Source organism: Eschscholzia californica, unplaced genomic scaffold (genome assembly GCF_041429995.1).
Source record: "Eschscholzia californica isolate CP2 unplaced genomic scaffold, dmEscCali1.0.p SCAF_2, whole genome shotgun sequence".
Classification (NCBI taxonomy): Eukaryota; Viridiplantae; Streptophyta; class Magnoliopsida; order Ranunculales; family Papaveraceae; genus Eschscholzia; species Eschscholzia californica.
In genome coordinates, this window is record NW_028238309.1 from 49,975,840 (window position 1) to 50,047,928 (window position 72,089).

The 72,089-nt window shown below is 37.7% G+C and overlaps 3 protein-coding genes across 3 annotated transcripts in view; all 3 read right to left on the bottom strand.

Moving 5' to 3' along the window:
* Window positions 1-9,378: 9,378 nt before the first annotated feature.
* Window positions 9,379-15,316, bottom strand: LOC147558712 (receptor-like protein EIX2). Its single transcript, XM_086659078.1, has 3 exons — window positions 15,133-15,316; window positions 14,832-14,992; window positions 9,379-12,276 (listed from the first exon to the last, which is right to left on the bottom strand). The coding sequence occupies exons 1-3, from the start codon at window positions 15,314-15,316 to the stop codon at window positions 9,379-9,381; spliced, it is 3,243 nt and encodes a 1,080-aa protein (XP_086515204.1).
* A 43,012-nt stretch (window positions 15,317-58,328) lies between these two features.
* LOC147558713 (receptor-like protein EIX2) lies at window positions 58,329-61,130 on the bottom strand. Its single transcript, XM_086659079.1, has one exon. The coding sequence runs from the start codon at window positions 61,128-61,130 to the stop codon at window positions 58,329-58,331; it is 2,802 nt and encodes a 933-aa protein (XP_086515205.1).
* A 10,554-nt stretch (window positions 61,131-71,684) lies between these two features.
* LOC147558714 (uncharacterized) overlaps window positions 71,685-72,089 on the bottom strand; it is a 12,363-nt gene continuing 11,958 nt past the window's right edge. The window contains exon 3 of the mRNA XM_086659080.1: window positions 71,685-71,834. Within this exon, the coding sequence (XP_086515206.1) occupies window positions 71,685-71,834 (150 nt within the window). The remainder of the gene's footprint in view (window positions 71,835-72,089) is intronic.

Genomic DNA, 72,089 nt, shown 5'->3' on the forward strand with positions numbered 1-72,089 from the left:
AGAAAAATAAAAACTAAGACCAGATGATTCCCAAGTCTCCTATCCCAAGAATGCTATCTCTCTAAAATCAGCCACTGATTCTATTTATATTATTCTTCTTTTCTCTCTATATTTTTGTTGAATACATATCCACTAGTTGATTTGTAATCATTTGTATCTGAGATCCAATTCGCATCGCAATATCCTTCTAATACCTCGCTGTAAGGTATAGTTGAGCTCATACCCTTTTGTCTTTCTTAGATACCTTAATACTCGTACTATAGCAGCCCAGTGTGGATTACTCGGATTGCTTGTATACCTACTTAGATTGCTGACTGAGTATGCTACGTCTGGTCTAGTACAATTCATAAAGTACATTTGACTTCCGATAATCCTGGAGTATTCACGTTGTTTTACTCCTTGATCAGTATTTTTTTTTACTAAATTTATACTTGGTTCTGTGTACTTAAAACTTTCAAGTCATTTTTACTAAATTTTTCTAGGATTTTCTCAACGTAATGAGATTGAGATAAAGTCATCCCACTCAGAGTTCTAGAAATTTTAATCCCAAGAATGACTTCTGCTTTACCTAAGTCTTTTCTTATCGAAATATTAGAGAACATCCTTTTTGTAGCTTTAATGATATCCAAATTATTTCCCATACTTTAACGTATCATCGACATATAAACATAGGATTACACATCCTTTGTTAGTGGTCTTAGTGTAAACATATTTGTCACATTCATTTATTTTGAAACCGTTTGATATTAGTGTATTGTCGAATTTCAAGTGCCACTTCTTAGGAGTTTGTTTTGGCCATAGAGTCACTTTACAAGCTTGTATACTTTTCTTTCTTGACCGGGTACAACAAACCCTTCAGGTTGGATCATATAGATTTCTTCCTCTAAATGTCCATTCAAGAAGGTTGTGTTTACATCCATCTGGTGTATTTCCAGATTATGTATAGAGGCTATGGCTAGTAATAAAAGAATCGATGTAATTCGAGTGACAAGAGAGTAAGTGTCGAAATAATCAAACCCTTCTCGTTATCTAACTCCCTTTGCAACCAGTCTAGCCTAGAGGTTTGCAACCTAGAGGTTTGCATCCTGGTGAGAATTCCACTAATTCCCAAACGTGATTAGCTAAAATAGACTCGATTTCACTATTCACGGATTCTTTCCAGAAGGTAGCTTCTGGAGTAGCCATGGCTTCTGAGTAAGTCTATGGATCATTTTCTAACACATAAGTAAGAAAATCAGGTCCAAAGTCTTTAGACACTGGTGCTCTTTTTCCTCTTCGAGGTTCTTCAACTTCTTGGTGTTTGTCTTTAGTAGACTTTTCCAAAGACTTGCCTTTTTCATTTTCATCACGTTTCTCTTTAGTGATTGTTCATCCACTTTTGGTTTATATGGAAAAATTAATTCAAAGAATTCGGCATCCCTTGACTCTAAAATAGTATTTACCTGACTATCTATTATTTCATATTTATACACCAAAAACCTATATGGGTTGTTGTTTATTACATGGCCAATAAAAACACAATCTACTGTTTTTGGTCCAACCTTAACCCGTTTGCGAAGTGGTACCATAACCTTGGCCAGACACCCCACTTTTATGAATTTAAAAGAAGGTTTTCTGCCCTTCTAAGATTCATTTGGTATATTTCCTGTTTTCTTGTGGGGAAGTTTTGTTTAGTAAACAATTTGCAGAAAGAATAGCTTCCCACCAAAACTTCAGGGGTAAACCAGAACTTATTAATAGAGCATTCATCATTTCCTTAAGGTTAGGTTTTTCCGCTCCGCTATACCATTTTGTTGTGGTGTGTAAGGTGTCGTTGTTTGATGAATTATGCAATTTTGGGCGCAAATTTCAGCAAATAGTGATTCGTATTCTCCACCTCTATCACTTCTCAACATTTTTGTTTTCTTATTTAGTTGAGTTTCCACTTCATCTTTGTATACTTCAAATTTTTCCACTGCTTCGTCGTTGCTTTTTAGTAAGTGGACGTAACAATATCTAGTGCTATCGTCAATGAAAGTAATGAAGTATTTCTTTCCTCCTCTTGTTTGATCCATTTTTAAGTCACAAATATCAGTGTAAATTAAATCTAATGGTTTTGTTGTCCTTTCTATTGATTTGAATGGAATTTTAGATAACTTAGACTCGACACGTGTTTAACATTTTAAGTTAGAGTCTATCTCGGATTTAGGAATCAAATCCATGTTCATCAATTTTCTTAAAGAGTCAAAATTGACGTGTCTCAATTGTTCATGTCAAATACAAGATGAATCAACAATATAAGCAGAAAAAATAATTTTATTCATATTCTATTGCATTATTGTTACTACATTTAATTTAAAGAACCCACGGCTCATATATCCCTTTCCCACATACATTCCATGTTTAGACAGTACAAAGTTATCAGATTCGAAAACCATCTTAAAATCATTCTTGCTAAGCATGGATCCAAAGGCTAAGTTCTCCTTTATGTTTGGAGCATGAAGGACTTCATTCAGAATTACCTCCTTTCCAGAGGTAAACTTGAGAATAATCTCCCCTTTGCCCTCAACCCTCGAAGTTGAAGAGTTTCCCATAAATAAAGATTTGCCATCTTCAACCTTCTGATAGGTAGAGAACATGTTCCCGTCTGTACAAACGTGGAGGGTAGCCCCAGTGTCAACCCACCATTCATGTGGCTGGCAACTAGGATACTTCAGAGATGACAGAACAAATGTTCATACTTTGCATCTCTTCAGTCACTTCTTGAACTCCTGTCATCATAGCACAAAAATTTTGGAGTTCTTCGTCTTCTACTAATGAGGCTTGTTGATGGAGACCATCCGGCGAGTGGGCCTCTCGGCCAAGACGCTATAGAGCCAAACGGCTAAGTTGCTATATTAATATAGTTTCCGTATTTAAGTATTATAAGTTTCTATAATTAAGAGTCCTAGCAATCAAGGAAAGTGTCCATAAGTTGTTATCTTCTTTTTATTTTCTTCCTTATTTGAGTCTATCTAGAAAATATTAATCTCTATAAAAGAGAAGTTCAGTCTGTCTATTGAATCATTGAATTGAATATCGAATAAAATCCTCCTTGATTGCATTATTCTTCTTCTTATTATTTAGTTTAATCTTGTTTAATTTAGTTATTTAGTAATGAGTTCTTTAGTTAATTCGCTTCCGCAACAATCTACATCAGCTGGTATCATGAGCCCTCAAAATCCTGAGGAGAAAATAACAAATTTTTTTTCACCAACACATCCGGAACGAAATAAGGTGTTTAAATCACGCCTAACAATTAACAACAAAGTTTGCGACTTCATAATCGACAACGGTAGTGAAGAAAACATGGTTTTTAGTCGTCTGGTTGCAGTACTACAACTACAGGTAATTAATCACCCAGTTCCTTATAAAATAGGTTGGATATCTAATCAGAGAGAGCTGTCAGTTAATAAACAATGCTCGTTTTCCTTCTCCATTGGTACTCATTACCATGATACAATTACTTGTGACGTGGTGGACATGGATAATTGTCATATTATTTTTGGAAGACCTTGGATTTATGACGTAGATGCTACACATCATTGTCGAGATAATACCTTCGAATTCCTTTGGTTGAATAAACGTATTTTTCTCCTACCACTGCCGGACGAACATCAACAACCAACAAGGAAGGATGTTCGGTCTCCACCAACCGAACCGAGGGGATTCCTTCTAGCAACGAAGGACTCTCCCACCGTCGGCAACCATCCACCACCGGAGGTCCAAACATTGCTCGATGAGTATAACGACCTCAACCCATCTTCTTCCCAACCATCGTTACCTCCATTGAGAGAAATTCAACACCAAATCGACCTTATACCTGGAGCTAACTTACCAAACTTACCACATCACAAGATGAGTCCGCAAGAGCATAAATTACTACAAGAACAGGTGGAAGAATTATTGAACAAAGGTTTTATCCGTGAAAGTCTTAGTCCTTGCGCAGTTCCAACATTGTTAGTACCAAAGAAAGACGGAACCTGGAGAATGTGTGTTGATAGTCGGGCTATTAACAAAATTACAATTAAATACGGGTTTCCAATTCCAAGACTTGAAGATATGTTGGATCACCTTTCCGGGGCTACAGTGTTTTCAAAAATTGATCTAAAAGCAGGTTATCATCAAATCCGTATTCGGGAGGGAGACGAATGGAAAACGGCTTTCAAAACAAAGGAGGGTCTTTATGAATGGTTAGTTATGCCCTTTGGACTCTCTAATGCACCTAGTACTTTCATGCGATTCATGAATCAAGTTCTGAAGCCATTCTTGAATAAATTCGTGGTTGTTTACTTCGATGATATACTCATCTTCAGTAAATCTAGAAGTGACCACCTTCAACATATTAGAGAAGTTTTTGACACCATGCGTCATAATTCTTTATTTATGAATGTTCCGAAAAGCCACTTTTTCCTCAATGAAGTATATTTCTTAGGTTTTCTTATTAGTAAAGAAGGTATGAAAGTTGATCAGGCAAAAGTTCGGGCAATTTCTGAGTGGCCGACCCCTTCATCACCATCTGAGGTACGTAGTTTCAACGGTTTAGCTTCTTTCTATCGAAGATTTATACGTGACTTCAGTACTATAATGGCCCCTTTAACTGATTGTTTAAAGAAAGGGAAATTCACCTGGGAAAGCCAACAGGAAGAGAGTTTTCAATTAATTAAACAAAGATTATGTTCATCTCCGGTATTAGCTTTTCCGGATTTCTCTAAATTATTTGAAGTGGAATGTGACGCTTCAGGTCTCGGGATAGGCGCAGTCCTCTCCCAAGAAAAACGGCCTATAGAATTTATGAGTGAAAAACTCGGTGACGCCCGTCGTAAGTGGACCGTGTACGAGTCCGAATTTTATGCCCTTTACCGAGCATTGAGACATTGGAACCGTTTTCTTATTGGTGTGGAATTTGTGTTATATACGGACCATAAAGCTTTACAAACATTGAATGATCAACGTACCGCTGATCCAATGCATATGAGATGGATTTCGTATATTCAAAGATTTAATTTTGTGATCAAACACAAATCGGGAAAAAGTAATACGGTAGCCGACGCCTTGAGCCGTCGAGCTAGTCTACTAACGACTATGGCAGTCCACGTTCCGGGGTTCGAATCACTCCCTACCTCCTACAAAGATGATCCGGATTTTGGCCCTATTTGGGAGGCTTGCACTACAAACCGGTCTACAGGTGAGTTTTTTATTTCTGACGGTTATCTTTTTCACGGACAGCAGTTATGTACTCCTAATTCTTCTCTTCGTGAACATATTATTCGGGAATTACATAACGAAGGGCATGTGGGAAGAGATAAGACTTATACACTTGTGTCTGATCGTTTTTTTTGGCCGAAATTACGACGGGATGTAACCCGTATAGTTGAACGTTGTTATACATGTCAGACAAGTAAAGGTAATGCTCAGAATACAGGTCTTTATACATCACTACCGACTCCGGTAACTATTTGGGAAGATTTGTCAATGGACTTTGTACTTGGTCTTCCCCGTTCACAGAAAGGTAGGGATTCAATTTTGGTAGTGGTTGATCGATTCAGTAAGATGGCTCACTTCATCGCTTGTAAGAAGACAGATAATGCTTCTAACATTGCGAATTTATTTTTTTGGGAAATTGTTCGTCTTCATGGTCTACCGAAGAGTATTGTTTCTGATCGCGATGTGAAATTTCAAAGCCACTTTTGGCGATTTTTATGGAAACGACTCAATACTAAATTAAATTTCAGTAGTACTTGTCACCCTCAAACTGATGGGCAAACTGAGGTCGTTAATCGTTCCTTAGGGAATTTACTTCGTTGTATTACACGTGACAAGGGAATTAATTGGGAAACTGCTCTTCCGCATGCTGAATTTGTGTACAATAGTACTGTTAACCGAACAACGAAGAAGGCTCCATTTGATATTGTGTATACATCAACTCCTAAACACGTGTTGGATCTCGTCCCACTACCGGTTATACCGGAATTTGACTCCAATGCCGAGACTCTAGCATCGTCCATATTACGCCTCCATGATGAGGTTCGGCGAAACATTGATTTGGCTAATTCCACGTACAAACTGTCAGCCGACAAACATAGGTCACTACGGTCCTTCAAAGTGGGTGATTCGGTTATGGTCCATATATCTAAACTTCGTACTCCAGCCGGGACTTACAAGAAGCTTGGTCAAAAGAAGTTCGGTCCTTTCAAGATTCTTACTAAGATAAACGATAACGCTTTTGTTCTCGATCTTCCACCGGAATTCAATATTTCTTCCACGTTCAATGTCTCTGACATATTTCCTTTTCACCCGGATGAACCTATTTATGACAACTCGGGGACGAGTTCTGCCTCCGTGGGGGAGTATGATGGAGACCATCCGGCGAGTGGGCCTCTCGGCCAAGACGCTATAGAGCCAAACGGCTAAGTTGCTATATTAATATAGTTTCCGTATTTAAGTATTATAAGTTTCTATAATTAAGAGTCCTAGCAATCAAGGAAAGTGTCCATAAGTTGTTATCTTCTTTTTATTTTCTTCCTTATTTGAGTCTATCTAGAAAATATTAATCTCTATAAAAGAGAAGTTCAGTCTGTCTATTGAATCATTGAATTGAATATCGAATAAAATCCTCCTTGATTGCATTATTCTTCTTCTTATTATTTAGTTTAATCTTGTTTAATTTAGTTATTTAGTAATGAGTTCTTTAGTTAATTCGCTTCCGCAACAATCTACATCACTTGTTGCTTCGTCTTTTTCTTTTTATTTATCCTGCCATTTTTTGAGCGAAAATCCTTGGCAAGGTGTCATTTTTTACCGCAGTTAAAATAGTCACCTTTGAATTTTGATTTCGCCGGCTTACCTGTTTCTCTCTTTGAGTGTTTTCACTTCTATTTTGGTTCACCTTCAATTACATTAACTTTGGCCTCCTAAGAAAGTTTCTTTGCTTTCTTCTCTTCAAGTCCACTGTCCTCCTCAACTCGGAGTTTCAATATTAATTCTTCGAGACTCGTATCTTTGTTTTTGTGTCTCAGGTAATTAATGAAGTCTTTCCAAGCAGGGGGTAATTTTTCAATCATTGCTCTGGCTTGGAAGGCTTCATTAGTCCCTATATTTTCAGCCTTCAACTCCTGTAATATAATCTGAAATTCTTGAACTTGCATTACGACTGGTTTTGAACCAGTCATTATGAAGTCCAAAAATCGACCTACAATAAAAAATTTCATACCTGTAGTCTCGGCTTTATACTTGTTGGCTAATGTCCCCCACAATCCTTTTGATGTCTCAAAAACACAATACACATTGTATAGACTATCATCTAAACCATTCTCAACATCTTCTGTTGCCAACGTTTGAAATCATTCCCCTTGAATTTGTCTTGTTTCTCTCCGTGGGTGGATGGACCAGAAGCAGTGACACAGATGAAATCATTGTTTGAGGCCATTACTTTCTTATCACATAAAATACACACAAATCAGTAACCTAAACTCAGGAAATATTGTCTTAAGATCTTTATTATCGGTATACTGATCATAAAAAGTCAGAGTTCTGACTATAAGTCGTATTGTTCTGAATTTCAGAACAATGATAAACTTATCTAACAAATTAAATTTACAGATGATATAAATTAATGAAGGACAGAGGCGAGTTGGTCACTCTTTCCTTAAGACAATAGTCGCACAGTATTTTGAACCAATAGTGCGATTTGCCTCCCAGGATATAGCTGTTTTACCTTTCCGATCCGAAATTGGGCGAACTCTTGCAAGCAATACGAACTTTTACTTAATTCCTTCTCTGGATATGTGTTTACTTCGAAGTGATTTATTTTCAGTCTGAGTTATAAGTCTTTTATAAACTGAGAACAGTCACCATGGATGTTGGGTCAACAGTCATAATGATTGTGGAGTTTAACTGACTTCGAATTGGCCCGAAAGAATTGGCGGACGGTCTCGGTCGAAAGAATTGGCGGACGGTCGGGTGTCCATGGACACTTTTTATCTCGGTCCGACCGTTATGACCATCGGGTGTCCATGGACACTTATTGGTTGGAGACATTTCAAATGTCACCAAATGTTCGTGTTATTGGTTGGGGACATTTCAAATATCACCAAATGTCTGTGTTATTCGTTTGGGACACGAAAATAGGGACATTTCAAGACAAATTAGTTTTGGAGACATTTTAGTGTAAATTTGGAGAGCTTTTGGAGAGAAATGTCTCTCAGAATATGGAAGACACTTATGGACACTTGGCGACATTTGAGTAAGGAAGATAAGAAAAATAATAATTATCATCAAATCGTATTATAATAATATTATCTTATTATTATGTTACTATATTATTGTATTATTATTATTATTATTATTAGTATTATTATTATTATTAAAACTATTATATTATATTATATTATATTATTATATTAACTATATTAAATAATAAATATTTACCAATTGTCCATCAATGTCCACAGATATCTATGGATGTCTACGAAAGTTGAAAAATATATATTTGAAAATATTAATTAAGTTTTTTTTTATTTCATATGGTAAGACAGTAATAATATTAAAATAATAAATATCGACTAAATATCTATCAATGTCCACAGATATTTACGGATGTCTACGAAAGTCGAAAAATTTATTTTCAAAGTAATAGTACAAATATATTATTTCATATGATTAGACAATAATGATATCATTAGAATAATAAATGTCTACCAATTGCCATCAATGTCCTCAGATATCCACAAATGTCTACAAAAGTCGAAAAATATATTATTGAAATATGAGTACAAATATATTATTTCATATGGGGACATTTCAACATATTATTAATAATATTATTATTATTATTATTATTATTATTATTATTATTATTATTATTATTATTATTATTAGTGGACTACACATTTTGTCCATGGATTCAATGTGTTGAAATGTCTTTGGAACATTTTGTCTTAAGTGTCCTCCAATGTCTTGAAATCTGATTCTACCCTAGATTGTTTCATTACCATCAGGATACAAAAGAAATGCAAGATTTGAAGAGGACGGTTTTTTTTTGTGAGATAGAGGACGGTTTATTATACACATCAACATGTTTTGGCATACACATCAACATGTTTTGGCAAGAATATTCCATTTTTGAAGAATCAAACAATCTAGGGTAGAATCAGATTTTGTCTTGATTAGTGTAACAAAGGTTAAAACAATCTAGGGTTTCATATGAGGCGGTTAAAACAAGTCATCAGACCAGAACTAATGAGATTACACAAAAAAGAAGAAACAAAACCATCACAACCTTAAGATCCAAAGTTTCATTGTAATTGAGATTGGTGTGTTATTTGAAATATTCTTACCATATCGATACATATTTCCAAACTACCATGTGCAAAACTTAAAGAGCTTTTGTGTCATAGAAGTAATGAACCCAAAATAAGCATGTCTCCAAGATTGCTTCCATAATAACACCCCACACAAACCCCAAAAACCTGTTACAAAACCCAATATAGCACTAATATAAAACCACTTCATCTCAAGCCAATCATCCTCATCATCTTGTTTTCCTTCACGATTTCCGGACGGTTGAGTGTGTTCATTGCCATTGCAGTTCTTGACTGGAAAACCACAGAGTTCAGGGTTGCCAAGATAACTCAGTTCCGTAAAGCTTTGCAATTGGTTACCCGTAGGAATTTCACCTGACAAGTTATTGTACGACAAGTTCAAGTGATTCATAGAATACAACTCTATAATGCTTTGAGGAATTACACCTGAAAGGTTGTTGCTTGACAAATCAAGAGATTCCAGTATGCTCATCTTGCCTATTTCATCTGGGATCTTTCCTGTAAGATGATTTTCAGATAAGTTCAAATATCGTAACTCATGAAGTGTCGTTAGATCTTGAGGAATTTCCCCGGATAAGTTGTTTCTTGAAAGATCCATGGTTGTAACAAGTGATAGTATAAGAAAGTTTCTATACTCATATTGTCTTCCATTTGTCACCAGCGAAGTGCTTTCGTCACTGGCTAAACTGTGGGTGCTTGGTTCTTGCTTCAAAGCCATGGCACTTAAATTGCTGAAACATCTTGGAATTGATCCTGATAATCTATTATAGGCAATATCCAGTATTCGTAGTAAAGTAAGGTTACAAAGTTCTTCTGGAATACTACCACTGAACTTATTTAGATGCAACCTAAGAAGTATAAGATTTGCAAAGTCTGCTCCCAGCCATGTTGATATGCTTCCACTGAATTTATTCTCGCCAAGATCAATCACTATTAACATGGTACAGTTTCGCAATGACTGAGGTACTTCACCGGATAAAGAATTATTACCCAAATGCAAGGATTGTAATTGAACTAAAGAACCAATAGAGTTTGGAATTTTTCCGGTTAACTTATTACTTTCTAACTTTAGCAATAACAAATCTAATGAGTGAAACCAACATTCTGGAATCTCTCCTAACAGGGCATTGTTTGAGAGATCAAGATATTTTAAACTATCCATTTCGCCAAACTCTGAATGACATCGGAACGAGGAAATAGGACCGGTTAAGAAGTTGTGAGAAAGATCAAGTTCTGAAACACCAGATACACAACAGAGTGGGCCATTAAAATGGTTGGAACTCAAATTAATCTGTGAGGAAAAACCAGAACTGAGTTTCAATAACTTTGGCAATTCTCCAGTGAGTCGATTTTGGCCTAGATTCAAGCGATTCATTTGAGAAGACATGTTCCAAAACCAAGTAGGGACTGTACCTGAAATTCTTGCGTTGGATAAATCAATATGGGTTAATTTTGTTTGTGTTTTTAACCATTGGGGAAATGGAGATCCTATGTGACAATTTCTACATGATAATCGTTCGAGTTGAAAAAGAGGTACCCAAGCAGATCTCACCTTCAAATTAACTGAATCAATTTGTAACTCTTTTAATCTTAGGAGATTGGCGAAGTGAACATCAGTTACAACACCCTGTAAGTCATTATCAGAGATTATGAATGTTTCCAAACTTGAGAGATTCCCTATTGTTTCCGGCAATGATCCATTGAATTCATTATTTTGAAATTGTAAATCCCTTAACAATGATAATCTTCCTAACGACGAGGGAATTGAACCAGAAAAGGAGTTACCATAGAGAAAGAGGTATTCGAGATTCTGTAATTTCCCCAATTGCTCAGGCAAAGGGCCAGAAAGATTAATGTTATTTGATAAATCCAACGACTTCAAACTGTTGTTGTTACATCCAGATGAATTTATTAAAAATCCAGATATATCTCCACGAAGTTTGTTCATTCCCAAGTTTAATTCCTGCAAGTGGCATAGATTTCCTAAGGTATTTGGTATCTCTCCTTCAAAGTCGTTATAGGATAATATCAGGCTCTTGATGGAAGTCAGACAACCAATATCTTTTGAAATCGTTCCGTAGAAATTATTGTGACTTAGATAAAGTTCTTCAAGTCTAGTAAGATTATACAACCATGCAGGTAATGAAGAATTCATATCGTTATAAGAAAGATCGAGAATGGAAAGAGATGTAAAGTTTATGTGTGGAAGAGTTGGTACTATGGATGAATCTAGATGACAACCAGCAAGACGTAACTCGACTAAAGATGGGAGCATGTTAATCACATGTATCCATTTGTCACTTACCCTGCTGAGGTTCAAAGAACTCATGTGAAGATGTTGGAGAGAAGAAAGATGAGAGATCCATTGAAGATCACCCAAATCCAGCGGGTTGGGGTAATAGGAACTATCACCAATATCAAGAAAATGAAGATTGGATAAGTTTCCAAGTTCCTGAGGAACTATTCCACCAAAACCTGCTCTATGAATATCGAGATATCTCAAATTATGGAGGGAGCCCAAGAAAGAAGGTATCTCAATACCATGAAAATGGTTCCCACTTAAGTTCAAATGATATAAATGTTTTAGTTCAAGCAGGGAAGGATTTAACTTACCACCAAGTGATAACTCTTGAAGATGAAGTTCTACAATATTTCCCGTTTTCGGATTGCAAACCACTCTTGGCCAATTGCAACATTCTTTACCACCCAAGGTAGATAATATATTCTTCTTATTCTTCTTAAGCAGAGTATTTAGAATTTCAACGAACATTGAATCATCTGGATATGTTAAATCTGCTATGAAGGACAAAAGAGCTTGTCTCTCCCTTTCCTTACAAACAAAACCAAAACTGAAGTTGTTGTAATCTGTTCCGAATAAGAAAAATGCAGCAAGAAAGGAAGCTAGAAAAATAGATCTCGACTCCATTATTAAGAACTGAAATCAAAACCAGAAATTAACTATGTTTTCAAACTAAATTGTTAATATATATATAGAAACACACAGAAAATCTAAAGTTTCCGCGTCTTAGGACCTCTCATACTGTATTCTATTTTTTAGCTGAATTGTGAATTTTCGAGTCAACACGACCTTCAATCGGTAATCAGTCTCAAGACTCGGGTTTCTGTACAATCAATCAATTCTTCGTGGAGTGTAATATCTTAAGATGTTATGGCCACAAAGAGACTAATAAATTAGTATGGCTCCATTAAAACTTGCAAAGATTGGGACAATGAAATTATTTGGAGGCTTTTCTCAAGTTTTCAGACTTTTCTACCTTGTTAGGTTTGATTATTCGTCGGCCCTCTCAATGGGTTTGATTTACCAACAACTGCTAGCTCATTGGGTATCAAATTTACTCCAAAATCCTAGAGACTCCAAGCACGATTAACATTGGAGGTAGAATATATGATTTATTGGACTTGGGGTATTAAGGATATAATTAATAAACTATAGGGTAGCTTGGATGCCTCTTAGGAATATGACAGTGACCGAAGCTATGACATTGTCAATTACGACAGTGATGGAAGCTTTTTCTTTCTGTTTGATAAGATTTTTTGTGTCTTCTTTACGTAAATGCTAGTCATGAAGACTCGCCGATATTAGTTGTGTTTTCTTTCGTTGGCAATATCTTAATAGAGGCATATAAGTACACAATTAGGCCAAGCGTGTTTGAAGGGGCTTAACCTGTGTAGCTTCCCCCTCGAACAGCCTTTTATTTTTGTGTCTTCTTTATGTAGAAACGACAAAAAAAATTCAGTTGAAAGCCCTGGAACAATTTTTTTTCTTTTTGTGTTGAAAGAGCCCCGGAACAACTTAAAAGAGTTAACTTGATAAGAAAAAAATATGGAAGTTTTAACTTTTCATGAAAAAAATGTGATGTAGTATGTTAAGCGTCAAGTAGCACATGCTTGCAAGTTCATCCCTCTGCCTCCAATTTCTTTGTCATGTTCGCATCATTTCTCCTAGTCGTCTCCATTGGTAGTTATTTTTAGGAAACATTATTTCTCGGTGTAAACTTGAGCTAGATTCTATTTCTATTCAGTAGTCCAACTATCTGATTGGGACTTACAAATATTATCAGAGTATAATGGATTGGTCACTCTTTAGAATCTGTAGAATTTTCTGACTTGTTAAATTTTTTATTCAATCCTTTGAATGGGTTCTATTGAACTCATTATTTTCTCATTCTAATTTTCTGACTATTCACAATAAATGTTTTAAGATTTCATCTTGTGTCTTCTTCTTTATGTAGAAATTTCAATGCTAGCTTGTCACCAAGACTTCTACTGATAATTATTTTGGATGCAAACTGACCTAGTTTGAATGAGTCTTTTCAAAGACGAACGATGAATTTTCTGCCCACCCAGTTAATTTGCCTAGAGTATCAGTACTAGATGTGTGGAGCAAAGTTAATATTTTAGTTGATGAGTTATCTCCTAACTTATTTTAATTGTAATTTGTGTTTTTTGTGGTTTGATTTTCTTTCTTGCATTATCTTAATAGAGAGTACATAATACAAGTGAAGAAGAGCGTGTTTGAAGGGGCGCTACACGTGCAAGATGCACCTTGAACAACCATAGGTCCTCCAACAGTGGTGAGATAAATAAAAGTGGTCCTCCAAACTCATTTGAGGCGACTGTAAGAGGAAGAACCAGCCATTATCCCTCCAAAACCAATTTCTTTGTTTGTTACTCCTTTAAACCACTTTCTTCGCCCTTTAATCCCCAAATTCAATATCAATTTACCTAGAACCCATAAGAAAAGCACAATACGTAAATTAGGATGTCAGTGACCAAAGCTTTTTCTCTCTGTTTGACAGGATTTCTTGTGGCTTTTTTATGTAGAAATGCCAATGCTAGTCATGAAGACTCACTGATATTACTTGTGTTTTCTTTCATTTGCGTCATCTTAATAGAGGCACATTAGTACACAATTAGGCCAGGCGTGTTGAAAGGGCTGTACCTGCGTAGTTGCCCCTCAAACAACTTAAAAGAGTTGAGTTGATAACAAAACAATATGGAAGGTTTATGAAAAAAAATGTGATGCAGTATGCTTGCAAGTTCATCCCTCTGCCTCCAACACCTTTTGTTATGTTGGAATTATTATAACCAGAACTACTAATAAAATAGTAAACATTAACTATGATCAACCAATTATATAGCTTGGTTGTTATCCTTATGAGTTTGATATAGTGTTGGGTTTAAAGGCACTCTTGATTGAAGTGAGATAACCAATATCTGTTGAAATCGTTCCGTAGAAATTATTCTCACTTAGACAAAGTTCTTCAAGTCTAGTAAGACTATATAACCACGGAGGTAATGAAGAATTAATATTGTTATCCAAGAATTGAAAGAGATGTAAAGTTTATGTGTGGAAGAGTTGGTAATGTGGATGAATCTAGACGTAACTCGAATAAAGATGGGAGAGCCATTGAATATCACTAACATCTAGCTGGTAGTTGTTACTAATATCCAAGAATAATGACTTACCCTGCTGAGGTTCACAAAACTCATGTCAAGATGTTGGAGAGAAGAAAGATGAGAGAGCCATTGAATATCACTAACATCTAGCTGGTAGTTGTTACTAATATCAAGAAAATGAATATTGGATAAATTTCCAATTTCCTGAGGAATAATTCCACCAAAAGTTGCTTCGTGTAGATCGAGATATCTCAAATTATGGAGCGACCCCAAGAAATAAGGTATATGAATACCATCAAAATTATTCAAACTTAAGTTCAAATAATTTAAATGTTTTAATTAATTGAAGCAAAGAAGGATTTAAAACCACCTAGTGATAAGTTTTGAAGATGAAGTTCAACAAAATTTCCCGTTTTCGGATTGCAAACCACTCCTGTCCAATTGCAACATTCTTTACCATCCCAAGTAGATAATATGTTCTTCTTAAATAGAATATGTAAAATGTCATGGAAGAATGAATCATCTTGAGATTTTAAATCTTCTCTAAAGGACATCAGAGCTTGTCTCTCCCTTTCCTTACAAACAAAACCAAAACTGAAGTTATTGTAATCTGGTCCGACTAAAAAAAATGCAGCAAGAAAGAAAGTTAATGTTATAACTGAAAGTCGCGGAAGCTATCGAACCTACCCAGAAATTGATCCGATTATGAAGATTAATCGAAAAGCTAAGTCAAAATCAAATATGCGAACAGAATTTAACGAGGTTCGGCTTTAAAGCCTACGTCCTCGGGCGAAAAGAAATCTTTATTGAAGGATAGATGAAGACGACTAACACAACCCGCAAGTTCGTCCCAAGATGGTACCGTATAGAATTTAACCTTCTATACTAGATCTTCGACAACCGAGAAATTAAACACCGCTCAAAACTATGAACAAAAAATTTCTCTCTCACTTGCTCTCTCTCTTTAGCTCTCTCTAAAGAAGATTTTCATAGGCTCTCAATACCCCTATTTATATAATAATATAAGCCGCCTCAATTAGAAACCTTTCAATTTGGAAACCCAATTGAAAAACCGCCATTCAATTTGCTTTGTTAAGCCGCCTCAATGCCTCTTAAACCGCCTCAATGAAATTTGGAAACTGCCTCTCACAATTCTCCACCTCGTACACAATTTGATATACTTCAAATTTTGGACGAACACCAGGATACTCCTTGTAAGATATATCTGCTTCTTGTAACTTCAACCGGCTGCACCATATGACCATGGTTGCCTACGTACCCTTTTACAGGATCAAGCCTACCGTAGTTCTACCAACCCTTCACATAAAGTTTACCTTGTCGCCATTACGCCCTTTCGGGCAACTTAACACGAGCCGATTTGTAGCAATTCCAGACAATGCTGAAACTTGCTACATGTCACCACTTTAGTCAACATGTCCGCGGGATTCTCATCTGTGTGTACCTTCATGAGAGAAACATCACCTTCCTCTATGACATCTCGTACAAAGTGATACTTGACATCGATATGCTTAGTACGAGCATGATGAACCTGATTCTTCGCCAAGTGGATCGCACTTTGACTATCACACCATACATCCACGCACTCCTGCTTAATCCCTAGATCATCCAGAAGACCCCACAACCACAATGCTTCCTTCACACCCTCGGCCATAGCCATATACTCGGCCTCCGTAGTAGATAACGCAACTGTAGATTGTAACATCGATCGCCAACTAACTGGAGCACCATGTACCTTAAATACATAACCAGTAGTAGATCGTCTTCTATCTAGATCGCCAGCATAATCCGAGTCAACATAACCGCTTACCTGACATGTGTCTCCACCAAAGCACAAACCCGTATCAACAGTACCCTTCAAGTACCTCAAGACCCACTTCACAGCTTCCCAATGTGTCTTCCCCGGATTTGCCATAAACCTACTAACCACACTGACCGCTTGTGAAATATCCGGACGAGTACACACCATAGCGTACATCAAACTGCCAACTGCACTAGCATACGGTACACGATCCATATGATCCTTCTCCACCGTAGTAGTGGGAGATTGTTTTCCCGAGAGCCTGAAGTGTGGTGCCAAAGGTGTTGACACCGCCTTCGCATTCTGCATCCCAAATCGAGAAACTACTCGTTCGATGTAACCTTTCTGATTCAAGTACAGTTTCTTACTTGACCGCTCTCTCTTAATCTCCATTCCCAGTATCTTCTTTGCAGCGCCCATGTCTTTCATCTCAAACTCTTGACTGAGTTGAGATTTCAACTTATCTATCTCCACCATGCTTCGAGAAGCAATAAGCATGTCATCCACATACAAAAGGAGATAAATAAAGTCACCTTCGCGAAGCTTCTTGATGTATACACAACAATCATAATCACTTCTGCGAAAACCATGCTTTAGCATGAAAAAATCAAATCGTTTGTACCATTGGCGAGGGGATTGTTTTAATCCGTAAAGAGATTTCCTCAAACGACATACTTGATTTTCTTTACCCTCAACCTTGTATCCCTCAGGTTGAGCCATATAAATTTCTTCTTCCAAATCTCCGTGCAAGAAGGCGGTTTTAACATCGAGTTGTTCCAGCTCAAGATCCCTGTGAGCAACAATACTCAATAGCACCCGAATAGAAGTATGTTTCACGACCGGTGAGAAAATCTCATTGTAGTCGACCCCTTCTTTCTGTGCGTATCCCTTGGCCACTAGTCTTGCCTTATACCTTGTACCCTTGATTTCGGAAGAATCCTCTTTCTTCTTGTACACCCATTTACAACCAATAACAGACTTACCTTCGAGCAATGGGACAACTTCCCATGTCTTGTTCTTGTGAAGAGCCTCTATCTCTTCTTGCATAGCAACCAACCAACTCTCTCTATCCTCCGCGGAAATAGCTTGTTTGAAGGTGACCGGCTCGTCGTCTTCCACCGAGAGTGCATATTCAACAAGATTTGCCTGCCCATAATGCCTAAGAGGTTTGTCTGACCCTAACCTCTGTACCGGCTTATATAACCGTTTCGGCCTAGTGTGTACCGAAACATCCTGCTGTTGTTGTTGTAAAACTTGCGTACCTTCCCCTTGAACCTCCTCATGATCGGGTTCATCAATTTCCTCATCCTGAGTATTATCCTGATGCTCCACCTGATCATGATTCCTAGAAACCCGTTGGTCTTCGGCTTCTACTTCCACTACTTGAGCTTTAGTAGACCCAACATCACCACAACTAGGCACCGTAGCTTTCGCCATAGCTACAATAGATGACTCATCAAACACCACATCTCTGCTGATTACAAACTTCTTGTCTTCCGTACACCATAGCCGATAACCCTTGACTCCTGTAGCATATCCTAAGAAAATTGCCTTCTTTGCTCTATTGTCAAGTTTGTTACCTTTAACATGGTAATAGGCCGTACAACCGAAAACCTTAAGTCTCCCGTAATCTGCATGTTCACCTGACCACACCTCGTAAGGTATGCCGCCATCTAAAGAAGAATGTGGAGACCTGTTCACAATATAACAAGCTGTAGTAACAGATTCTGCCCACCATTCTACGCCTAATCCCGAATTGGAGCGCATACATCTAGCCTTCTCAAGTAGTGTACGGTTCAATCTCTCTGCGACTCCATTCTGCTGAGGTGTGTTTACTACTGTCCAGTGCCTCACAATGCCTTCCTGTTTACAAAACTCCTTGAATGCCCCATCCGTGTACTCGGTCCCATTATCCGACCTTAATGTCTTCAGCTTTCGACCAGTTTTGTTCTCAACCATTGCTTTCCACACCAGGAATGTGTTGAATACCTCATTCTTATGCTTCAGAAAATAAAGCCAGACAAATCTCGAATGATCATCAACGAATGTAACAAAATACCTGGAACCACCCTTGGAAGGTAACTTTGCCGGTCCCCAGACATCGGTATGTACGTAGTCTAATACCTCTTTGCTCCTGTGCTTGCTTGTAGAGAACGTCACCCTGTGCGCCTTCCCGAACACACAATGCTCACAAAACTCCATGCAAGGCTTCTTCATGTCCTTCAACAAGCCTTTCCCGCACATCAGAGATAGACCCTTTTCTGACATATGCCCAAGGCGCATATGCCAAAGCCTCGTACTAGCCGTTGGATCCCTTCCACTGATTCCTACTGCTACATCCCCAGTAATTGTTGTCCCCAAAAGTTTGTATAAATTACCGTGACGAGTACCTCTCATTACCACCAAAGAACCCTTAACGACTTTTATGGAGCCATTCTCTATAATTATCTTACAGCCGTTCCGCTCCAACACACCAAGGGAAATTAGATTTTTCCGCAAATCGGGTATGTGTCTTACGTCCGTCAATGTTCTCACCACTCCATCGTGCATCTTGATACGTATTGTTCCGAGTCCCACAGTTTTACATATACTATCATCACCCAGTATAACTGTACCACCATCTATACTCCTATAGGTAGTAAACAACTCCCTATTTGGACACATATGGTGTGACGCCCCTGAATCAAGCATCCACTTATCGAAGATTTTCTCAGACACCTCTGTCACCGAGAAACATTCGTCCGCCTCTTCTGACACATATCCCGCCTCTTGCATCTCTTGTTTCTCCTTGTAGCCTTCGTTCTTTTGCTTCAACTTTCTCTTTGGACAAGCCGCTTTAAAGTGGCCAAGCTCACCACAACTAAAGCACGTTTTCTTGAAAGAGCCTCTAGATTTGGATCTAGATTTCCCGCCCTTTCCCTTTCCCCTTTCATTACTCCTCCCCCTCGTTACAAACAACCCTTGTGCTTGTTCTTTGTCTACTCCACCCGACGCCATACTGCTAGTAGCAACCTTACGAAGGTCATCCGCTAATAGCGAATTTCTCGTCTCTTCCATGCTTAGACTATCACCAACAAGCATCAAAGTTTGAACAAGGTTTTCATAGGATTTAGGTAATGAAAGTAACAATATGAGGGCTTGGTCCTCATCCTCAACCTTAACATCAATATCCTTCAAATCTGAGATAATCCTGTCAAACCTATTCACGTATTCCTGAATAGAAGAACCCTCTTCCATTCTACATGTGAATAATTTGGATTTTAAGTAGACCCGATTCGTTAAAGTTTTCGTCATGAAACTGCTTTCTAGCTTTAACCACACACCCGCCGCCGTTGTTTCTTCGTCTACTAGGAACGCCACGTCCCTCTCAAGACACAACATAATGGTAGCCCGTGCTTCGAGATCTAACTCTTCCCAATCCTCATCTGACATATCTCCTGGTTTCTTTCCCGTCAACGTCTTGTGTAATTTCTGCGAGATTAACAGATTCTTCATCTGCATCCGCCAATAAGAAAAATCGTTTTTCCCATTGAACTTCTCTATCTCATATTTCCCTGATTTGACCGTACCACTTCTCGATCCCATCTTCTCTTCGTTCAATCTCAACAAGGCTCTGGTACCAATTGTTATAACTGAAAGTCGCGGAAGCTATCGAACCTACCCAGAAATTGATCCGATTATGAAGATTAATCGAAAAGCTAAGTCAAAATCAAATATGCGAACAGAATTTAACGAGGTTCGGCTTTAAAGCCTACGTCCTCGGGCGAAAAGAAATCTTTATTGAAGGATAGATGAAGACGACTAACACAACCCGCAAGTTCGTCCCAAGATGGTACCGTATAGAATTTAACCTTCTATACTAGATCTTCGACAACCGAGAAATTAAACACCGCTCAAAACTATGAACAAAAATTTCTCTCTCACTTGCTCTCTCTCTTTAGCTCTCTCTAAAGAAGAGTTGTTGTTGCTTGTGTTGGTGTGTTTTCATAGGCTCTCAATACCCCTATTTATATAATAATATAAGCCGCCTCAATTAGAAACCTTTCAATTTGGAAACCCAATTGAAAAACCGCCATTCAATTTGCTTTGTTAAGCCGCCTCAATGCCTCTTAAACCGCCTCAATGAAATTTGGAAACTGCCTCTCACAGTTAAGAATATAGATCTCGACTCCATTATTAAGAACTGAAATCAAAACCAGAAATTAACTATGTTTTCAAACTGAATTGTCAATATTTACACACAGACACACAAAATCTAAAGCTTTTCGGCATGGTAGGGACCTATCGTCTTGTATTCTGTTTTTCAGCTGAACTGTTAATTTCGAGTCAACAAGACCATCAATCGGTAATCAGTCTCAAGACTCGGCTTTCTGTACACCACTCAATTCTTCGTGGGGTGTAATATCTTAAGATGTTATGGCCAAAAAGAGAGTAACAAATAAGTATGGGTCTACTAAAACTTGCAAAGATTAGGACAATAAAATTACTCAGAGACTTTTCTCATGTCTTCAGACTTTTATACCTTGTTAAGTTTGATTATTCATCGGCCCTCTCAACGGGTTTGATTTCCCAACAAATGCTTGCTCAGTTGGTATCGCATTTAGTCCAAAATCCCAGAGATTCCAAGCTCGATTCACAATGGAGGTGGAATATATGGTTTGGACTTGGGGTATAAAGGATATAAATAATGAACTATAGGGTAACTTGGATGGCCTTTAGGGGGTATGACAGTGACCGGAGCTATGACAATGAGGGAAGCTTTTTCTTTCTGTTTGATAGGATTTCTTGTGTCTTCTTTATGTAGAAATGTCAATGTTAGTCATGAAGACTCACTGTGTGTTTTCTTTCATTCGCGTTATCTTATTAGAAGCATTTTGTATATTATTAGGCCAAGCGTGTTTGAAGGGGCTTAACCTGTGTAGTTTCCCCCTCGAACAACTTTTTTTTCTTCATGTAGAAATGTCAACTTCTTTTTTTGTTGAAAGCCCTCGAAGAACTTAAAAGAGTTAACTTGATAAGAAAAGAATATGGAAGTTTTAACTATTCATGAGAAAAATGTGATGTAGTATGTTAAGCATCAAATAACACATGCTTGCAAGTTCATCCCTCTGCCTCCAATTTCTTTTGTTATGTTCGTATCATTATTACCCTTATGAATTTCGGAATCAATACTCCTAGTCGTCTCCATATGTGGTTATTTTTGGAAACATTATTTCTCGGTGTAAACTTGAGCTCAATTTTATTTCTTTTGAGTGAACGAGTCATTCCAGATACAAAATTTTCGAAATATTTCAGTAGTCCAACTATCTGATTGAGACTTGCAAATATTGTGAGAGTATAATTGATTGGAGACTCTTTAAATCTGTACAATTTTCTGGTCTGTTACATTTTGTTATTCAATCTTTCAATGGGTTCTTTTGAACTCATTATTTTCTCATTCTAATTCTTTTGGTTGTTTATCGAAGTCTTATAGACTACTCAGAATAAACCTTTTAAGATTTATCTTGTGTCTTCTTGTTTATGTAGAAATTTCAATGCCAGCTAGTCACCAAGACTTCTACTGATAATTATGTGAAGTTATAAATGGGGCCAAACACATCAAATTGTTATGGATGCAAATTGACTTAGTTTGAATGAGTCTTGACGACCACGGATGAACTTCCTGCACAACCAGGAAATTTCAGTGCTAGCTAGTCACCAAGACTTCTACTGATAATTGTTGTGAAGTTATGAATGGCATCAATTTATTACGTATGCAAATTGACTTAGTTTGAGTAAGTCTTTTGGACGACAACCGATGAACTTTCTGCACAACCAGTTAATTTGCCTAGAGTATCTCCTAACTTATCTTAATTGTAATTTGTATTTTTCGTGGTTTGATTCTCTTCCTTGCATTATCATAATAGAGAGTAAAGACAAAATAGTACATAACACAAGTGAAGAAAAGAACGTCTTTGAAGGGGCGATACGCGTGCAATAGGCACCTTGAACAGCCATGGGGGTTCTCCAGGCTCCAACAGATGGTGAGATGAATAGAAATGGTCCTCCAAACTATGAACTTCAATATAAGAGTGCTTTTAACGTCAACACATATTAAATTTTAAGCTATTAATTTAAACCCAACATTCATTCGAGGCGACTGTAAGAGTAAGACCCTCGCATTATTCCCCAAACCAATTTCTTCGTTTGTTACTCTTCCAACCCACTTGATCAACCTTTTAATCCCCAAATTTACTATCAATTTACTTAGAACCCACAATAAATGCACAAAACGTAAATTAGATAGTCATTAGATTTAAGATGAGAGATTGTATAGGTAACGTCCAAAATTGTTAAAGGCAATCTTACAAATGCTTAGAGGCAGTGTGGTCTTGAGGGCGATGTCCATCTTTCTTCTTCTCCTTCTTTTTGAGTTAACTTTGGGCATTCCCTATAAAACTTCTTAATTATGATTTAACTGAATTACAGTAAGGTGCGGGCCAACTTTGGAGTCCCGTCCCAGCTATCTGACTATGAATTTCACCACCACTTTTTAGTGAAGAAGAAGCAAAAGAGAATAGTTAAGAGGAAGAAGAGAAAAATAAGAAGGAATAAAGGGAAGTTCCATAGGGCCCTCTCATTTTTGTTAAAGGGCTCTTCGCATAAACATTGACTTAGTCTATTGTCATTAACCAAGCTTGGTTATAGACCCCTTTTGGATCAACTCTAAATCCCTCTAAAACTCAAATCTCTTGGTCAGGAAATTTCCGATGACGCCCTTGCTTTTTGACAGGCTCTCAGTCGCTACTCCATAAAGCATGGGTACAATTACAAATTCGTAAAGAATGATCTTTCGCGGATTACTTGTGTATGCAAAACTCTTACCTGTGCTTGGACCATTCATGTTGTTGCTCCTTTGAAGTCCCGGTCCATGTTTGTTCTCAAAGCTCTCAACCCTCTGCGTACGTCTGATGATTTTGTAATGTCTTCACGTAAACCTAGGTTGTCAACAGAAGATGTTAATCAGTTAATAGCTGATGACATTCGAGAGAATCCTACGAAAAGTATCAAAGATATTGTAACATCATTCAAAAAATATTGTGGTATAAAACTGAGCTAGTACTAATCATATAAAGCTCGGAATGCTACTATTTCTTTGGCATATGGTGAAGAAGAAGATTCATATGCGAAGCTCCAGTGGTAAGTTGATGCACTACCTCGGTCGAACCCGAATACTAAGATTGATCTTCAAGACGATCCAATCTCCCGTCGTTTTGTTAGAATATTTATTGCTCTTGGAGCATGTATTGAAGGCTACAAGCACTACCAACCGTTAATATTTGTTGATGGTACCTTTGCCAAAACCAAATACAATGGATGCCTACTTGCAGCTGTAGCAAAGAATGGGAACGATTGCAAGTACTTCTACATATGTTTGTTACGTGCGCTACCTGGTTTTCGCAACACTACTTGGTTTTCTAAACACCAGACGGTTTTTTAACACTACCCGGTTTTCTGAACACTGTCTGGTTTTCTATCCTGTCTCTAATTTATTTGAATTCCAATTACAGATTGATTGCAGGATTGTTTGTTGTTGCCTATGCCGTTGCCGATGTAGAGAACGATAATAACTGGACCTGTTTTGTCGATGTAGAGAACGCTTATGTCCGACAGGCACCATGGTATTATAAATGGAGTTTCCAACATTTTCTCAGAGGCCCACCATTCATATTGCGTTTGGCATCTATGCAACAATCTGAATGTACGTGTTAAGAATGGCGCAAAGAAGTCTGAATATTTCCAGTCGCTAATGTTTAAAGCGACTCGGGCGCTTACTGTATCGGACATTCAAAAGTACACTTCAGAACTTGTTGGCATGGGCGGAAATGGTGTCGATTCATTTTTGCGCTCCGTCAATCCTGAACACTGGCAGATATGTATTTCCCGGATAATAGGTATGGTTTAATTTGTTCTTCTCTATCTGAGTCGTTCAATTCTGGATAAAGGACGAGAGAGTTCTTCCCATTTCCGTGATGCTCGATATATTGCGGATAAAAATAACGAACATGATGAACCATCGAAGAATTGAATCTTCTTCTTGGAACTCATTCCTATGCTCTAATGTAAATGAAACAATTAAATCCAGATTTAATGTTGCCTAGTCACTTCGTCGATCCCTAGTCACTTCGTCGATCTTGGTAATCTGGCTTGCTCATGTCGTAAGTGGCAAGTGCAAGGTATTCCATGTGAGCATGCTATCTTGTGTATTAAAGTGCATGGAGGTGATTCTTCCACTTTTTTTTTATCCTGTGGTTACAACAGATGCATATTGTAAGACCTACAGTCGTTCCATATTGTAAGAAACTCACAATTAAAACACCAACCTAAATTATCCGATAATAAAAATTTCAGGACTCTTCTGTAATTTTCTTTCTCCACGCATCCTTAGATTCCTCCAAAATTTTGTAGGTTACTTCTGTCCTCTTCCTTCGTGCTTCGTCTTCATAGTTTTCCTTTAGGGAGCACTTTCTCGGGTAATTTTCCTGGATGCTTTCGAGGAATATTTCCTCCAACTTAAGCATTACATATATTCCACAATCGGGACTGTAGGAATTTAGATTTGGACAAAAAATCAGTTAGTTTCCAGTAACTATTAACATACTAAAGGAAAACTAAAAATTTTGTACTCACCTTTGCCCTTATTGGGGGCATTCGACATCTTTGATGTATGGAATTTTTTTCTTAATCCTTTTTCGACCGCACTTCATCTGTATCAAAGTTTCTACAAGTGTTTCTGCAAATCGTTAGGCATTATAGTTGCATCTGTCACCCAGGTCATAATCACGAGTTACTGAGTTGTAGTGGATCCATTCATTCTTCTCAAAATCATAAACCTGCAGAGTCTAGTGCTGGCCCTTGAACGAGTCATCTGTCTAGGGAGTATTCAACGGCGCGCACAACGTTCTCGTATGACCTTTTATGAATCCTTTTTCGATCCTAACATTCAAATTAACTCTAATTGTCGCTTCACTGAGCTTCTGCTTTATCATTGTCTGCATTTTGTCATGAAAGTTTACTATTCAATATCCAAAACATATTTAAAATGAATTATATTAATGGCACGAAAACTTACAAAAAACAAGGATGATAGGAAAAGCACTTCATGGTCCAAGTTCTTGGGTGCAAACATTAGGTTGTCTTCAAACCAGTCAATTACTTGAGAGTCACAGCCTCGATTCATCATGAGCTCGTCTAAATATTTTGCTCTGAGGCAGTGATGCTTGTCTTTAGTCCACACATCCAGACTGTACAAGACAACGTATAATTCATCAACCACAGAACAATTTCCAGGAACTCTCTTGTTTACTGACCACATATTTGTTTACCAGGAACCGAGTTGTGTACTAGACACTCACTACTTTACTCTCTGAAAAAAGAATTTGTTGACCCAAAAATAGTTTGAAAGAATAGATAATATCTTGTCCAACTGTTTTTCATGAATTCTTGCATGAGTGGTTTTTCCGTCTCTTGCACATATGGCCATAACCCACCTTTTCTCCAGTCATTCAATTTCACATGGGTTTCCTTCTTTAGTTTTATCATCTCCAAATTTATCACAGGGACTTTACTGCCACCTCTTTTTTCTGTTTGTCTCCTTATTCTCGGATTATGCATAATCCTTTCCACAAGTGAAGTTGGCAGTGGGGAAGACTGTGACACCCCGTGCCCCATAACTAGGCACGACCACGCCCCGGCAATTCACATACGAGCCGAAAATCCGGCAGCACCTCCTCTATAAATCGAACCGGTCGTACTTGTAACCTGTCATGCAAACCATACATTTGCATACACATACATAACGGAAGCTAAAAATAAGACGTAACTCAACTAAAAACTCTGGTTACAAGCTGAACCACCAACACTAGGTTAACTCAACCTGCACTCAACCTTACATCCCTGCACAAACTATGTGATACATATATATTTACATTATAAGGTGTTCAGTGTATAAAAGTATAACTTCGAAGATAAATCAAAACCGAACTGAAAAGAAATAACACCAAAGTGGCACCACGCCACAACCCCTGCAATTCATCTTCTAACCCTGTCGCTGCAGATGTTTCTAACTAGGAACCTGCATACTAACACACTGGTAGGGGGTCAGTAACTCATCTACATGAGTTAACTGGTAGTGGAGTCCCAAAATAAAACTACAATAAAAATCATTTTCGCCATAAAACATGCACACGTATAAATATATATATCAATCCTACTTTAACATACAACAGCACCCATGGTATGTTCCTCAATCAACAGAGAGTTACCTAGAGAACTCTATAGTACTTGGGCTGGTATCGTCCCATACAGGCACTAACCCAGGTACTCAAGTTCTCTCGAGAAAGTGGCTTACCCCTAGGTAGGTAAGCCCCTCTCCCACTAGGCGACTCCACAGTCATTGAAAATCTAACCTCGTGATAAATATATACACCTAGCTCAACTAGATACGTTTTAGCTTCACCGAAGTCGAATAGTCAGGTCGTCCCTCCAGCATTCGTGTTGGGATGAAAAGCATATTCTCATCAGTTGCTAGCATGCAACTATCCCTTCTGGTTTTGGAATAGAATTTATTGTGTCAACAACCGAAATAATACTCTTTACTTGTGAAAACCTCCTTCACCCACAATCTCAGCGGATTCGGAACTCGCCCGTTACGCCCTCGACTGAGATAGGATTTTTAAAACATTACTTATCTTATCAAACACAGAAGTGGCACAACCAAGAGTCATATCATAACATGCAGAGGGATCCCAATCACCAAACCAGTCGGGCGGTCAGAGGTGTACAGCCTCTAAACCCCTAAGGTAAGAACAAACAGGCTTACAGTCCAATCGAGCGGTCAAGGGAGCAAATCCCTTAGCTCCGAGAGTCCAACCTAAAAGTAAATCCTGGCCAGAGAGTGGAGCACTACAACTGTGAAGACCCTCATGACTCGTCTCAGTCCACTTCACCCATCACATACAGCATACGAAATCGTCATGTCAAAACATTGATTATCACCATCCGTTTCTAAAATCATTTCTTTGGAAATCATTCGTAAGACATTTTTCGTATATAAAACCACCTCATCAGTAAGCAAAGTTCACAAGACAGATCTTACTGAAATCAGCATCTAAAACATCAACACCATCAATATTCAAACCAACGATACCAGTTTCATTGAAATCAAGGGTTTCAATCATGTAGTTATGATCAGCTATCATCTACACATAGTGATGCGTGTGAAGGGATTTAAACCCTTATACTAGTGTTTATAGCGGAAATAAGACATCTAATGTCCACACTAGTTTCCCCAGGATCACATGCAAAACTAGTAATTAAACTAATGGAGATAGTAGATTACCTTAATCGCTTTTCCCTCGAACTAGTTGAATTGATTGAAGAAGACCAAGAGCTTCAAGTGTAGCTCCTCTACTTGGGACACGAGCATTCAATTTGATCTCCCACCTTGTTGTATAGCTAGCACACCAATGGTGGTTGGAAAGAAGAACACCTTCTTTGACTAGATAGATAGTTAATGGGAATTAGCTCACTTTCTTCTCTCTGCTTGATGTGGTAGAGTAAGAAAGCTTAGAGAGAAATTCCACACCTTATTCTCTGCCCTAAGAGTGTTTATATAGAACCCTAATAAGAATCCACCTCCTTTTAGGTTTCCTAAAACACCCTCTAGAATAAGATTTAGGGAAATAGTCGAAAATAGCAACTATTGGTATTTTCTCAATTCCCTAAGGATATGACGTCCAAACCCAGCTAAAATTGGCAGATTTAATGTTCATAACATAAGGAAACGTCCCTCCAAAAATCAGCCCAATCCGAGCCCTAGAAGTGCCCGAATCGGCTAAGGCCCAAAAACCCTGTTTTTGGCCTTTTTGTACTATCTTTGCCTAATTCCTTTTTAGGCCTATGAGATATGTTTATGGGACACTCCCATGATTATATCTCACTCCCACTAGTCATATCCTAGATCAATTTGACACTCTTATGTGTAACCCATTGTAGGATCCGATCGAAGTTAGCCGCGAATTACTTCGTAATTCGACGATCGTAGTTGGTCTCTAGCTACAACTCTACGATCCCTAAATCAATCGGACTTGATGATCTTCCACATCAATTATCCTATCCGACAAATTGTTCGCATTGTCACCTTGGTCGAAGGACATCTCCTTCAACTCCTTTAGACTCCCACTTGGACTTAGAACAAGTGCAATGTCTCGATTCCCGTGTCAATTTAGTATCCCATCTGATACGTCACGTCATTCAGACTTTCTTGATATCCGAGTACAATTGTAAAAGACAAACGATTAACTTTTAATCCGTTTGAGCGCGGCCACGCATTTTCAGTTGCTACTCATCAAGTGCCCTTGAGACACTTTGTACCTAATGTGATTAGGGTGACACAATCCATTCTTGCGCTCCCACTTAACTTCATGTCTATTCTGTCCTTCCCAGTATCCGTCTTTATAACCTCCTTTTACGGCGCGGCGTTTGACGGAACCAAAGTCGGACATTCCTTTCATAAGATGAGTGGAGCACTCATGTTTTGAGGAATCTCTCCAATTGTCTTTATGAGAAGTATTGACGTTCATCACGAGTGATGTACTTCTCATTTGAGGGTTATCCAGTGTATAAACCTTTTACACTCCCACGTAGTCGAATAGAATATACTATTCCTATAGCCCATGAAACTGCGCTATCTCATCGACTCCCGTGCTAGTCTTCGTGAGTCATTGTTGTCCATGCAATGACCTGGACCAGGGATTCGATAATAAATATTCCAAGTTCACTTAATAGGGTTTCATTCATCAGATCACGTATCTGACAAACCTATTCGGAATGTTTTATCATCAATGGATTGTCGTTTAAACACTAAACCAAATTTAGACGACTTGTGAAATAACTCTATTATTTCTGATAACGAGAGTTGTAAATCTGAGCCTCTTCCGTAAAACTCTTTTTACCCACTCAGTTTTACTCGTCGAGGTTTATTCCAAATTTACCTCACGCCTTAGACTGTGTATGAGTCTCATACTATGTCTTAGGTGACAGTTTAGTTTGACTACCGTGGTAGTCGGTTTTAAACTTTGCTAATTATCAATTAATTTGAAGATTGCTTACTTCAACCTTGATAATTTCTAGTAACTTTTACTAGAGTTAAGGCTATTAATTCTTTGTGTAGTATTTGCAACAGTTTTCGGCTTAAACACTTTTAGCCTACTTTCCTTCCATGTCTGAAAGTTTGCTACGATGACATGTTCAACTTTTGTACTACTTCATCCTTTAGCCTTCTAGGATGTTCAAAGTAGTGTTTCGGTTTTCAAATCCGAATTTGGATATTCAAATGCTAATCATATCCAATATGATTGACTTTATGTATTCGAACATAAATCTCTCTCTCATGGTTGTTTGCTACATCGGTGTCTTTTCAAACTCCGATTTAGCAACGTTCTTAGTCATGAGTTTTGGGTCGAAATTCTTTTAGACTTTCCGAGTCTTAGATTTTCTGTTTCGGATCTCAAGCATCTCAGCATACTGAGTCTCTCCAATCCTATCATCCTTTTGATCTATGCTTATAGATCTTCAGATGCCCAAAATGGCATTTCATCCTTGTGTGTGGTCCTTTTATTGAGTCAGTGTGTTTACTGTTACACAACATCTTATGTCGTACTCAATCTTTTGTATGTACTCAGCATACAGACCCGGAAGGTTTGTTTCTCCCACTTACCTTCTTGAAACTCGTGATTCAAGATATCTTCATTCCTCAGGAATCAAACTTCTTTGATTGCCTTTTTGAAGATTCTAACTCTTGCATGCTTTTAATCCGTCGATAGATTTCTGAAGCATGCTTATGGACATAACTTGATTGGAAGAATCTTATTCTTCTTGTCTAGTTTCGGGAAACATGAATGTTTCCATCCTTCTCAGTTTTCTATTTTGGAAAACCAATTTAGGTCTTCTGTTGACTTAAATTATCAAGCTTCATGTCTTGACGAGATATGGATTCCACGATGATTTTGGCTTCTAGCCAAAATCTAGAGTCAGTTTCCGTTTCTGTGCAGGTCTTTTATCTCTTCAGAAATAACCTTTATTTTCTGAGTCTTTAAGATTTTATTTTGACCTTTCTAGGGCTTTTGAACAACAATTTGGAATTTTCTCAACTACTTTGAGATATTCCTTTAGAGACACTTTCAATCGCTTTGAGAGTTCTCCTGCGAATGACATTCGCTTTTGTGCGGTGGGTGTACAAGATCATATCTTTAACCTTTCCTTTTCCGAGGAGCCGCAGTTTGTTGCTCTTGGTCGAATTTAATCGTCTTGTACAAGTTTTAGTGGTTGTTCTTCACGACTCTTCATGATTCTTCTCATGACCAAATTATATTGACTTGTACTTTTCTCCCACTTATTCTTGTAACAATTAGTGCTTTTCTCCCAGACTCCTAGGTGTGCTAATTATTAGAAGAATACTATCATGAGCAACAAACACTTTGTTCTCTTGATTGGTTGTGGAAGAAGCCCAAATTTCTTTCAAAAAGAAATTGCGTCAGACTTTAGCTAATTTTGTAATGTTTTTACAAGCTTAGCTGTTAGACGGACTTTGGTAAGTGTGAAAACAATCGTTTATAGAATATGTCCCAAAATATTCGGAAGACTGGCTTAAACCCATCTTTGATCGAATTATGCATAGCAATGTTCGATTGCTCCCACTGAATCCACCATCCCTCAGATGTGTTCCATGGAGCGAGTTGGGAAACGTTTTCTCAACTCCTTTGATGGTTATTTAGTATTTGACTCAAGTTTTTATCACTCCAATCTAATCGGATGACTTAAACTCTCTTGTCAAAATGATTCTTTTACTTCGGTTTGTACTTTGTTTGAACCTTTCAAACATTCCGACTTATACTTTATGATTTGTACGTTTTCATACTTCATGAAGTTGTCAGAGTACGTATTTGAAGTTTCTCTCGTTAGCTTCTACAAGTAAACTTGTAGGTCTGCATAACACTGTATGAGTCCTAATAGATTACCAGTCTCTATGTCTTTTGAAAAGGGTGACTTTGTCAATTCAGTCCTTAAGACCTAATTGACAATGCTGAAGTTTAATGAGTTTGAATCTCTTGATTTTAGCCATTATCAATGTTAACCTTCAGTTTATTTTACCACTGGTTTAAAACATCATATGTTTCTAGAAGAACAAAATAATCACTATTAAGTTCTAAGCTAGATCAGTGTCTAAAAGAAGACTTTGATCCCTTTCAGCATCCCTAGCATTACTGCTTCTGCTCCCTCTTGGATCTTTACTTCTTTTAGTCAAGTATGTAATTTTCTTAAGCTCCCACTGAGCCGCTCATCTGGTCTTAAATACATGATGAAGGAATTTTACGATACTTGTTTTTAACTTTGTTAGCAAGGATACGGAACCGGAATTCATAATTCCATTCCTTTTGTCCTCCAGGTGCTAAAGGTAGTTTCCTTTTAAATGGTCTAGCCATTGTTTTAGAAACATTCACAGTAATGAGGAATACTCTTGATCATGTACTCGGCAACTGCTTTTCTTTGATCAAATGTTTGTCTCACTTGACTGATCCTTTTGCCTTTTTGAATCTCAAGATCTCTTTCTTAGATTCTTTGTACCAAATCTCAAGAACTTTTCTTAGACTGGATATTCCCGTATGTTCTGCTCAGTTTGTTTGTAACAACCTGAGTGACTCATCTAAGGTCTTTATCAATCTCTGTTCAATCGATATTGAATTGGGTGATAGATGTATTATGTTGTCTTCCCTTACGATGACTTTTAGATTGCCTTGGAGGTCTCGTACCTCTCCATTTATGATTTCTGTAGGAATTTCTTCCTTAGTTTGTCTTAATGGTTATGCTAGCATTCATTACTCTTCCAAAGAGAATGTTATACGATTGCTTGCAAATGACTTTTGACCTTCTCTTGTATGAGTCAACATTGGGATTGGGTATTCTAGTGACCTTCCTTTTGAATCTGAGAACTATTCTCGGATTCATTCTTCCATTCTAGGAAGTGGATCAGCACCTCCCTTAGGTGTGATTCAATGTTGAAATCGTTTGTGTCATCTTAAAACTACATAAAGAAATGGCAAAGTTTTAAAACTCGTTATCGTTTTTGAAAAACTTAGTTTTCCCACATTATTCAATAAAAATCGTCCCCGATTGAATAAGTGATTCCAAGACCCCAGTTCTTCGGAGTAAAGCGGACGAAGGCCCTACCCTTTGACTCCGTCATTCCGGGTGAGTGAACTACTTCACTGATCATACCTTATGACTCTTGGTTGATAGATTTCATTAATGAATGACTAATCTATCCTTTTGCCTCGAGTATCCAAGACTCTCTTGCTGATCTCGTTGAGTAGAACCATTTAGACGTGTAGGCCTCTTCTATAGACCTACCCGCATTGTCCCATGGTAGAGGAGGTACTCTGCGAAGGCCGACCCACCTTCCTCGAACAAGGGCGCAACGAGTGTCTTAATCTGGATAGGCGATTACTCAAGATTACGTTTTGGGGACTTTTACGCTAGTCCGGCGTTTGTTATAGTGAACTATTTAGCCTAACTAACGTCCACGACATAAAGCGTAAATAAGTAAGTAAATGCGTGCGAGAAAGTAAATCAAGCAGACATGGATCCTAGTATGGCCCCTAACCTAGAAGATCTAATCTCCTTTGGTTTTCTTCTTGTTTCGCCTTTTGGTTCGTCTTAGATCCCCGTCTTTAAACCTCCATTGATTTCTCCCACTCGCCTTTGAATTTCATCCTCGAGTTTTTTCAATGGACTCATAGACCCTAAACTCTAATTACAAGACTCTAACGATTCGCAGATTGTATAAACTTGAAATTAAAATTAATTACAAAGCATGCACCCATCCGTGCTTAAAACAAGAATAAAGAAATAAATTTATGGCCATACTAGTTTCCCGCATTCACATCACATGCAATCATATAATATATCAAGGCTAAGAATTATATATGCATGATTATCTTGGGAGATACTTTTGTTGACATCACATGTCACATTACGGACCTTAAGTCTAAATTCGAAGAATTCAACTAATGGTGCGTTCCGGTTTTATCTTTTATGATTTCTAAAATCATCTTTAAAAAAAAAAACTCCGTTTCGGGTTCTGAAAGCCCGGGTCAATTTCGGAAAAAATATTGGTTTGATTCTTAATGATTTCATAAATCAATTTAAAGAGAAATCCGTCTTGGCCTTCTGGATGGCCCGGATTGATTTTGGAATTATTTGGTTGGAATCGGAAGAAATTTTGGCAAAAACTACCACTCGAGTGATGGTCCATTTTCGTGGTCCGAAAAGCCTCGAAAAAGCCCGGGACAAGTTCTAGACAAGTCCCGGCCCAAGCCCACAAAAGGGCTCGGACAAGGTCCGGACATAGCACGGCCCATAGGGCCGGCATGTCCTGGCCGAGGCCTATTAAGGCCTGGTCTCGTCCTGGCCGGAGCCAGGACGCTAGTCCATGTACCAGACGCGTCCTAGACGTGTCTGGTGCTGGACCGGACCAGCACTAGGTGTCTCGGACTAGTCCGAGACACCCAGAACCTCAGACGCGTCTCCAAGACGCGTCTGGTGGTAGCTACTGGACGCGTCCTGGTATAGCTACTGGTCACGTCTGGAAGACGCGACCACAGTAGTGGGACGCGTCCTGGTCGCGGCCTTGGACGCGTCCTGGTCGCGGCCTTGTGTCACGGCCATCTTGTCAAGCCATGTTGGTATTGCCGATGGCCCGTGTCTTTTTGCTATTTTGATGCATTGTAATATGTCTAACATATGCCTTAGGCTATCTTGGCATATGTCTCATGCATTTAGGAAGGTGCCTCTTGTATATAGTAGCTTCCTTAGAGAATACCCTTGGCACGGGGACATAGATGTCATTTAGGCCAAACAAAGGAGTATGCCTGGTGAAAATATTGATGTTTCCTTGTAAAATTAGGCTAAACGGTTATTTGACACTATGTAGGGGAGTGGATGGTAAGCTTTGAGTGGAAGACCCCTACCTTCCAAATAGTGGGCAACCAAAGAGCCGGAAGCTTCCCTAGCCTTTAGGAAGCTTACTTAGTCATATGCTTGTTGTAATTTGTAGCTTTCAACTTACCATCAATAAAATCTTGTTGCTTTCAATTGTAGCTACCCAATATACTTGCACCCATCTCTTGTAATATTACTTTTGTTAGGCTGACTTGTACCTAGAGTGCGCACAAGTGCCGCACGACACCTTCCGAAGAAGAAAGGTCGTGACAATTGGTATCAGAGCATAGGATGGCGGGTCAAAGAGGGACGAAGGAACGGTTGGATGCATTGGAGGAACGGGCTGCGCACTTGGAGGAAGTGATCGTAGGTGTCCCGGTGCTCCGAGAGAAGCTAGATGGTTTGGAAGGTCGCCACAATGGTGTGGACATGACGGTGGAAGCTATGGGTGCAACCCTTGAAGATATGCAAGTGCAAATCAATGACCTTCGAGAAGAGCAAGGTAATATGATCGATGAGTTGCGTGCGCAAGTGAACGTATTGATGCGGATAGTAGGTACCCAGGATCGAGCCGGAGTAGCAGAGGCGCATCCTCCTCGTGTGCGGGTGCCGGATCCAAGATCCTATGGTGGAGCCAGAGATGGCAAGGAGTTGGAGAACTTCTTGTTTGACATGGAGCAATACTTTCGTGCGGTGCGACCCGAAGATGAAGACACCAAGGTCTCGATGGCTACGATGTACTTGACGGGGGATGCCAAGCTATGGTGGCGCACTCGGTACGAAGAGATACAGGCCGGACGTGCCATCATAGAGACTTGGGAGGACTTGAAGAGAGAGCTCAAGACTCAGTTCCTCCCAGAGAATGTAGAGTATATGGCAAGGAAGAAGCTTCGGAAGCTCCAGCATACAGGAACCATTCGGGAATATGTGAAGCAGTTCTCGGCATTGATGTTAGATATAAAAGACATGTCAGAGAAGGACAAGCTCTTTTGTTTCTTGGAAGGCCTAAAGCCATGGGCTCAAGCAGAGTTGCAAAGGCAGAGGGTGCAAGACTTGGCCTCAGCGCAAGCCGCAGCCGAAAGACTCACAGATTTTGCCACGAATGAACAAGAAAGGAGGAAGCCTGCTGGTGCTGGAGGAAAGCCCAATCCCGGAAGGGGGAAAGGCCATGGTGGGGATAGGATACCTTACCCCAACCGGGATGGCACAGGGTCAAAGACAGGCGCCACATCCGGAACTAAAGCTGCAATGAAGTGTTTCCTATGTGGTGGCCCTCATCGCATACGTGATTGTCCGTCCAGAGCCGCACTCAATGCATTGAAGGTGACTTTTAGTGGCAAGGAGGACAAGGAAAGTATGCATGATCCACAAGAGGATGTGGATAGTGAAGAAGAGGATGCAAAGATGGGTGCGCTCCAGGTGCTCAATGCTCTTGCAGGCCAAACAAGTGACAAACCAAAGGCTTCAAGGGTGTTGATGTACATTGAATGCAAAGTGAATGGCAAAGCTACCAAGGTGATGGTAGACACTGGAGCGAGCAACAACTTTGTCGATGCAGAGGAGGCGAAGCGATTGGGTCTAAAGCTCCATAAGGACCCAAGTCGCATGAAGGCCGTTAATTCGGCGCCAAAGCCTGTGAATGGAGTAGCCCGAGATGTGCCCATGGAGATTGGCAAGTGGTCAGGAAGGACTAATTTTACTTGTGTGCCTTTGGATGATTTTCAGGTCATCATTGCTCTAGACTTCATGGTGGAGCACAAGATGGTGCCGATGCCGTACTTGGGAAGCATATGTTTTCTTGGAGATAAACCATGTATGGTGCCGATCGTTGCCGAGAAGAGTCGAGGCGACAAGATGATCTCAGCTATGCAGTTGGAGAAGGGCCTAAAGAAGGGAGAAATGACATACTTGGCAGCTTTGAAGATGGAGACAACAGGAGTAGATGCAGAGCCTGTACCTGCCAAGATCAGAAGCATCCTGAAGGAGTTCAAGGATGTGATGCCAGAAAAGCTCCCAAAGGCGTTACCCCCACGGCGTGCTGTTGATCACCAGATTGAGATGGTTCCAGGAGCTAAGCCACCTGCTAGAGCTCCCTACAGGATGGCTCCCCCAGAGTTGGCCGAATTGAGAAAGCAACTCGATGAGCTATTGGAGGCGGGATTCATCCGTCCTTCGAAAGCTCCTTATGGTGCTCCTGTGCTATTCCAGAAGAAGCACGATGGTAGTTTGCGGCTATGTGTGGATTATAGGGCATTGAATAAGGTGACCGTGAAAAACAAATACCCAATCCCACTTATAGCGGACTTGTTTGATCAGCTGGGTTCGGCAAGGTACTTTTCGAAGTTGGACTTGCGTTCCGGATACTATCAAGTTCGGGTTGCAGAAGGTGACGAGCCGAAAACCACGTGCGTGACGCGGTATGGTGCGTTTGAGTACTTGGTGATGCCTTTTGGCTTAACCAACGCGCCTGCCACGTTTTGTACCTTGATGAATCAGATCTTCCATGAGTCCTTGGATAAGTTCGTGGTGGTATATTTGGATGATATTGTTGTGTATAGCCACAGCTTGGAAGATCATGCAGAGCACTTGAGGCAGGTGTTCAGGGTCTTGAAAGAAAACCAACTATATGTGAAGGAGGAGAAGTGTTCATTTGCGCAAGGACACATCGGTTTTCTGGGCCATATTATAGGCGATGGGCATATCCGAATGGAGATGGAGAAGGTGAGAGCCATCCAAGAGTGGAAGGTGCCTACTTCAGTGTCGGAGCTTAGATCGTTTCTTGGACTTGTAAATTACTATCGCAGGTTCATAAGGAAGTATTCAGCCAGAGCGGCACCTTTGACAGATATGCTGAAGAAGGATAAGCCTTGGGTTTGGTCGAAGGAATGTCAAGAAGCTTTCGAGGACTTGAAGCAGCAGGTTGCAAAAGATCCCGTATTGGCATTGCCCGACATATCCAAGCCTTTTGAAGTTCACACAGATGCATCTGATTTTGCACTTGGTGGGGTATTAGTGCAAGATGGTCACCCAGTTGCATATGAGAGCCGAAAGCTTTCCGAAGCGGACCGGCGTTATACTGCTCAGGAGAAGGAGTTACTGGCCATTGTTCATTGCTTAAGGGTCTGGAGGCATTATCTATTGGGGTCGAAGTTTCTTGTGAAAACCGATAATGTTGCTGCCTCACACTTCATGACTCAGAAGAAGCTTACCTCCAAACAGGCTCGCTGGCAGGAGTCATTGGCAGAGTTTGATTTTGAGATGGAGTACCAGCCAGGAAGGGTGAACAATGTTGCGGATGCACTGAGCAGGAAGGCGGAGTTGGCCGCCTTAGTTACTTCGGGGCAGAGGAGCATGTCCCAGTTGAAGACCACCATTATCGACAAGGTTCGTGAGCGGCTGCAGAGTGATAAAGAAGCCAAGATCTTGGTCGATATGGTGAGGAATGGGCGTTCCACAAGGTTCAGAATCAAGGATGACTTGTTATATACCACAGGTGGGCGTCTATATATACCGCGCTCTGCGGAGTTGCGGCGGGAGCTTATCAGGGAGTGCCATGATACGGTCTGGGCTGGCCATCCTGGCAACCGACGTACTTGGGCATTACTTGAGAAAGCTTATTACTGGTCGGGCATGAGGAATCAAGTGGAAGAATATGTGCAGACTTGCCTCATTTGTCAACAGGACAAGGTGATGCGGAAGAAGCCTATGGGACTTTTGGAGCCATTGCCGGTGGTGCAGCGTCCGTGGGAGAGTGTCTCCATGGATTTCATAAGTGGCTTGTCAAAAGTGGGGGAGTATACTTCCATCATGGTGGTGATTGATCGGTTTTCGAAGTATGCAACCTTTATTCCGACACCAGCTCACTGTACTGCGGAAGAAGTGGCCTTCTTGTTCTTAAAGCATGTTGTGAAGTATTGGGGAGTGCCTCAGACTATTATCAGCGACCGTGATTCAAGATTTACAGGGCGGTTTTGGACCGAGCTCATGAAACTCTTAGGATCGCAGCTGAACTTCTCAACTAGCAATCATCCGCAGTCAGACGGCCAGACGGAGCGTTTCAACGCTCTACTTGAGGAATATCTTCGGCACTTTGTTCGTGCCAACCAAAAGAATTGGGTGAATCTACTGGATGTAGCTCAGTTCTGCTTCAACTTGCAGGAGAGTTCTTCAACCTGCAAGACACCTTTTGAACTGGTAACAGGGCAGCAACCGTTAACTCCCCACACGGTTGAAACAGGTTATACAGGTACCAGCCCACGGGCATTCACTTTTGCTAAGGAGTGGCAACGAACAGCAGAAATAGCCAAAGCTCACTTGGAGAAAGCTGCTGAACGCATGAAGAAGTTCGCGGATGACAAGCGAAGACCACACAACTTCAAAGTAGGTGACTTGGTGCTTGTCAAGATCAACAGGGATACATCCAGGTTCGTGAAGAAGCTACAGCAAAACTTGGTGAGACGATACGATGGTCCTTTTCCTATCATTGCTCGGGTCGGGAAGGTCTCTTTCAAAGTACAACTCCCAAGATGGATGAAGCACCATCACCCTGTATTCCATGCAAGCAACTTAAAGCCGTTCAACCAGGATCAGGAGGATCCCCAACGTGCCAACCTACAAAGATCAAATCCGAGGCCGGAGCTCCAACCAACCAAGGAGATAGAAAAGATAGTTGCTGATCGTCTTGCTCAAGCTCACCACAATTCACCACCAGAGCTCGAGTACTTAGTGAAGTGGAGGAACCTGCCAGATGCCGAAGCCAGTTGGGAACGCGCCAGCTCCTTGCTAGACCATGCCGAAAAGATCGTGGAGTACTTGGCAGCGAAGTCGTCGAGGACGGCGACATAACAAGTGGGGGAGTCTGTCACGGCCATCTTGTCAAGCCATGTTGGTATTGCCGATGGCCCGTGTCTTTGTGCTATTTTGATGCATTGTAATATGTCTAGCATATGCCTTAGGCTATCTTGGCATATGTCTCATGCATTTAGGAAGGTGCCTCTTGTATATAGTAGCTTCCTTAGAGAATACCCTTGGCACGGGGACATAGATGTCATTTAGGCCAAACAAAGGAGTATGCCTGGTGAAAATATTGATGTTTCCTTGTAAAATTAGGCTAAACGGTTATTTGACACTATGTAGGGGAGTGGATGGTAAGCTTTGAGTGGAAGACCCTTACCTTCCAAATAGTGGGCAACCAAAGAGCCGGAAGCTTCCCTAGCCTTTAGGAAGCTTACTTAGTCATATGCTTGTTGTAATTTGTAGCTTTCAACTTACCATCAATAAAATCTTGTTGCTTTCAATTGTAGCTACCCAATATACTTGCACCCATCTCTTGTAATATTACTTTTGTTAGGCTGACTTGTACCTAGAGTGCGCACAAGTGCCGCACGACACCTTCCGAAGAAGAAAGGTCGTGACACTTGGCGCGTCCTGGTCGCGGCCTTGGACGCGTCCTGGTCGCGTCCTGGCCTGACCGGGACAACAACCTTGAAGTTTCTAAAACTTCAAGTTTCCACCCTTTTTTTTTTCTTATGCAACTCTAAGTTGCTATTTTCCAATTTTAAAACTTTTCTAAAATTTTGAAATTCCTTTTAGAACACTTCTAAAATTTTTTCAAACTTTTAGAAACTTTTAAAATTTTCCAAATTTCTTTTGGGAGTTTCCTAAACTCAAAACAACTCTTTTTAGAACATTTCTAAAATTCCAAATTTTGTTTTTCAAAAGTTTCCAAAACTTAAAAACAACTCTTAATCAAACCAATTTTGGATCAAAATCTAGGTTTTTGAAACTTTTTAAATAACAATTTTGAAATCAATTTGAAAAATCTTTGAATCCAATTCAAAATCAATCAAATTCTTATGTTTAAAACTCTTTTAAACATAACTATCAACTTAATCAAGCATGGATTAATTCGAAATTCAATCAAATTGAGTTTTTAAAACACTTTCAATCATCAATTTGATTCTCAATTTGAAATTCATTGAATCCCATTCAATAATATCAAATTGTGAGTTTAAATAATTTTAAAACACTTTTAAAATACTTTTATAAACTCAATTTATTAAACTATCAATCATATCCAATATGAACTAGTTTGATTCCTAGCAAAAACTAGTTCATTGCAAGAGGCTCTGACGCCACTGAAGGGATTTAAACCCTTATACTAGTGTTTATAGCGGAAATAAGACATCTAATGTCTACACTAGTATCCCCAGGATCACATGCAAAACTAGTAATTAAACTAATGGAGATAGTAGATTACCTTAATCGCTTTTCCCTCGAACTAGTTGAATTGATTGAAGAAGACCAAGAGCTTCAAGTGTAGTCCTCTACTTGGGACACGAGCAATCAATTTGATCTCCCACCTTGTTGTATAGCTAGCACACCAATGGTGGTTGGAAAGAAGAACACCTTCTTCTTTGACTAGATAGATAGTTAATGGGAATTAGCTCACTTTTTTCTCTCTACTTGATGTGGTAGAGTAAGAAAGCTTAGAGAGAAATTCCACACCTTATTCTCTGCCCTAAGTGTTTATATAGAACCGTAATAAGAATCCACCTCCTTTTAGGTTTCCTAAAACACCCTCTAGAATAAGATTTAGGGAAATAGTCGAAAATAGCAACTATTGGTATTTTCTCAATTCCCTAAGGAGATGACGTCCAAACCCAGCCAAAATTGGCATATTAAATTTTCATAACATAAGGAAACTTCCCTCCAAAAATCAGCCCAATCCGAGCCCTAGAAGTGCCCGAATCGGCTAAGGCCCAAAAACCCTGTTTTTGGCCTTTTGTACTATCTTTGCCTAATTCCTTTTTAGGCCTATGAGATATGTTTATGGGACACTCCCATGATTATATCTCACTCCCACTAGTCATATCCTAGATCAATTTGACACTCTTATGTGTAACCCGTTGTAGGATCCGATCGAAGTTAGCCGCGAATTACTTCGTAATTCGACGATCGTAGTTGGTCTCTAGCTACAACTCTACGATCCCTAAATCAATCGGACTTGATGATCTTCCACATCAATTATCCTATCCGAAAAATTGTTCGCATTGTCACCTTGGTCGAAGGACATCTCCTTCAACTCATTCAGCATGCATATCTCCTACTATTAGCATGAATCTAGACAATAATATACAAGAAAACAAGAGATCACCCCTACCTAGCGATTCAGGACTCCGTCCTCATCCGCTTTGCTTCGAGCATCTCGCCCCCAACTCATTTCGGCTTTCCTTCCGACACCCTAGACAAAGATAAACCTGAGATTCTTCGAGAATAATCTTAACATAACACAAAATCTCTTATTAAAATTGCACAAAAACCATGCTTAGATCACATCATGAAGCTTAAATTCGATGAAGCAACTATTCTCCTCTTGAATTTTTACCAATTTCCTCTCTTGATCGAATTTCTTCTCCCACGATACTCCTACGCCACTCTTGAACTCAGTTAGAAGAAGGAAGAACTCAATTGTGATTTTCCCCTAAAACAAACGAACTTTGACTTTAGTCCCTGGGTTTGTACTATTTGCAAAATACCCCCTGATTTTGACCTGATTGCACATTTAGTCCCAGTGTTTAACTTGGCTTGAGTTTAGAATGGTCCCTCGTCTAACTTAAAATCTTGGGATGTTACAAAGACCCTTTCTCTTTCTTAGATGTCACTCTTTGGCAGGGCTGACATGTGGTATTGTTTTTTACGCGAAGTGTTCCATGTTTTTAGTCACTTCTTCCAGTGATTGTCTTCCAATGTCTACAATATAGGCGAATTGACGCTTGGTTGGTGGTGTACACTCTTCATCTTCTTCAATCGGCAAGACAGACTTTTTTTTGGTGGAGTCCACTCAATGATTTGAGTCCCTAGCTCCATGTTAATCAAAACTAGGATACTCTTGTTTATCATCAACCATCCTCCTTACATTATAACCTGTAAATATTTTACACGTGTAGGATTAAATTTAGAGATTCCAGAAAAACTTAATGCTTGGGGACTACTTAATATCACAACATTACCCATTTCTTTTGGCGTCCCTTTTTCCAGTGTATCTGGAACCCACCTTACCTCTTGACTTGATAAATTTATTTCAACCTCTTCATCCTCATCCGTGTCTGGACCCACTTTACTTACTTCTGTTATAAATGGATAAATAAGAAGATGAAGTTTAGACTACAATTCAAGACCATTTAGTAAAGATTCAAATTGAATTAATTGGGAGTTAAAATAAGAGTTTGCCTTTGTTGTCCTCATCCTCGCTCTCATCGCTGCCCTAGCTTTGCTCACTTTCCTCGCTATTTTATGTTATAACTACAGTGTAAACAACACTAAGCCATTCCCTAGACATATAATAATTTACTGACAATGAAAGAATTTACTAAACAGGATCTAAAGTATGGCTAACAGAATTAATACTTAAAACTTCCCAATTGTTCATTAAACCTTCGAAATTTCCTAAAAACATTTGAATCTAAAACATTACTAAGACGTAGAGAACAATATTAGATAAAACAGAAATAAATTCTTAATCTGAAATTAGAGTTTGCCTTTTTTCGCACCCTTGCTTGCCCCCTTACTTTCACCCTTGCTGACACCCTTGCTTTCACCCTTGCTTACACCTTTGCTTTCACCTTTGCTTACACCCTTGGTTTCACCCTTTCTTACATCCTTGCTTGCATTCTTTCTTGCACCATTGTAATCCTCTTCTTCGTCACTCTCGTCATCCTCTTCTTCCTTTTGTTCCTTACTTTCTTCAGACTCATCTTCCTCACTTTCTTCATCATCTTCTTCTTCCTCATCATTTACTTCATCCTCTTCTTCCTCACCTTCTTCCTCATCATCCTTATCTTCTTTCTCACTCTCAGATTTTTTATCTTTTTCTTTCTCACCTTCTTCCTCATTGTCCTGATCTTCTTCCCCACTCTCTGATTTTTCATCTTTTTTTTCTCACCTTGTTCCTCATCACCCTTTTCCTCATCTTTCCCTCTTTTTCGTTTTCTCCCTTTCTTGAAACTTCCTTCATTTTTTCCTCCTGACCCTTCTGTTGTTGTACAGTTCCTTTCTTTGCATTCATATCATTTGCAGACACTAAAATCCCATTCTCTGATCGAACATAATGCTCCATTAGAACATTTTCCTCTGCCAGTGAATCAGAGTAACCTTTGAATGCCTCGTCCCTCTCCTCAATAGCTTCTGCCAGTTCGTCCTTAAGTTCAGCATTTTCTTTCTGAAGTTCTGCATTTTCTTCCTCCAACTATTCATTTCTTTTCTTAAGTTGTTCAATTACGAGAAGCGTGTCACTTACGTTGGACACGGTCTCTGTTTTTTGCAACCTCTTGCTTTCTTTTTCGTCTGTGGGATAACAAATGCTTCACTCACCTGAATGAGGAATAAATACATATAATTATTACCTTTTATTAACACTTGTGTAGTGAATATGTTAATGTAAATTAAAAACATTTAAGTATATCAATAAGTTTACTTTTGATATACAAATAAGTTTATAGTAAACCAATAAGTTTACAGTACACTAATTGGTTTACATTTAATTAAAGTATTATGTTACTTGTTCCTCTATCAGACTGGCTAGCTTCTCATCTAAGCTTCCATCTATTTTCCTTAAAACCACCTTGCAATTCTGGGGATTTCATCTTTGTACTTCTCCTATCTTTTATAACGGAGCGTATGTTCGCAAAACCATAGCTTTAAATAAGACAAATAAATTTGTATGTTGAATAAGGCACTTCAATGTTAAGATATAACTGAAATAAACTTAAACATACTCACAGGCAGGATAACGAGGCAGCCGAAAACTCTGATTGGGTCGTTAGGGTGCCGATTGATGTGGTCAATCATGTACTGGTGCACCACCATTGGCCAATTGTAACTCTTTATGGTTTCCAATGATTTCAAGTAAAGTAGAATCTGTGTTGGCACCGAGTACCCTGATGATGGAGCAAATAAAATATTTGCAGCAATTGACATGATTATCAACCTAATGGCATCCATTTCATCCTCTTCACGCACAACCTTGCTCAGTGCATTAGAGATTTTAATACATGACACTTTTGTAGGTAACCCTATGAAGTACTTCTCACAAAAATCTAGTTGAGGTTTCTTGAGTACTTTGGTGGTTGGGAAAACATCTGTTACCTTCCCTCCCAAGGGCATGCCAAGAATGAGACAAATATCCTCAGGCTGTACTTTTAACATCTTGGCGGCGAAGTTGAAACTTTCTGTTGAACTGGAATACAAGCACATGAGTTCAAAAATTGCTTTGTTAGGTCTACTGGTGTTATCCATGCCAATCTTGTCATGGATAAACGCCATCACCAAATCATGGAATGGAGTCGCTGCAAGCAACTCCTTCTGGATGTTTGTCAATTTCGGATAAGTAATTTTTAGCTGCATCCATGTATTCTTCAGCGGATACCTGTATGCCGTTGACAACCTTGCTGCCAGCAAGTCATGTGGTCTATTTTTCCGTTCACTGGGAAAGGCAACCAAGTCATCTAGTCTGTATTCGGCCTCAATAGCAGAGCCAAATTCAGGTACAGTCAGATTTGCCTTTTTCTTTCGGCTTCCTTCTGCTTTCACCTCAACAATTTTTCTCTTTCCTTTGGTTTGTTTGTCAGCTAAAATTGTTTCATCTGCTGAGACCTGAAAAAAATTACAAACCAGTCACATAAGAAAGACTTGAATTTTCTGGAAATCATCTGTGTGTTAGATACAGAAAACTTAATGATGGGAACCATCCAGTTTTCAGGAAATCATCTGGTTTACTACTATTTTATTTGTACATGTACAGAGTTAAATGGTCATTTTACTGGTGATGTAGAACGCAGCGGAATTTAAGAATAAAATAACCTAATACGAAGAACGATAAAATAACGATTAAATAACTCTAAATAACTGTAAACTCGATTAAACTTGATTGGGTTTTCTCTTCAACATGGGAATAATGGACAAACTAGATATCTTTTTATAGGATTCTGAACTTTCCTAGATAGACTTGAATTTAGACTTTCCTAAATAAATAAAATACTGCAACTTCCTAAATAAATGTGGACCTTTCCAATTATTGGAAATACTAAAATAACATAATTTCCTAAACCTAAATTCTCTAATAATCATACTAAAATTGGGACTTCCTAAAGCTACTCTCCATGGCCGGATGGCCCATGGCCCGGTTTAGTCATGGAAAAAGCCTCCACGCCGGGTGCCCCTGCATCAGCATCCCCTTCTCCCAAGAGGTTCGTCCCGAACCGTTTGATGAAGAAAATAACGTAATGCACCAGCAAACGGTGAACTCTGTTATGGCGATCCGTAATTCCCACTTTGTTCGACATTTGCCGGAATTTCGAAGAAGAATAAGGACCAAAACACCAACTTCATACCGAATCCAACGTTGCAAAGATCCTCGGAGAATCGATCTTAGAGAATATAGGTCCAATAATTTTCTACATCTCTTAACCTTTTCCTTCTCAAGATTAGCTTTCTCTTCGCCTATTTTCTTAAACTTTCTTGCTACTTCATCCAAAGTGTTCGAAACTTTCGACTGTAATTCTACTTCACTCTTTTCCATTACAGATATGGTGGTTTTAAGCTTTTCAACTTCCTTTTGTAAGTCATCCATCTTCATCTTCAGATTAGTTCCCTGTTCATTAATCTCTTCATTAATCTCTTCCTTCTCTCTAACAAGTTCATCTTTCTCTCTCTTCAGATTCTCAATTGATTTCAAGGAATCAATCAACTTTCCGTCAACTTAATCTTTCTCCTTAATCAAAGATTGAATATTCATTTCCCTAACTTTTCCTTTCTCAATAAGTATTTCTTTCTCTTTCTCTAATTGATTCAGTTTCTCTTGAATTTCTAATCTAATTTTATCAAGTTCAATGAAATTTGATTTCAAAGTTTTAGATTCAATTACCTGAATATCGAGATTCTTCTGGATCAAATTCATCTCACGAACAACAACTTCAGAAGAACTTCGTTCACGACCTAACTCTCCATTGACGATATCAAGCTGCTTCTGCAATTTCTTGATCTCAACATCTCGATCAATCTTTTCTTTCTCTAGATCACAAAACTTCATCTCCATGTCTGATTTCTGTTCGAGAATTCGATTATTAATCTTCCAGATCCTCTTGATTTCATTCTGAGATTCTTCATTACTCTTCTCCAAATCATTCACTAAATTTCTCAATCTATCTTCTTCTTTTTGCCTCTTCTCACGATCGTTATTCACTTCAATTCTGTCATCACTGAACTCCTTATTCACCTCAATAACCTCTTTGATTTTCTCATTTAATTGATCGTTCAGTTCTTTAGCTTCTTCATTCATCTGTTCCTCTTACGCAGCTTCATTCACTAGGGTTAAGTTATGTTTAATCTCAGCTTCCATAGCTTTATCTTGAAGAATCTTCTTCTCTTCCTCTAATCTTTGATTCTCAGCTATAAATCGTTCGATTTCAATTTCAAGATCACTTTTAGATTTCATAAGAGTACTAACCTGATCACGTCGCTCCTTTATTTCTTTCAAAAGGACATTATTAAGAGTTTTCAAGCTCGTAATCTTCTCCAATGGATTATTATTCTCCATTGTTATTTTAGGTTTTCCTTCGTTCGTAGTTTGTGATGAAGTAATTGCGTAAATACCTATAGCTTCAACTTTTCTTCGTACGTTTCTTTTTCTTCTTGTTCTTCTTCTTCGTCGACTTGAACATCGTTGTGAGCGTCTTCTTCAACTTCTTTGTGTTCTTCTCTTTCTTCTTCCTTATTGAAAGTTAAAATAGACGATGAATATGGTTGACGTATTATTGTTTTGATGTCGTTTACCATATGTTGATCCTTAACTAAATCGGGTATTAGCGATGGAATTGTTTCGAAAAAAGACGGTTGTGGTTGTTGTGGTGGTGAATAGGAAAGAGAAGATGATTGTGTTGGTGGTGGAGGTGAATACGGTTGTATAAGAGGTGGTGAATACGGTGCCGGTGTAAAATAAGAGTACGAAGGTTGCGGTGGTGGTGGTGATTGTGGTGAATAATAAGTGTATGAAGGTAGAGGTGGTGAAAACGGTTGTGAATAATAAGAGTACGGAGGTGGCGTAGAAGAAGAATATGGATGTGAAGCTGTATAAGACAATGGTGGGGGTGGTGACGGTGATGATGAATACGGTTGTGGAGGGGTTTCTCGTTCGATTTCTCCCGGATTCCAATGATAATTGTACGAGTCCTTATTCGCATATAAACATGAAGAACATGAGCATTGATTCGTTATCTCTTGATGAGTATAATTTGATTGAATATAATCATCTTGACGAATATAATACGATTGATACTGATGTAACTGGTCTGGAAATTTTTTTCCAGAATCATTAGCCAAAAATTTTGGTGGCTCTGAATACCACATGATGTAGAACGCAGCGGAATTTAAGAATAAAATAAACTAATACGAAGAACGATAAAATAACGATTAAATAACTCTAAATAACTGTAAACTCGATTAAACTTGATTGGGTTTTCTCTTCAACTTGGGAATAATGGACAAACTAGATATCTTTTTATAGGATTCTGAACTTTCCTAGATAGACTTGAATTTAGACTTTCCTAAATAAATAAAATACTGCAACTTCCTAAATAACTAGACTCAAATGTGGACCTTTCCAATTATTGGAAATACTAAAATAACATAATTTCCTAAACCTAAATTCTCTAATAATCATACTAAAATTGGGACTTCCTAAAGCTACTCTCCATGGCCGGATGGCCCATGGCCCGGTTTAGTCATGGAAAAAGCCTCCACGCGGGGTGCCCCTGCATCAACTGGTTATTCTTCTGTGTACATTATACAAATTTACAGCAGTAACCAAACATTATACAAATTTACAGTAGTATCCAAATGTACAGAAAATTGAATAATCATTTTCCTGAACACAAATTTTCAGTAACCAAACATTTCGTGTGCATGGTCATGTGGAAATACGAAAGAGTTCAATGTGCTTTATTAACAAGTAAACTATCAGTCCATGTGGGTTAGGTACAGAAAACTTAATGAAGGGACCCATCCTGTGTACAAGAAATCAACTGTTTACCACAACTATTTGTTTTTCCTACACACAGTGAAATTTCCTGGAAATTTCTTCTGTGTACAGTATACAACTTTATGAAACAGAACAATGTACAGGAAATAACTTTTTGTACTAGAAATAAGTTTATGAACCAGAAAAAAATTACAATTTTCAGTTACATACCTTTTCCTAGGGCTCATTCTTCTTGAGACCTGTTCATCCAGAGCTGTTTGCGATCTGCTAGATCGAGGTTCATCAAATGTTACTCTCTTAGCTGCTTTCTTTTGCGTATTAGCCTTCATCATCTGCCCAAAACAAAGAAATATCAGACATTAATGTTATTTTAGAACTTGTATGATTTTTTAGTAGCAAAAATTTGAACATTAGGGTTTATTTGAACAAAAAATAACAGACCCCATATCTGATAAAACCCAAATTTTTATTTATGATATAGCGAAAGGAAAAAAAGCATACCTTTGATTGATCAAAAATCTGAGGGAATGAATAAGGTTTCTTTCTGCAACTTCCTTCTTCAACAAATAAGGATAGTGGCTGTCATTTGGAACTGAGATCAGGTGAAATAACTTATTTATTTTTCGGCTTCTCTTCTTTAATGGGTGGTGGTTTTCGGCTTCTCTTCTTTAATGGATGGTGGTTTTTTGGAGTTAAACGTTCGATTTTGAGAGAGAGAACGGTTTTGGAGAGATGTTTTGGAGTAAAGAGAGTGATTTGAATAGGCATGGGAGAGAAATTTATGGGGGATGTGACAAACCAGCTACAACGTTCTGATCCATCACTTCATGACGCACACAAGTCCCGAAATTTTCTGAAATTTTCGCGCGTTCCAAATTTACTGAAATTTTCGCGCGTTCCAAATTTCAGTGGCATCTTTCGTAGATTTGATAGGAACTCACGAGTGTTGCAGTACTTTCCTCTAGGGTTCTGGCGCATTTGGACCCCTTTTACATATTCGGTTATGATTGGGCTGGGTCCTTATTTTCGGTCCATTTTTGCACCTGTCGTCCATTCCCTCTTTTATCTATATATTGTAATAATAATCTTGTGTTAGTAACATATGTGTTCTTTGAAGCAAAAAAAAAAATTATTAAGGGACAGGAAACCGAATAACTTAAATTTATGGGTGCTTTTTTATGAAAAGGAGATGCCCTTAGTAGCAGCTGGCAAGTACTATCACTGATATATAGTAATACAATACATCTATATATGGACAGATTACATGGATTTAAAATTCAAAAATCAAATCTAAAAGAATAATTCTAGTAATCAAAGGAATATTACGAATATATTGTGATTGATCTAGAGAGAATAAAGGGTGTAAATATATTTGTGATTGGGAGTGAATATGTGAAAAATATTTCCCTTTGATTGAGATAGAGAATTATGTGATTGGATTGACACCCCCCCTCAAGTTAAGCGGGAGTGGACGAACGCTTAACTTGCTTCTAAGAACATCAAACCTTGGTGAGCCGAGTCCCTTTGTGAAAATATCTGCTATTTGATCTTTTGATGAGATGAATTGGACTTTTAATTGTTTTCTAGCAACACGTTCACGTACAAAATGAAAGTCTATCTCGATATGCTTCGTACGAGCATGAAAGATAGGATTTGATGTAAGATACGTTGCACCCAAGTTGTCACACCATAATTGTGGAGGAGGAGAAAGAATTTTGAGTTCCTTTAGTAAAGATTCTATCCAAACTAATTCTGAAGTTGCAATGGCGATACCACGGTATTCGGCTTCCGTACTAGATTTTGAAACTGTTTTCTGTTTTCGAGCACTCCATGATATTATATTACCGCCAAAGTAAATACAATAGCCACTTGTGGATCTTCGATCATCTAAATTTCCAGCCCAATCCGCATCAACATATGCATTTATAGTTATATCAGTTGGTCTTTGTAAGTGAAGTCCATATTGCAAAGTGGATTTTAAATACCGCAAAATTCGTTTAACAAGAGCCCAGTGTTCCTCGTAGGGATCATTCATGAATTGGCATACTTTATTAACAGCCACTGATATATCCGGTCTAGTTAGATGAAGATATTGTAGTGCACCAACAATGCTTCTATATAACGTCGGATCTGAGAATTTATTTGTCCCCATTTTTTGAATTTTAGCTTGAGGTGCAAGTGGTGTGTTGATAGGTTTGATACCATCTAACTTTGTTCGAAGTAATAGATCAGTAATATATTTTCTTTGGGAGAGGATTAAGCCATTGGTTGTATGTATTACCTCAACACCCAAGAAATAAGTTAATATGCCAAGATCTTTCACCGCAAACTCCTTACTTAAATCAGTGAGTAGTTCTTGAATGTGTTCAGGATTAGAACCAGTAACAATTATATCATCTACATATATTAAAATGTAAATGATAGACTGTTGAGTATGTTTGATGAATAGAGAAGAATCTGAGATTGAGCCATGAAAACCAAGTTGAAGTAAATATTGACTAAGGCGAGAAAACCATGCCCGTGGTGCTTGTTTTAAACCATACAACGATTTTTGTAGTTTGCAGACATAATTAGGAACTCGAGAATCAACATAACCTGGTGGTTGTTTCATAAAAACATCCTCGTTAAGAAATCCATGTAGAAATGCATTTTGGACATCTAATTGACGAATTGGCCAATGATGCATAAGAGCAATAGATAAAATTAGTCGAATTGTGCACAGTTTCACAACAGGACTAAATGTTTCACCATAATCTATTCCTTCTTGTTGATGAAAGCCCTTTGCTACTAATCGGGCTTTGTATCTTTCAAGAGTTCCATCAGCTTTTCTTTTAATACGGAATACCCATTTTGATCCGACTACATTCATTCCAGATTTGAAAGGAACCAGAGTCCATGTTCCATTTCTTATTAGTGCATTTATCTCTTCATCCATTGCTTGCCGCCAATTAGAATCAACAACTGCTTGTGTATAACATGTTGGCTCAATTAAATCTTTGACCTGCAAAGGGTGCTTAGAAGCAACAAGACATAATTTATTAATAGGCTTTTTAATACCATCCTTTGAACGAGTAACCATTGAATGTGATGGAACGGGAGCAAGTTGTAGTGGTCTTGATACATGTTGGTTAACTTCATTAGGAATTGGGGAATGAATTTGTTGGGTAGGTGGAGTTTGATGTGATTGAGAGGTTGATATGTTGGTTTCAAGAATGGGTTGTTGGGATGAGGGTGGATTACATGAGGTAATATTAATGGGGTTGATGGTTTGGGGTTGAACAGGGTTAACCGATGAGGTAGTGGGTGAAGTGGTTGTAGCATTTGGAATAGACATAGATTGTGAGGTTGGTGAAAGAGGTTGTGGAGGTGGTGTGGTATGAAAGGGAGGTGTAGACAATATTTGAGTGGTTAAAGGTGGAGATGAAATACCTCTTGATGGCAAGGCAACCTGCTCCTGTGAAGAGAACGGAAAGACACCTTCTTCAAATCTGACATGTCGAGAAATGTAAACTCGATTTGTAGGGACATGAAGACATATGAATCCTTTGTGAGCACCACTATATCCAATAAAAGTGCAAGGCAATGACCTAGGTTCTAATTTATTTTTGTTATATGGACGTAAATACGGGTAACATAAGCAACCAAAAACTTTTAAAGACTTATAGTCAGGTACCTTGTTAAATAGAAGTTCAAGAGGAGATTTAGTATTATTGGATGATGGGAGCCTATTAATTAAATAGCAAGCTGTAGAGAAGGCATCCCACCAAAATTCAGTAGGCATAGAGGCATGGTATAGGAGAGAGAGACCGGATTCAGTTATGTGTCGGTGTCGTCTTTCTGCTATACCATTTTGAGGAGACGTATGTGGACAAGATAACCTATGAAGAATACCATGAGTGTTGAGAAAAGAAGTGAACTTTCGATACTCACCACCATTATCAGATTGAAAAACTTTAATTTTATGACCTACAACATTTTCTATTTGAGTTTTAAATTGTATGAATGTTTGTAAGGCATCTAATTTACGAGATAATGGATAAATCCAAGTGTAGTGGGAGAAAACGTCCATTAACAAAAGATAATACCTAAAACCATTGTGTGAAACAGATGGGGCAGGACCCCATAGATCTGAGACAATTAAGCTTAATGGGGTATCATAAATAGTGGTGCTATTCGGAAATGGGAGTTTATTGCTTTTACTAACATGGCAAGAATTGCAAAATGAGAAATCTTTATTATATAAATTGAGAGAATTATTCTTTATTATTTTATTCACCGTTCGGAACATAGGATGTCCTAAACGTTGGTGCCATAATGGCACAGATTCAACAATAAGACCGGCACAAGTAACCGAGTTTTTCATCTCTCGAGCATTATCAAAAGTGTAAAGGCCATTTCTATTCCTTCCTTGGAGCAGTATTGTCCTCGTGCGGCGGTCCTTCACAAAGAAAAAATATGGGTGAAATTCAAAAAAGACATCATTATCTTTGCTAAATTGATGGACTGATAAGAGGTTAGCTTTAATTTGGGGTACATGTAAGACATTATTTAAAGAATAGGTACGAGAATTTTGGGTAAATGAAGTATTACCAACATGAGTTACTGCTAGAGTAGTACCATTACCAATTTTTACTTGCTCTGTGCCGTCATATTCATGATGGATGTTCAGATTGTTCAGATCAGCTGTGAGATGGTTTGTAGCTCCCGTATCGGTGACCCAGTTGCTAGGTGCAGCAATGTAAGCTGTTGGTGGTTGTTTGGCAGGTGGTGCATATCGTCGATTAAACCTGAACCAACAATCTTGAGCAAGATGGTTATTCTTACCGCATAACTGACATGGTCCTTGAGGTATTTGGGGTTTTTGGTTGTTGGAGAACCGACGTGTGTTTGCACGATTTTGATAAGTACCCGAAGTTTGACGGTCAGATTGATAAGAGGATCTAGAGTCCGAGTTGCGTTTGAAGGATGCAACATTAGCAATAGGTTGCTGCAAAGATGCTGTTTGATTTTCCAGGCGCATTTCAAACGCCAAAAGATGAGCAAAAAATGCATCCATGTCAAGATCTACTAATGTTGTCAGAGTTGTTACAATGGCATCATAAGCTTGATCAAGGCCATTTAGAATGGCTTGCTGTAGTTCACTATCAGTGATTGGTTTTCCAGAAGCTGCAAGAGCATCAGAAAGTTGTTTAGCAGAAGAAAAATATTGTTGCATTGTTTTATTACCTTTGTGCAGGTTATTTAAAGTTCGACGAAGGAGCATTTGATGAGCCTGATTTTTGGGAGCAAAGCGTTTCTCAAGAGCTTCCCATACTGCTCGTGAAGTGGTGAGTCCAACAACTCGAGAAAGGACTGAATCAGACAGAGAAGATAATAACCAACTGAGAAGAATCTGATCATGTTCTTCCCACTTAAGAAACTCAGGGTTAACTTCAGTTGAATCTGGAAGTGTTTGTGGAGGAGGTGAAAGGGTTCCATCAACATATCCTATAAGATGATAACCTTTAAGTAAGGGTTTAAATTGGGTTAACCATAATAGATAATTGGTTTCATCGAGCTTGACAGAGATCAAATGGTTTATATGAAGTTGATGGATTGTTTGAGTTGTTGCCATTGGAATGGTGCTAAGAGAAAAATAAATGGAGCTAGAAGTCGTGGGTGTGGATCAAAGGACTGATACCATGTAGAGAAATAAATATTTGAATTTTCTCTTGCACACTAAATCAGTGTGTGAGGTTCTCATTATATAGTAATACAATACATCTATATATGGACAGATTACATGGATTTAAAATTCAAAAATCAAATCTAAAAGAATAATTCTAGTAATCAAAGGAATATTACGAATATATTGTGATTGATCTAGAGAGAATAAAGGGTGTAAATATATTTGTGATTGGGAGTGAATATGTGAAAAATATTTCCCTTTGATTGAGATAGAGAATTATGTGATTGGATTGACAATAAACAATTCATAGCATGGAACTTTGGTTTACGAACAAATCAAAGTTCTTATAATTCTTTTGTGGATCAATTTTACATTTTTCCTAATGAACTTCCATGATCTTGATCCTTTTGAGCTGATCACATGTTGAAACTATTTGTACAGGTCATGTAATAGTTTGTTCGTTGAACTTTTAATACTATGCCTTAATTTCGCTAACTATCAAGTAATCCAAGAAAGAGCTTAAAAGCACAATAATTTATTTTTGTATAGCATATGATGTATGATATTTTATCCTTGGTGCCCCCAAATACAATGTAGTTTTATCTTTTTGTAAGAATTGTTTTTGCATCTCCGAATATACGGCACGCGTTGGGAGAGCAATGCCACCCCCTCTATGAATATTTCTCTTTAGTTTTATCTCTCCTGTGTTAGGAGGACTGAGGGGTCATCTGAGGGACAGACGGAATAAAAAAGAGATATGGAAACAAGAAGAGGAGGGAGAGAGAATGCCATCCTAACTTGGCGTCTCTATTATTAATGCGAAGGGAGGGAGGGAGGGAGCTAGGAGTGCTGAAGAGTTTTTTGTGTCAAACAAGTGAAGAAGGTGAATGCCGAGCAATCTAAGTCCGTAGAATAGCTAGGTTCTGCGAGAATAGTCCCTCCCACACAGGGGAAAAGTAATCTAATAACCAAGAATATAATGTCTAGGTCCTTTTCACTTATTGTTTTGAGGTGGATGCCCACAAATTTACCAAACGCATCATCATAAGTCTTTGCAGAGGGAAGTGAAGATGAGTCCGAGCATTCACAAGAGCGAAGAACGATTGTCGTTGGACAACTAATGCTTCAGTTGAGGATATTAAGGGTTAAGTTTAGGAAGTTCTTTGAGTACGGAAGTATTAAGTTTATACTTTATACACAAAGAAGTATAGAACATGTAAACCTTGGTCCTTGGCAAATACTACAGTCAAGAGAACCAGGAAGATAGAGAAATTAAATACAAACATGGGTATCAAATTCACACGTAATGAATCCAAAATCAAGGGTGAGGTTTACTCTGGTTAGATGTACTTTCTATGGGGATTCCACTATACTTTATCGGCGGTTCTGCTGTACTTTCTATCCTTATTTCTAATGCCAGTCTCAATTAAAAGCAAAGTTGAGTGCATTATTCGTAATTTCCTATGGGGAACAACTTCTAACAAAAGGAAGCATCATTGGGTAGCCTGGTCGAAAATCAAATTGAGCAAGAAGTCAGGAGGTTTGGGTATAAAGAACATGAAATTGATGCACAAAGCCCTTATAGGCAAATGGGTGTGGAGATATGGTAATGAGCCCCTAAGCCTATGGAGAAAAGTTATTGGTGATAAGTATAAGGGCATTCCGTCTTCTTGGTTCCCTCAAGAACAGAAAACATCGAAGCATAAAGGTCCATGGAAAACCATAACTTCTATGATTCCAGAAATTCAGAAAAACACCAAGTTAGAGATTAACAAAGGAGACAAGATTAGCTTTTGGTTTCATAATTGGACCAGTAAAGGTCCCTTCAAATCTAGATTTCCCACTCTATGGAGAGCATCAAGGAAAAAATATGCAACCATTGAAGAAAATTTAGGAGATCGTTTCAGTGATGATGTTTGGAACTTCCACATCTCTCGTCCTATCAAGAATTCAGAGATCGGGAAATTATCGGCTCTCCTTACAGATACATCTGAAGCTACTATCAACCTTAATTCAAGTTCTGATTCAAGAAGTTGGCTCCCTGATTGTCGAGGATTTTCTGTTAAGACGTTTTATGAAGAACACGAAAATCAGTCGGCATTCTCTCATATAATGACTCCCAAATGGATTTGGCACAAAGTGATTCCTTCCAAAGTGTCATTCCTCCTTTGGGCTATCATTCATGAAAGTGTTCCTACAATGGATAGGCTTATAAGAAGGGGACTCACTACCCCCAACAAATGTTCCCTATGTAAGATGAATTGTGAAACTTCAAGTCATCTTTTCCTCAAGTGCCCCTTTACAACCAAGGTTTGGGAAACTATCTACTTAAAATCCAATCTCCTTAACAATTCCATCTCAATCTCTCATCTTATTTTGGATTGGAAGCAACGTAAGATATCAGATCGAAAGTCCTTTATTAGTCTATGTATCCCCCCGCCATAATTTGGTCGATATGGCTTGAAAGGAATAACAGAGTATTGAATACAAAGTGCGAGAAGGAAGAATCGTTGGAGAATGTCATTGTTTCAGTTAAGAGTCTCATTTACTACTGGGCTTCTTCCCAAAATTGGTTTAAGAAAACTTTGTTTAGTCAATTAATTAGAGATTGGGATGTCATATGTAGGCTTTGAGCCTTTTGTAGATGATAATTGTTCTTGGTTTGTTGTCTGCAAGGGCTGGCTAGCTATCTTAGCTTCCACCTTTGCTTTGATTTTCTTAATGAATGATACTATTTTACTTCTTCAAAAAAAAAAACTCTGGTTAGATGTGGCGCAATTGGGTGGTTGACCCGTTTATTGGTTTTAATATATTGATTATATAAAATGCAAATTTTATCTTAAAATTTAAGTTGGTCAGAGAGATATAGTTGATAAAAGACCTTGTCAATTATGAATATCTTGTGCGGATAGATGATGGATTTGAAGTTTTAGAGCATCTCCAACGCGAAACTATAAAAAGCTCTAATTGTCCCATGTGTTGAGTATCAATTGGGAGTCTCTTTACTGTATGACACAACTGAAATTTTCAATTTAAAAGAAAGCTGAAATGCAACACTTAAAAAACTTAAAACTTATACTTAATTTTCTAGGTGGGTAATTTTCTTTGTAATATTGAGTGGAAATTGAGGTCGTCAAGAGGTCAGAAACTCAAATATTGAATATCTTTTTGGGTTATTTCCCTAATGGCCCCCTACTTTGTGACCAGCTTCCCGCCTGGCCCCCTACTTTACGAGAAATACCCATATGGCCCCCTAAAACCGTTAACTTTAACTTTCTGTCACTCTCTCTCCTCCATCTCTTTTTCTCTCTCTGCCATGTCACGCCACCTCATCACCTTCTCCGGCAGAGGTCGCCGGCCGGCCAAATTTCCGGCCGGCGACCTTCAAACTAAAAAAAAAAATTATTTTTTTTATCTCTCTCCTCTCTCTCTCTCTCTTTCTCTAAGAACTCCGGCGAAGGGTTCCTTCGCCGGAGTTCTTAGAGAGAGAGAGAGAGAGGAGAGAGATAAAAAAAAAATTTTTTTTTTTTTTTAGTTTGAAGGTCGCCGGCCGGAAATTTGGCCGGCCGGCGACCTCTGCCGGAGAAGGTGATGAGGTGGCCTAATAGATGAGGTGGCGTGACATGACAGAGAGAGAAAAAGAGATGGAGGAGAGAGAGTGACGGAAAGTTAAAGTTAACGGTTTTAGGGGGCCATATGGGTATTTCTCGTAAAGTAGGGGGCCAGGCGGGAAGCTGGTCACAAAGTAGGGGGCCATTAGGGAAATAACCCTATCTTTTTTAGGCATCTTATAATTAAATGTCGACACATGCTAACTTATAACATTTGAGTTGCTATTTGGGGATGTGCCGGTTACAAACAAGTCATCAAACCCCAACTAATGAAATTACAGAAAAAAATGAAGAAACCTACGACAACATGAAGAAGGAAAGTCTCATTCTAATTAAGATTGGTTTGTTATTTGAATGGCTCTTACCGGTTACCATATCGATACATATTTGCAAACTACCATGTGCAAAATTTAAAGAGGTTTTGTATCATAGAAGTAATGAACCCAAAATAAGCATGTCTCCAAGATTGCTTCCATAATAACACCCCGCAGAAACCCCAAAAACCTGTTACAAATCCCAGTCCTGCACTTATATAAAACCACTTCGTCTCAAGCCAATCATCCTCCTCATCTTGTTTTCGTCCACCATATCCGGGCAGCTGAGCTTGTTCATCGCCTTTGCAGTTCTCGAGTGGAATACCACAGAGTTCAGGGTTGCCAACATAACTCAGTTCAGTAAAGCTTTGTAATTGGGTACTAGAAGGAATCTTCCCTGACAAGTTATTATATGACAAGTTCAAGTGATTCAGAGAATTCAAATCTGTAATGCTTTGAGGAATTACACCCGAAAGTTTGTTTCTTGAGAAATCAAGAGATTCCAATGTGCTCATCTTTCCTATTTTGGTTGGAATCTTTCCTGTAAAATGATTCTCAGATAAGTTCAAAAATCGTAACTCATGAAGTGTTGTTAGATCTTGAGGAATTTCTCCGGATAAGTTGTTTCCAGATAGATCCATGGTTGTAACAAGCCCAAGAGTGTTTCCATACGCATATTCCTTTCCATTTGTCACAAGTGAAACAGTTTCTTCATTTACCCCAATGTTGATGCGTATATAGTTTATCTGTTCTTTTTGCTTTAAAGCCATGGAACTTAAATTGCTGAAACATCTTGGAATTGATCCGGATAAGTTGTTATGAGCGATATCCAGTATTCGTAGTGAAGTAAGGTTACAAAGTGCTTCTGGAATACCACCACTGAACTTATTTAGACGCAACCTAAGAAGTATAAGCCCTGCAAAGTCAGCTCCCAGCCATGTTGATATGCTTCCACTGAATTTATTTTCACCAAGATCAATCGTTATTAACTTGGTACAGTTTCGCAATGACTGAGGTAGTTCACCGGACAAAGAGTTATTACCCAAATGCAAGGATTTTAATCTAAAGAAAGAACCAATAGAGCTTGGAATTTTTCCTGTTAACTTATTACTTTCCAAGTTTAGCAATGACAAAGATAATGAGTTAAACCAACGTTCTGGAATCTCTCCAAACAAGGCATTGTTTGAGAGATCAAGATATTGTAATGTACACATTTCGCCAAACTCTGGATGACATTGGAAAGAGGAAATAGGACCGGATAAGAAGTTGTGAGAAAGATCTACTAGTGAAACATTAGATACACTAGGTAGTGGGCCGTTAAAATAGTTGGAAGTCAAGTTACCTGTTGCATAAGCATAACCAAATTTCAATAACTTTGGTAATTCTCCAGTTAGACTATTGTGGCCTAGATTCAAGTTATTCATTTGAGAAGACATGTTCCAAAACCAAGTAGGAACTGTACCTGAAATTCTTGTGTTGGATAAATCAATATCTGTTAATTCCTTTTGTGTTTTTAACCATTGGGGAAATCCAGATCCTATGTGACAATTTTGAAATGATAACGTATTGAGTTGAAAAGGAGGTTTCCAAGCAGAGCTCAACTTCAAATCAACTGAATCAATATACAACAGTTTTAGTATTTGGAGATTGGCGAAGTTAGCTTCAGTTACAACACCCTGTAATTCTTTTCCACCAAGGACTAAACCCCTTAATAATGATAATCTTCCTAACGACAAGGGAATTGAACCAGAAAATGAGTTACTCTCGAGATTGAGGTATTCGAGATTCTGTAATTTCCCCAATTGCTCAGGCAAAGGACCAGAAAGTTTGTTACCTGATAAAATCAACGACTTCAAACAACTGGTGATACATCCAGATGAATTTACTAAAAATCCAGATATATCTCCACCAAGTTTGTTCCTTCCCAAGTTTAATTCCTGCAAGTGGCATAGATTTCCTAAGGTATTTGGTATCTCCCCTTCAAGCTCAAAATTCCAGCTTAAATCAAGGCTCTTGATTGAAGTCAGATAACCAATATCTTTTGAAATCGTTCCGTAGAAATTATTGTAACTTAGATAAAGTTCTTCAAGTCTAGTAAGATTATATAACCATGCAGGTAATGAAGAATTCATGTTGTTATAAGAAAGATCGAGAATTGAAAGAGATGTAAAGTTTACGTGTGGAAGAGTTGGTAGTGTGGATGAGAGAAGAAAACATGAAGCAAGACGTAACTCGACTAAAGATGGGAGCATGTTAATCACATGTAGCCACTTATTACTTATCCTGACGAGGTTCACAAAACTCATGTCAAGATGTTGGAGAGAAGAAAGATGAGAGAGCCATTGAATATCACTAACATCTAGAGGGTTATAGAAACTATCACCAATATCAAGAAAATGAAGATTGGATAAGTTTCCAAGTTCCTGAGGAATAGTTCCACCAAAATTTGCTCCTCGTAGATTGAGATACCTCAAATTATGGAGGGACCCCAAGAAAGAAGGTAACTGACTACCCTCAAAATCATTAAAGCCTAAGTTCAAATGACTTAAATATTTTAGTTCAAGCAGAGAAGGATTTAAGTTACCACCTAGTGATAATTTTTGAAGATGAAGTTCAGCAACATTTCCGGTTCTCCGATTGCAAAACACTCCTGTCCAATTGCAACATTCTTTACCATCCCAAGTAGATAATATATTTTCCGCATAATAATACTTTTCAACAAAATATGAAGTATTTAGATGTTTTAAATCTGCTCGGAATGCCAATAAAGCTTGTCTCTCCCTTTCCTTACAAACAAAACCAAAACTGAACTTGTTGTAATCTGGTCTGAATAAGCAAAATGCAGCAAGAAAGATCATTAGAGAAATAGATCTCGACTCCATTATTAAGTACTGAAATCAAAACTAGAAATTAACTCTATTTTTAAACTGAATTGTCAATATATATATATATATATATATATATATATATATATACAAACACACACAAAATCTAAAGACCTTCTATCGGTAATCAGTCTCAAGACTCGGCTTTCTATACAACCACTCATCGTGGGGCGTAAGATCTTAAGATGTTATGGCCACAAAGAGAGTAATAAATAAGTATGGGTCCATTGAAACTTCCAAAGATTGAGACAATAAAATTAGTCGGAGACTTTTCTCAAGTCTTCGGACTTTCCTACCTTGTTAAGTTTGATTATTCATCGGCCCTCTCAATGGGTTTGATTTGCCAACAACTGCTAGCTTAGTGTGTATCGCATTTACTCCAAAATCCCAAAGATTCCAAGCTCGATTCACAACAGAGGGGGAATATATGATTTATTGGACTTGGGGTATGACGGATATAAATAATGAACTATAGGGTAACTTGTACGGCCCTTAGGGGGTATGACTGTGACCGGAACATTTTTCTTTGTTCAAAGCCCTCGAACAGCTTAAAAGAGTTAACTTGATAAAAAAAAATGTGGAAGTTTGAACTTTTCATGAAAAAAATGTGATGTAGTATGTTAAGCGTCATATATCACATGCTTGCAAGTTCATCCCTCTGCCTCTAATTACTTTTGTTATGTTCGTATCATTATTACCCTTGTGAATTTCGGAATCAATAGTCGTCGTCGTCTATACCTTTAAGTTATTCTTTTTGGAAAATTTACTTCTAGGTGTACATTTAGCTAGATTTTAATTCTTTTCAGCAAATGTCTTTCTAGATACAAAATTTTTCAAAATATTTCAGTAGTCCTTGGAGACTCTTTAAAATCTGTAGAATTTTCTGGCCCATTAAATTTTGTTATTCAATCCTTTCAATGGGTTCTATTGAACTCATTATTTTCTCATTCTAATTCTTTTAGTTGTTATTGAAGTCTTATAGACTATTCACGATAAACGTTTTAAGATTTTATCTTGTGTCTTCTTCTTTATATAGAAATTTCAAAGCTAGATAGTCACCAAGACTTCTACTGATATTTATTGTAAAGTTATGAATGAGGCCAAACAGATTAAGTTATTTGGATGCAAATTGACTTAGTTTGAATGAGTCCTTGTAGAAACCGGATCTGTCTTTTGTCAATTTGGGCAACCAAACGTTGTCCAAATCAAGATCAGGATGGACCATTGGATTCGTCTCGTCGAGCTCTTGAATAATAGATTGGTTGGGATGATGGGATGGTTGGCGTGGTTTGCACCACGCATCGCGCACGCGCGGCGTGGGCGAATGGGCGTTTAGGGCGCATTGGGCGCTTTAGAGGCGCCCGCACGCACTTTGCACTTCGCACGTACGCATCGTCGCGAGGAGCGATTGGAGCCTTAGATTTTACGATCATAGATATGATGACGGTCAGGATATTTGGCGCACTTAAGATAGATCCCTTGATGATCTAACGGTGGGAGTTCAATGCGCGAGATCTTAATAGATCGTTGTTCAGAAGTTCATATTACTTACCAAGTTCGTCAGACTACCATAACGGTGGGCGTTCAATGCGCGAGATCTTTTAAGATCTGACGATCAACATGGCACCCGAAAACCAACAGTCAAATATGACTGTTGGGAAGCATCCATTCATCTATAGGCACCCATACGAAGTGGTGTCAATACCCCTATAAATACCATGAGAATTCAGCAAACAAATCATTAGTTTTTTTTGCATTTATGAGCATTCATTTTCAAGCATTAGAGTTTAAGGATCGTTGTTCAGAAGTTCATATTACTTACCAAGTTCGTCAGACTATCATAACTAGGAGGTACCATCTTTACTTTGATAGGTAATCCGTTTTATCCTGGGAGACATACACCATCACTGTTGGTACTGATATACAGGGTGTAAATTGTCTTAAGGACAGAGGTATCCTCGACTCGGATATTCTACATTTGTTTTTTCTTTTTTATAATCACTCTTGTTATCTTAATTGTTAGAAGATAACTCTTTCTCTAATTAAAGAGATAGAAAGAAAAACAGAAGTGGGTGTACTCTGTTTAGTTAAAAAAAAAAACAGAAAGATTAAGAACTATTCTCTGAAAAGAGAACCAGGGAAACAACAGTCCTTTCGACCACGGATAACTTTATGCACTAGCTACCAGCTAGTATCTTTTTTTGTGGTTTGATTTTCTTCCCTGCAATATCTTAAAAGAGAGTACAGACTAAACAGTACATAACTCAAGTGAAAAAGAGCATGTTTGAAGGGGCAATATAGGTGCAATTTTGCAATATGCGTCGTGAACAACCATGGGTCCTCCAACAAATAAGAAAAATGTATCTAGTTACTAAAAACACGTATGTCGCTATAAGTTCATATCCTGATAAACTAGACCAGTGTCCCTATACCAATGTAGCAAGATAAAAGATAACTTCACAATTGGATCTTTATAAAAAAAAAAATACTAGGGTATAGCCCGTGATTGTGATACGAATGTTATTATTGTGACAAAATTGGTTTCAGTTTCGATCTAAAATTTAGAAAAGAAAAAAAAATGTATATATGTATAATAGGTAGCTTTAAATTTTTTTTATTCAAGAAAATGAGAACCCATGGCTTAAGCCACTGACAATTTGCTCGAAAATGAAAATCTAAATAATCACAATGTTATATCAATTTAAACAAAAAGTAGAATAGCATTACTAAAGTTAAAAAAAAAACACATAAAAAATATTCAACAAAATAATGAGAGTTTTACATGATTACTAACAAAAATTTCCATACAAGATGTAAGTAATCCAGATCTTAAAGATGAACATAACGAGGTTGAACTTATGCAAAATAGTTTATTCGCTCGCTTCTAAAACAACATTTGTTGAACAATCTACCTTCAAATTTGGACTGAGTGCTAGGGCAATATAAGAGCACATACATGCCAACGGTTCTTTTGTCAAAAATGGCAGAGGTGAACGGTTGTTTTGGATGCAAATTGACTTAGTTTGAATGAGACTTTTCAAAGACGACTGATGAATTTTCTGCACAACCAGTTGATATGTGGAGCTAAGTTAATAATTGAGTTGATGAATTATCTCCTAACTTATTGTAATTTGTGTTTTTTTGTGGTTTGATTTTCTTCCTTGCATTAACTTAATAGAGATTCGATAACAGGTGGCGAGATAAGAAAAACGTATCTAGTTATTAAAAACACATATGTCGCTATAAGTTCATATTCCGATAAACTAGACCAGTGTCCCTATACCAATGTAGCGAGATAAAAGATAACTTTACAATTGGATCTTTATAAAAAAAATACTAGGGTATAGCCCGTGATTGTGATACGAATGTTATTATTGTGACAAAATTGGTTTCAGTTTCGATCTAAAATTTAGAAAAGAAAAAAAATTATATATGTATAATAGGTAGCTTTAAAGTTTTTTTATTCAAGAAAATGAGAACCCATGGCTTAAGCCACCTACAATTTGCTCGAAAATGAAAATCTAAATAATCACAACGTTGTAACAGTTTAAAAAAAAATAAAGTAGAATAGCATTACTAAAGTAAAAAAAAAAACATAAAAAGAATTCAACAAAATAATGAAAGTTTTACATGATTATGAACAAAAATTTCCATACAATATGGTATGACATTGAGAACATCTCTGTGTACTTTTCTATACAATGAAGTTAAAGATGTAAGTAATCCAGATCTTAAAGATGAACATAACGAGGTTGAACTTATGCAAAATAGTTTATTCGCTTGCTTCTAAAACAACATTTGTTGAACAATCTACCTTCAAATTTGGACTGAGTGCTAGGGCAATATAAGAGCACATACATGCCAACGGTTCTTTTGTCAGAAATGGCAGCAGTGAACGGTTGTTATGGATGCAAATTGACTTAGTTTGAATGAGACTTCTCAAAGACGCCTAATGAATTTTCTGCACAACCAGTTGATGTGTGGAGCTAAGTTAATATTTTAGTTGATGAATTATCTCCTAACTTATTTTAATTGTAATTTGTGTTTTTTTTGTGGTTTGATTTTCTTCCTTGCATTATTTTAATAGAGACTCCATAACACGAGTGAAGAAGAGCGTGTTTGAAGGGGCGCTACGCAAATTACAATTAAACCCAACACTCATTTGAGGCAATTATTCCTCCAAGACAAATTTCTTCCTTTGTTACAGCCTGTGTAGTTGCCCCTCAAACAACTTAAAAGAGTTGAGTTGAAACAGTATGCTGGCAAGTTCATCCCTCTCCCTCCAACTCCTTTTGTTACGTTGGAATCATTATAACCAGAACTACTAATAAATTACATTAACTGTGATCAACCAATTATGTAGCTTAGTTGTTATCCTGATGAATTTCAGAATTGACACTGGCCGTCTCCATCTTTTTTGGAAACATTATTTCTGGATGTACACTTGATCTAGAGACTAATTCTTTTGAGTGAATGAGTCTTTTGCTTGATTAATGAAACAAACATGCTTTGTCATATTAGAGAAAGATGCATCTCGTGATATTATTTTGGTTGGATTAAGGTTTTCAACCTGTCTCATGAAATGGTGATGATTATATGTCGAACTTGAAGAACAAGATAGTTGATAAGATTAATGGTTTTTTATTTGTCTCATTGAAGAAGTCGTTTCAAACTCTGTATCAAACTCCTGCTGAAAACTTCGAAGATTTTGGTAGCCATTTTTTTTTAATGATTTTAATGAACAATCTTCAGTTCAGTTTGTTTAATTAGAGCAGATGATAATTGTCTCCAATAAATAACATCTAATCTATTTCGATCAACAATTAGTACTTAAATATATCCACCCAATTGTTTCCACTCATCAATTTTACTGATTCTAAGAGTCGTTTTCTAGATCGGTAGTTTTCTTTGTCATATTGAGTGGAATATTGAATTCTTCGAGAGAAATATAAAATATTAAGTTTCTTTTTTGGACATGTATATTAAAATTAAATATTGATACGTCATTTTTGGACATGTATAGTTAAATATCAAGTATTAAGCATATAAAAAATGGGTAGTTTGAATGGCCTTCATGAGTATGACAGTTACCAAAGTTGTGACATTGCAAGTTATGACGGTGACAAAGTTTTTTTTTTTTTTTTTTGAGATAGAAATATTCATTTTATTAATGATGGAGTAAAATCTTAACATCTTATATGACTTTGATTACATCATCGGATACAAGTACATAACATCATGGTGATTTGAGAGAAAACTATTACTGCCATAATTACAGATACTTGGACCTTTAAAAGGCTACCAAGTCCCCTAAAGGCCATAACAAAGACCTAGAGAAAATCTGAACTTTATTTATACCGCAGAATCACAGTTTTTTTTTACATATGAGTAATGAAGACCACCCTTATGAATTGAATCCATAATTTATTGGATTTCAGAGTATTGCACATCTACCTTAGCAAATAGTGGAGAAGTTGGAGAATTGACGAATCTGTGGATTGAGGTTTTGTCCTCTTTATGGAGAAATATCACTGCTAGTCAAGAGGCAAATTAGTGTACCATTAGGCTATTGTCATAGATCAATAGGTATAATAATGATGGGCCTAGAAGATTACCCTAAAAAGTCTCCAGCAGCAAGTATACGGGCGTCAAGTAATAATTCCGGTAAGACAGGACCAATCCACATGGACTAATTAAAATATATTCTAACCTAAACTAGCAAATAAGATATTTAGTTTTTAGTTGATGAGAATGATAATTGTAAATACACGGAAATTAAATCGAACCAAATTAGAACGGAGGAGTCTAAGGTTTAGGAATCCACCACATAAAATCACCTTTAAAACAAATAATTAGCTAATCAAAATTTTTTTTTTTTATAACTCAGAATTTCAGATAATGAACTATCTTAATTCCGGGGGTTATTTTCGTTTAAAACCGATAAACCATAACAATGTAATTGTTTCGTTTTGAAAAATAGATCTCTAAATTATTATCTATCAGATTATAAGTACGGGGGATGTGTTTTAAGTCCAAAATCGCATGATCAATGAGTCTAGAGACCAAAGATAATCTGAAATAGAAAATAAATCCACTCAAAGTAAATTACATGTCTATCCTCTCATTCTCTTTTACTGCCTAACCTATCCTAAGTTTAAAAAAATAACCTAAAATAATATATACCATAATATTTAGAGATTCATTAAATGATTTCCTCACAAACATACTTTCCTTCCGGAAAAATAGTTGCCTTTACCGTTTAGCAGAATACTTTCTTTTATATTTCTGTTAGAATTGGGCAAAAGCAAACCGAAGAGAGAGAGCATCGTCACTTTCTAATATATGAACTAGGTTTTGATTTCATTCATCATCGACGCCAAAATTAAACCGAGTGAAAAAGGTGAAAGCATCGAGTGGGAGAGAGAGAAAATCGATTGATGGTTTCATTCACCATCTACAGTAGTGAAGAGTAGGAAAAAACAAACGTTAAAATAAAATGTTAAAAATGTTGTTAGACTCGATAAGATTCTACCATCATAAAATTTTATTAGAATCAACCTATTGTAATAAATTCATATCAGATGGTAACAGAATCTAGAAAATGATAGTAAAATACTGAAAATGTAACAAAAACAATTTCACATAATATATTTTAATTACTAAAAAGTATTTGTTAACCTATTGTAACAAGTTCATAAGATGCTAACAAAATATTCTTGCTTTTTAAACTACTGTATTCAAATTTATTCAACCGATGCTAATAGAATGTAAAAGTTGCTATTAGAATCAATAAGATGCTAGCTAATTAGTATTTGCTTTTTAAACTACTTTATCAAATTCATTCATCAGATGCTAGTAGAATGTAAAATATGCTAGTAGAATCAGTAAGATGCTAGCAAAATAGTTTGCTTTTTAACCTCACAAAAGAATTTGTAGATGTTTAATTGGATCGAGTTAGAGATAAAAAGCAAATCACAAATTCATACTTTCTTGAAGTTCAAAGAACATAGAGTTACAAAGAGAGAAAATCGTTTTTGGGAGAGAGCATCTCGTTTTAGGTAAATATTGGTTGAATTGGTAGGTTAATTTAGACAAATATCAGTTTTGGAAATAATGTATTTTCTTGAATTCAAAGAACATATAGTTATAGAAAGAGAAACTCGTGTTTGGGAGAGAGAGAACTAGTTTTAGGTAAATATCCATTGATTTGGTAGGTTACTTTAGAAAAATATAAGTTTTGGAAATAAAGATGGATTTTTTTCTCCACCGAATAAAGATTAACATTAAATATCCACCATAAATATTCTTTCATAAAATTACTAAAAAGTATTTGTTAACCTATTGTAACAAATTCATAAGATGCTAGCAAAATATTCTTGCTTTTTAAACTACTGTATTCAAATTTATTCAACCGATGCTAATAGAATGTAAAAATTGCTATTAGAATCAATAAGATGCTAGCTAAATAGTATTTGTTTTTTAAAATACTGTGTCCAATTCATTCATCAGATGCTAGTAGAATGTAAAATATGCTAGTAGAATCAGTAAGATGCTAGCAAAATAGTTTGCTTTTTAACCTCACGAAAGAATTTGTAGATGTTTAATTGGATCGAGGTAGAGATAAAAAACAAATCACAAATTAATACTTTCTTGAAGTTCAAAGAACATAGAGTTACAGAGAGAGAAAATCGTTTTTGGGAGAGAGCATCTCGTTTTAGGTAAATATTCATTGAATTGGTAGGTTAATTTAGACAAATATCAGTTTTGGAAATAATATGTTTTCTTGAATTCAAAGAACATATAGTTACAGAAAGAGAAACTCGTGTTTGGGAGAGAGAAACTAGTTTTAGGTAAATATCCATTGATTTGGTAGGTTACTTTAGAAAAATATAAGTTTTGGAAATAAAGATTAACATTAAATATCCACCATAAATATTCTTTCATAAAATTTATAGAAAGAATAATTGTATTAACTCAACCATTATAAACCTTTGGTTTACCAATGGTTAAAAAATATTTATGAAAGGGCAAAATTGAGAGAAAATTAAAGGATTGATGCATGGGGCCCACCAAATAGTGAATTTTTGGACTTATTTTACATTTTCGATTTATTTTGGTTTTATTTTATTTATTGATTTAGGAGTGGATATATGACTAATTACCCCCCCCCCCCCCCCCTATTTTTGGACCTTAAACTCAAAAATCCTTATAAGTATACACCATCAAAGGATTTTTTTTACCTAAGTATAATGCATCAAATATTCAAATCCAAAAGTATAGACAATGAAAAGAAAATCGATTTAATTAATTAAAACAATCATAAACTTTCAAGCTTAATCAAGAGAATTAATCAAATAAGAATGTGTCTCTAAAAGCTCAAAAATGAGTTTCATCATAAAACCCTAGAAAGAGACTTAGCTACACATCAAATTCATCACAAAGAATTATGTTCAAAAGAAAAGTAACAAAAGAAATCACCAAAAGAAGAATGATCCTAGTATTTGAGGTCTTTGTTCTCTCTCCTTTATACTCTGTTTTTGTTATCCCTCTCTATTAACTCTCTTTTCACTCTCACAAAGAAAATATGTTGATAACGATCCTAAAATGATGAAGAAAAAAACATGAGAAAGCTCTTTGTTAAAGACAATGCACAATTCTTTCTTCTTCTTTATCTCACTCTCTAGAACCACTCTCTATTCACTCCCTTTCTCTCTCACAAAGATAAGAAATAAATTAAGAAAACTTTCAGTAAAGATGATAAATTGATGATACAAGTAAATATGAAAGTACACGGCCTCCTCTTTCTCTCTCTGAAATTATAATGCCATACAAAAGAATGAAGAAGAAGATAATGGTGGCTCTGTTTTTATCCCTGTTCTTCTTCTCTCTTTCTAAAATATATCCCTTAAGCCCATGAGAAGAAGAACAAAGCTTTCTGTTTCACTCCCAACTGAGTTCCCCCCTGTTTCAGTCAAAAGAAAAGATGTTATGATTTCTTCTCAGTTTTCTCTCCCATTTATATTAAGAGAGCAACAGTATAATTAGAACCACTGGTTCTTCCTCAATCCCACTTTCTTGATAATCTTCTGAATCAAATCTTCAATGTTTCTAATGTTTCAAATATCTTTGTTTCTCAATCTCCAGCTATGAACGGAATCATCTCTCTCAATCTTGTTGTAAATCATGTTCTTCATTAGCTCATTGAAAGTGCGTCCATAAACATGATTGTCGGATGGAAGCTGACCAGCGTGTAGATCTCTGATCTTCCCATTTTACTTTTTATCCTGCATCGCATCACATGGAATCAGAATCTTGAATAGTTTCCGATAGCACTCGCTTGGGACCACCAGAGTACCGAAAACTTTTCTATCGCATCGGACGCCACGTGTCAGTGAAAGCCCTAAGTTGACCTGATTTTTACCAAAACTTTGACCTGCTATAATTTTCTCACCAGACCTCCGATTTGACTTCTGCTTTCGCCGTTGGGTTTGTCTTGGGCTCTTCTTGTCATCCGAATATCAACATTGGATTCTGACCAGAGTCTCCAAATGACCAAAATGTCATTTTGTGTGTCTTTCTTCCATTTTTATCTATTTTTTGCGCCAAATTCCGTAGAAGACACGTGGACAAGAGAAACAAGTAATTCATCAGAGTAACGGTTCAAAATGGACTAACTAGCCCAAGTTAAGTGATCCAGATGGGACATTTTCATGTCTCATCAAACAACTAAAATTGAGAGTTTTTATCACCCACATTAGTTAGTTTTCTCTTTCTTAACCCTAAATCCCCCTAAAACTCAAATCCCTAAGTACTTATCTTCTCCTCACTGAAATCTCCTTGTCCCGAACCACCATAGAAGAAGGAAATTTCAAAATGTTGAGGAAATGCCAAAGGACTATAAAATAATCTAATTTCTGGAAACATCCGCTAACACATTTGATGAATTATTTTTGGTTGTACGAAGAAAAAAATTGTGGAGCACCAAAGGTGATCTGGTCTGGTTCAAGCGAATTGGTGTGTAAATTTCAATCAAACAAGACTGCATTTGCCAAAGAAAATTCAACTCATCTGTACCGACTCAAAATTTCCCAGATTTCTTGTGCTACTGGAGTCGAAAACCGTTAAGATGAATTGTTATTCTACAACACAATTCATTTGGCTCGTGTCGAATTTGACTTACAAGTTCAACATGGACGTAGGAAATTGAACTACACTAAACTACTTGTTGGAGTTGAATTCGGTGTTATCAAGTCGAATTTGAGTAAGGGCATCGACACGAGCCTAGAAAATTCACCCCTAAATCTTGAAAGAGACATAAAACATAAATTTTGCATAACCACGTTGAAGTATCGTTCAACTTTCGGCCTCCTTCGACCTAATGTAAACTTTAAAACAAAAAAACATAGGAAGGAAGGTAAATATGATATAGAGGGAGGGAGAGAGAGAGAGAAATATATATGTATATATATATAATTCATCTTGACGCCTCAAATTCGCAAGCGTCTTCTCTTTATTCAGATTGGTCAGCTCAAAGATGTTACGTCTAGAGGTCTAGAGTGATAGCTTATCTTTGTCCGTCTGGCCAAGAAGACCATCCTCTTTCTCTTTCTCTTTATAAGCCTCGAGTTGCTTCCACATAATAGACATGCGAGAATTCAGTTGCTCAATCTGCAGCTCCAAACTAGATTTCAGTTGTTCAACCTAAAGGTTCCAAAAGTCTCTATCAGTAACAACGATCCTCAAATCAGAGGCCAAAACTTCAGCCTCGGCCTTAAAAGATTGAGCATCAAGTTCGAATTGCTGATATCTTTTTCTAGGTCTTCGATTTGGAGTGGACTACTTGTCACATGGTTTTTACTTCTCATATTGAGGAGGTTTTCCACGATAAAATTATTGTCTTATTTACTTTCATTTTTTCGTTTATTGCTACCATTAATCTTCATATTTTTCTCATAA

Bases quoted from the DNA above. Each gene is read 5' to 3' on its own strand.
- LOC147558712 (XM_086659078.1), bottom strand. From the start codon at position 15,316: ATGTCCTTTAGAGAAGATTTAAAATCTCAAGATGATTCATTCTTCCAT. The intron at 14,993-15,132 runs GTGGTTTTAAAT...ATCTACACGAAG, and splicing joins TCTTCAAAACTTATCACTAG to CAACTTTTGGTGGAATTATT. The intron at 12,277-14,831 runs GTAAGTCATTAT...TTTTGATTTCAG, and splicing joins GTTTTGTGAACCTCAGCAGG to TTCTTAATAATGGAGTCGAG.
- LOC147558713 (XM_086659079.1), bottom strand. From the start codon at position 61,130: ATGGAGTCGAGATCTATTTCTCTAATGATCTTTCTTGCTGCATTTTGC.